This window comes from Triturus cristatus, chromosome 7, assembly GCF_964204655.1.
Source record: "Triturus cristatus chromosome 7, aTriCri1.1, whole genome shotgun sequence".
Classification (NCBI taxonomy): Eukaryota; Metazoa; Chordata; class Amphibia; order Caudata; family Salamandridae; genus Triturus; species Triturus cristatus.
The window spans coordinates 244,025,380-244,097,468 of NC_140590.1; positions in this window are offsets into that span (position 1 = coordinate 244,025,380).

Below are 72,089 nucleotides of genomic sequence, written 5' to 3' on the forward strand. Positions count from 1 at the left end.
GCGCTGTCCTGCTGCATTGATCCGCATCCTCCTTGCAAGCACGTAGAGGGCAGCCATTTTGTGGGAGCCAACAGGGTCTCCTGGGCCAAATTTAAGGGTTTAGTGATTGCCTCAATCATTTGCACATGTAGGAATTTTTTTTTTTTTTGTGACTTTACCTCCAGGTTTTGATTCCCCTTATTTAGCTCTGGCAAAATAGCGATTTTTGGGATATTCGTTATTAGCGAGTTTTGTTGCATTGGGGTGCGATTCGTTATTTGCTATTGGCAATTTCCGGGAGCTAATAGTGATTTCGGTAATTGCGAATTCGGTATTTAGCGAATCGGTAAATTAGCTTTTTGGGTATTAGCGATTCGGTATGTCCGAGGTTATTTATTTAGCGATTCGTTATTTGCTCGGGTTTTGGGTTGATGCATTGGGATTGGGTATTTTTAACACAATACCGGGAGCTATTACCGAATCGGTATTTTACCGACTGGATTTTGGCTTGATGCATAAGGGTGAATGCCTTTTATTTATGTTTTGTTTTTAAAACAGATATATAAAAGGATTTTTGGAGTCAGTAGGTACCCTGCTTGAAGAGGGACTTTGTTTAAAATCATACACAGTTATGGGTGACTTTAATTTTTTTCTAGAAAACCATTTGGATACTGATACTAATCGGTTGGAGCAAATTATGGGAGGTGGAGGCCTTCAACAACTGGTGAAGGCCCCCACGCACAAAAAAGGACATACCCTCGACGGTATTTATTCAAACAATCTTGATCTTGTTTGTACTTCAGTCCTTCCCATCTCATGGTCAGACCACTGTGCCATTCAGTTTGAACTGAATAGTTATGGAAGTCATTCAGTCAATATTAAACCAGCCCAGGAAATTGTGATCAGAGCCTGGGGAAAATTGGACATCAATACGTTCAGCAAGTCCCTTAGGAGCTCGCTGCGACCCTAGAACTAGTCTCTCTCTAACGAGCTAAATGTCCTTGCACCTGCAACAGAAACATGAGAACGAAAAACTTTTCACTTCTCTCAGATTATCCATCATCCTGAAACCCCAAAGCCTTTACCAAGGGAAATCATTTTCGGCCTACAATATGAAGCTAACATAAAAGTAAACAGGCCTTTCTCTTAAACGCATAGGCGATCAGGCCTTTACACTGTTTAAACCTACACTTCTTAAAATCACATTACAAGCCTTAACTTCGTTACACTTTATACGTAAATAAGCAAACTACACGGGCAACTTTAATATGGTGCGCGTTAATCCTAATACATTGCATTACCTGAAACCAATCATTATACATTGACTAAAATACATTTGCAATGCACTACGACATTACTCTTCATAAAAACATGGTCAAATTTCTAATCACATTTATGTTAGACAAATTCTAGTGATACAATTCTAAGTCACACCTAAATACTACTTCGAATAATATGTGGGTGCGGACTAACAGTGAATATGATGCACCCTTACAAATTTCACAATAACGTGGCACTCTATCAGTTCCCCCCTTTGATGACAAATGTCATCACATCATCTCACAATTCCCTTGGAGAAAGAACCAACAGTACTTGTTGCCATCCTCCCCTGTCGGAATCTCTCCATATTCTTAATGTTCTGATATTGACTGTCCTGCAGTCTGGCCTTTCGCATTTCACTCGCTTTGAGAGCTCTCTCAACTCTGTTTCCTCTGTACTACTTATAAGCTCTGATGAATCCCCATAAAGAAACCACACAAACCACAACAATGATGAGGGGTTTTAGCACAAAGCCAAGAAACTCTTTTCCCAAATTCGCAAACCAACTTCCCACACGACCAAATCCTTTACCAATCTTTTCCCACACACCCTCTTCAGTCAAATCCTCTATCTCCTGATGGATCGTGGTAACGTTGTCTATATATCTCTCCAGATCCTTGCTATTGTCTGGAATTTGCGTGCAACATTCCTGAACTTTCAATAATTTACAGACTCCGCCCACTTTTGCAAATAATACATCTAAAGCAAGGCGATTCTGCAAAACCATCGTCCTTATCGATAACATCTCTCCATTCACCAGTATCAATGACCTCACTGTATTCATTGACAACTCATCAACCACAGTCGCCAGCCTTCTGATCTTCACATCATTCAGAACCACACCCTAACTTGGTATCATCGCTCCAAAAATATCTCCAATCACCATCCCTGCACTCGCAGCTCTTTTTACTCTAGAATGCTGTACAGTTTCTAAAAGCTCCAAATCTTCTGCATGGTAGATTTTCGGAAAAATAATCCCTGTTAGACCTGGCACTTTGGCGTGATTCTCCCTTCCACTTTTTTGTCGCTGTGCCTCATGTGTTTTGCTGGTGTTAGCTGCTCAGAGCACTGTGCCACTGCCAACCAGTGCTACAGTGCAAGTGCTCCCTATTTAAAATATATATGTTGGATGGATCACATGATTGGCTTATTTGGTTTACTGTCATGTTAAATGGTAGCGGCAGTTTCAGTCGATAACCTTTCAAGTATTTGCCCGGCGGTAATCGCCTCTCATACCACTCGATAATTTACCAATAAAAGAGGCAGGCGCCGGAGACTGGAAGGCAGGAAACAAAGTTTTATTCCGTCGGAGCAGAACACATCAGATCAGACAGCAAGGTATCGTCACGAGGTGCTCTAACTGCATCTCTGAGACCTGGTCTCTTATACACTGGTTTATTGCTTTATTACACATAGTACATTCTTGAGATTCCCTTGATGTACGGGGGGAATATCCCCTGAAGCCCCGGTTCAGATCCGATCCCACACATAGATACAGTAGGAGTTCCCACCCCACCCACAGTAGGAGATGGCTATTGCGCAGCAGGGTATTCCGCCAATTCCTGGGGGGGTGTGTGACCGGTCGGGTCTCAGGGAGTAGGGGCTTTGATCTACTGTAATCCCTTTGATGTGGGGTGTTTCCCTTACAGTAGGGGCAATAAACTGCATCCGCAGGGCTAGGTGATGGCCTGGGACCAGTTCAGACAATGGGGCGCAGAGGAAGGGGGTTATCAAAGGAGAGGCATGACCATGTATGGGTTGTCAGTCGGAAGTGGTTCCGTAGCAGGGTCGCGCAGAAAGAGAGGGTTTATGGCCTGTATGAGAGAGCGGGGGTGGCCAGCGCGCGGGGGATGCTCGCAGCGCCAAGGGGACCGCGCTGGTGATTGACAATGAGTGGGGAGAGAGTGGGGTGCCTAAAATGGCGGCCGTGCATTCGCTGTGCGTGGCGCTGGGGAGAGGCAAGATGGCGCAGATAATGTTCAGTTTGCAAGCTAAATTTCCACAGTCCTCCCTTTTAACATATCTCGCCAGCTTGTCCGGCCAATATTCACCTTTGTTAGCCTTTCAGTTACAGTATCGTCAATGTTCGTCATACATTTAAAGATACAGAGTCTTTAGGGTAGGCAGGAGTAATCTGACACACTTGTACATTGTCTCATACAGTTTGATAAAGTAGGCGAGGGGGAAGTACATTCGAAGTTGCAGTATAGTCGTGTACATGGCTGGTGTTGTATGAATGTTACTATACAAAGTTACATTTTCTTAACTTCTCAGTGTACAGTTGGAAGTGATTGATGCAACATCATGAAAACTTGATAAGAAGATAGTTAATATAATAAGGTGGTTGGGAGAGGATTTTCAACTTTGACATGGGTTCTTCTTTCCAGTGTCCTTATTTTATAAAGAGCTATCACTGGTAAGCTCTCATTGTTGTTCTTCTTTCGTTGGCACTGTTGAGCACCAGCGGTGGAGCTAAGGTCCAGCTCAAATCCGATTTCTCACGTGGCAGGGTGTGACCACTCACTGTTCTTTGATCACAGTCCTGTTCCTTAACACAGTTCATCACAGGTACTTTGAGACAGGGTGCCGGCCTTTTGTTCTTCGGTAGTAGGTCAAAGTCATAGTCCAAATGAAAGAGGAAGAGAGAATGGGGTGGCGTGGGATCGGATCAAAAATGCGGACCAAGGAGAGCAGAATCTTTCAGCACTGGGCCCATCAATCGGGCCCGACGGGTTGAGACTTCAGGCACGCTGGTCAGTGAGCAGGGGCCTCGATGCAGCCCTTCGCGCTTATCGTTCTGATAATGGTGTCTCGTCTCACACCCTTTTTGCTTCGTCGCTTCCCCTTTGGTCGATGTCATAGATGCTTTATGATCCGCAGCCAGACTGTGCGTCACGTCCGACCCCTCTCTTCCGATGGCTGCAGGTTATCTTTGAATGGGTTATAAGAAACGAAAGTCTTAGAGATTTTGGCAGGGAAGACATTTACATACTTCATTCTCTCTCCCAACCACTGAGTAGTTGCGGAAATGCTCTTATCTGTTACTATATGATTGGTGTCTATTAACTCTGATGTTAACGTGCGTGTTACTAATCTATAAATTACAGCTGTGGTGCAGGGTTCTGTGGGTGTCCCTGTCCATCATCTGGCCTTCTAGGTGTCAGTTTCTGTGTCCTATAATACAAGGTTTGGTAATACCCGTAAGTGCGAGGTGCTACGGTCATGCGTTCACGAGTATCCTTTTCATACAGTAGGTGACCCTTTATCAGTTTAAAACAGGGCCATCAGCTGTTTCATTCGGAATACTCTGAGACGGCTAGTATAGGGCTGGAGTTATCTTTGGGAGAACAGGGTGCTTTAGACATTCTATTTCGGGCTAATTGGTCAGGGGTAATTCTGGGCGGTGGAGATGGTGTCCTTTAAGAACAAAAACCACTGACATATAGTCCCCGTGTTGAGGGTCAGATTGGGAGACATCAGTCGTCTTACCTGTCCTTTCCTTCTCAGCCGATTAGGCTTAACGTTCGCAGAAAGGAGAGGTAGTAACGTGGTAAAGTATGGTCGTTTTTGTTTCTGTCAATTTGTTCGAACACCACCGTGTTCAGGCCAATTATACACTTACCAAAGAGGTGTATGTCGTTAATTTATTCAAGAAGAAAGAGGGCAAGAAAGAGCCTTTTGCGAGGGAGGGGGAGAGAGAGTGAGAGAGAGAGAGAGAGAGAGAGAGAGAGAGAGAGAGAGAGAGAGATGGGTAAGATAATAGGCCACTTGGTGCACACGCAACATGGAGTGGCATGGGTCTGTTCCATGTAAGAAAACACAAGCGGGGAAAAGACATAAATTCGGTGGTCACGTACACACAAATGCCGGATAGGGTGTGACAGTACATGCATCAAGACGGAGACTCAGGGCTGTGTTGAGCACGGGGACCTCTCCTTTCCTGTCCTCTATTCCTATGCATGCTGCGTACCTTTAGTATTTTGTAGTTTATCTCATGGGTTGTCTGACCCTTTATTCTCCTCCCTTTGATCGGTGGACGAGCACTTCAATCATACAATGACGCTCTCTTCAAGTGACCCAAACATGAAATGCATACACATTCATATCGTATAATCGTAGTACACACGCACAATCATGTCATACAGTTTTTCATGTTCCCAATGATGGTCTGTAATTTTACGCACTATCTCACAACGTTTGTCTATGTTTTCCCTGATGTTGAACTCGGTGTGGTCCATGTCCACTCCACTCTTCAGTCGGAACTTCGTCGTGACCTATGGAGGGGAAAATAAGAGGGGAGGGGAGGTGCAGTATTCAAAATACCCCAGCGCGCGCAGAAACGAAAGGTTCTACCTACCATGTACCAGGCTAGCCGCAGGGGTGGGTAATACCACGGACCTATTTTTCTTTAGTTCGAGGCAAAGATGCTCTAGTTCATTCATCTCCTAAATTCGGGTTCCCTGGTCGTGCATGTATTTCTCAATTGGTCGTGTATTATGGTGCAAGATACCATACCTTGCGTGCGACGTATACCTTAAGTTATAGTTCATTATTGATTTGACGATTCTTGGAAAAAGGGCAGGCGTGATGGGTACAAATTCCGTTAAACAAAAATATTTTAGGCAAATCGAGTCTGTATTATTTGTATGCTTTCGCTTAGGAGTGACAATCTTTTATTTAAAAGAGAAACCTTCAACAACCCAGATGATTAGTCATGACACTGATTCCATAATTCCTTTTTAAGAAGCCCTTTATTTAAAACAATGTCAGTGTAGAAATACGGGCCTACAGCCGCTATAGGCCGGCCACGGTGTGAGAGGCGTCGGGCAACATGAGCAACACTAGATTAACATAAAAATCGGTTCCCCCCCTTTCCCCCACCATCATGTGTGAAAGCATCGCATACATATATATATATATCTCTTTTTAACACGAATGTCACGTGACTGGAACGCCACAAGGAGTTGTAGGCCACTCCTACATCAGCGCCATCTTAGGGCGGGGTCGGGCCAGTGCACAGTCTAAGTCTTTCCATGAATTAGCAGTTGAACCAGAATTCCTTTCGGTAGTTCGAGAACTTTCGTTAGCGTCAACTTTGCGTCAGCATGGCGTCACTGCAACCTTGTAGCGATGTCATGGTTCGTTCTTAGGGCGGGGCGGCAGGCGGTTTCTTCCGCCGACGTTTTACTTTTTCACTGCACCAAGCGGAGGCAAGGTGGCCGTCGCTCGGGGGGGGGGGGCAAAAGAGCAATGGCGGTGGTTTTGTCCTTACCGGAAGTCCGCAGGAGTCGAATGTCAAATGACTCCAACCAATTCTGCAAGGCTGAGGGGAGCGTTCTGTCAAGGGTGGGGCCCATGCCCTAGCAAACAAGCTTTCGAGTCCAGAATTTTCTCACGGTGGGCCTGGCCTGGAACCGGAGGGGTCAACCGCCGGAGTTCAAGGGCAGCAGTAGCAGCAGCTCTTCGGTACGGCTATCGGAGAGGGGCCAACAGCAGCTACAGCGGCAGTTCAGATGGTATTGCCACCGGAGTGGTTCCAGTAGCAGCGACAACAGCAGTTCGGATGGTATCACCACCGGAGTGGGCCCCTGCTTACTTGGCTGCGGGGGCCCACTCCCCGCGTCGGGTGCTAGCGGCAGTCCTGGTGAACCCTGTGCTTGGGTGGTTGCCTGGCGGCCGCGTGCAGGGGTGCCGGCTCAGCCGAACGGCGAATGAAGTGGCAGGGCGCAACTCAGCTGGCTGACGTGTGAAAGATGCGGTTGGGGTGCCCTCATCTGCTGGCGAGCCTCCACCTGGGGAGGTGGGGGAGGCTCGTCCGCGTCGCCTCCCCCCGCCAGGGCACCCTCCGTTATTGAAGGAAGAAGTGAATGGGAAGATCCGCACAGCGTGTCAGGGTGAAATCCAGCAGGCCGATGAAAAAGATGGCTGGGTGCAGCTTAGCTGGCCGGCGAGTCAAAGACGGTTGGGTGCAGCTTAGCTGGCCGGTGAGTCAAAGACGGTTGGGGTGCCCGGCGAGCCTCCACCTGGGGAGGTGGGGGAGGTCCGTCCGCGTCGCCTCCCCCCGCCAGGGCATCAGCCCTTATTGAAGAAAGAAGAAAGAAGACGGGTAGGCCCGCACAGCATGGCGGGCTCCGCCTTGGTGTTGCCAGAACTTCGGCGCTTCGTATAGCCTCCGGCCTATTCGCACAATCGCCCGCCACTGATGTCAAGGGATTTTTGCATGGCTTTTATAGCCCAAAGTCAACTAAGAGGGACCGCCCAAAACAGGCCAATGTTGCAACTTCGAGGTAGGAGAGGCGAGGACGGTGTCACGTGGACGTAAATGCTTTGGGGTGCAGGTCGCAGCAGACTGTCATGTAAATAGTTGTTTAAAACATGTTCTAACCTGTTCATTTTGCCGGAATGTTGTTATACTTACAAGTTATTAAAAATGTTTGACCATACTATTTTGCTGGAGTGTTGTACGTATCAGCGATCCAGTTAGCGTATTCGGAAAATGGCGTGGTTCGATTGCACGTGATCCTAATCAAGTGTGGTGACGTTGATGGTGGGTATCAACAAACTTCCTGTTGTGCCTATTGGGGTCCCTATTTTTGTTCATTTCCAGAAGGACCGGGCACTGGGACTTCCAGTGTCCGAACCCTCTACAGAACGCACATTGATTCCCATCTAAGTCTCTCCGTCCGTTGTAGGGTGTAGGTGTATGGTCTCTAGGGGGTAGCTTTCTAGGGGCGGTTGGTTGGTAATTCTCTTTTGGGGGTTCCCTTCCTATGGTCACCCCTTGCAACTGTGCTATCATCACCCTCTCCTTTAATTCCTTTTTCTTCTTCTCTGATGCCCTATCGTTCTCGTTCTTCTGGTTTTCGTAGTACTGGGCCATCTGGAGAATTGCTGCGGGTTTGGAGGCTGCCCAACTACTCTCGCTGGTCTGTAGTTTCTGGGAAACTTCTGGCGACAGACCCTTTACATAATTCTGGACAAAGAGGTGATGTCCGGTTGCGGTGGTCATGTCTTGGCCACTGTAATCGGAGAACACAGTCTCGAATCGGGAGAAGTATTCAGACACATCCTCCTGGGGTTTCTGGCGGCAAGCCGTCACTATCGACCAGTCTACCTTTCTTTCTGGGATTAGAGTCTTCAGTTTTAGTACAATCTTGTCTGGGAGCTCTAAGATGGCCTTCGGGGGTTTCTGTCCTGGTTCTCGCTGTTTATCTATGGTATCGAGTTGTACCCAGGTATATCCGAACGGCTCAGCGTGGTCAACTTTCCGGATTTGTTTCCACACATCAGCCGGCAGGCATAGCCCAAAGAACAAGTCGATATCTGCTAACGTCATTATCGTTGAGCCTAAGGCTGTACCCAATTCAGTGTAGAAGGCGGTCGGGTTCTTTCTCAAGTCGGGTAGAGTCTTTCTAAAGGTCAAAATATCTTGCCGGTCCTACGGCTGGTAGACCCAGTTATATACAACCCTTCCCTTCGCATCTTGGTGGTTGATGTCGTCGTGTGTTCCCTGACCCCGTGGGGGGACCCAGTAGGGGGCAGCTTCTTTAATGGGCATCATGGCATCGGACCTTCCTCCCTGAGGCTTAGTTGCTATGGGGGTTTCTGTTTTGGTGGTCTGTCCATGTTCTTTAAGGTGTCGGTAGACCTCGAGTGTACGAGTGAAGAGGTTCGCTACATCGCCCTCTCTTTCTTCCCCAATGTCTACCTTCCTATATAGGGCCGCTAAGCCTTCGGGGCCTTTATCGTGGTACCTATCCTCATATGCATTCAGGGCGTGATAACAGAGCCGTACGACGAAGTGTCGTCTGCGGCTGTCGGCGTACGAGTTATACACGTCTGTTATATACTCCTCACTTTCTTTTCGTTCCACCAGCGTCCCTACTATCTTGTCAATTCCTGCTCGTTCATCCTTAGTTAATCGATTCATTCTGGTGGACTCTTTCTTTCCTATCTCATGGTCGTCTAGCGTTGTAGTCGACGTTGGGTTCGGCACAAGAGGCTCAGCCGGCGCGGAGGCCGTGAGGGCCGAGGCCCCTGTACTGCTTTCGCTCGTGTTCGGGGGTTGTGGGTGTTGCACTATTGATTGGGAGGGTGCATACGGAGGGGGCATGTAAATGATCGGGGGACCTAACAGTAACTCGTCATTCGTTCGCTGCTTGGAGGACAACTCAGGGTAGAGCAAAGAAGGGGTCCTAACAGCGTACTGGCCTGAGGTTTCGGGCTCCTGTCTTAGTTTAGTTTCCCTTCTCTCCTTTATGTCTTCGTCTAACTTTCTAGCGGCAAGGTGAGCTGCCTTTCGTAATTCCTTTTCTGCTTTTACTTCTTCCCTCTTTTTCCGTTGCGTCGCTTCTTTGCGCCACATGCCGATACTGTCAAGCATAGTAGGCGTCGTCTTGTTGCTACGCAGAGCTATTTCTAGCGCTTCTATCTTATGGTCGTCGAAGGATCCCATCAGTGGCCACTGACTTTCGGGGTCCTTCTTGGTATACTTATGCCACAGTTTGCTATAAGCTACGGCAACTAGTCCATATTTAGTGAACATGTCCTTATTAGGGGTGCCTTCCAGTGGAGCCGGGTGGTTCACCTCTAATAAGCGGTCCGGGCAGAACCAACTACCAATCAGTGGGGAGAAGATAGGCATGACGGGTTTCAACGGGGACAAAAGTCAGCACTACCTATCTTTTCACTGCTTGCAAAGACTAGACAGAATATCTCTATTCTTCGTTATTTGAAAGCAGAGAATACCTCCAAAGAACCAATATCGAACAACTAGTGTTCGGACAATCAATCAATCAATCAATGGGGAGATAAAGATAGGCACGACGGGTTTCAACGGGGACAAAAGTCTGCGTTACCTACCCTTCACTATTTGCAAAGACTAGACAGAATATTCCTATTCTACGTTATTTGCAAACAGAGAATATCTCAAAAAGCACTATTCTTCAAAACAATCAATGTTCGGACAATCAATCAATGGGGAGATAAAGATAGGCACGACGGGTTTCAATGGGGACAAAAGTCTGCGTTACCTACCCTTCACTATCTGCAAAGGGAGAGAGAGAGAGAGTATTTCTACTCCTCCCCGTTTGTAGACAGCGAATATCTCAAAAAGAACAATCAATGAGCAATACTAGTATTTCCAAAGCATCAAACAATCAATCAATTATTTCTCAATTTGTCGTGTATCACGACCTTACCCGGACCGCGTGGACAGTTTCTCGTCTTCCGCCTCCAGCGCCCGATCGTCCTCTACTCTCCGTATTTGCCGCGGCACTCCTGATGGTTCCCAGTCAGGACCGTAGATCACTCGAGAGTGGTCTGCTCGGAACCAGTGAAGTTCGGATGATCGGCTGCCAGACGAGGGTCTATTGGGCAGGAGCTCTCCCGATCGTTGCAGTCGTTCACTCTGTCGTCGGGACCTCTCCCACTGGATCCACGTGTCGCTGATGGGCCCCACGTTTGGGACGCCAATTGTTAAATGGTAGCGGCAGTTTCAGTCGATAACCTTTCAAGTATTTGCCCGGCGGTAATCGCCTCTCATACCACTCGATAATTTACCAATAAAAGAGGCAGGCGCCGGAGACTGGAAGGCAGGAAACAAAGTTTTATTCCGTCGGAGCAGAACACATCAGATCAGACAGCAAGGTATCGTCACGAGGTGCTCTAACTGCATCTCTGAGACCTGGTCTCTTATACACTGGTTTATTGCTTTATTACACATAGTACATTCTTGAGATTCCCTTGATGTACGGGGGGAATATCCCCTGAAGCCCCGGTTCAGATCCGATCCCACACATAGATACAGTAGGAGTTCCCACCCCACCCACAGTAGGAGATGGCTATTGCGCAGCAGGGTATTCCGCCAATTCCTGGGGGGGTGTGTGACCGGTCGGGTCTCAGGGAGTAGGGGCTTTGATCTACTGTAATCCCTTTGATGTGGGGTGTTTCCCTTACAGTAGGGGCAATAAACTGCATCCGCAGGGCTAGGTGATGGCCTGGGACCAGTTCAGACAATGGGGCGCAGAGGAAGGGGGTTATCAAAGGAGAGGCATGACCATGTATGGGTTGTCGGTCGGAAGTGGTTCCGTAGCAGGGTCGCGCAGAAAGAGAGGGTTTATGGCCTGTATGAGAGAGCGGGGGTGGCCAGCGCGCGGGGGATGCTCGCAGCGCCAAGGGGACCGCGCTGGTGATTGACAATGAGTGGGGAGAGAGTGGGGTGCCTAAAATGGCGGCCGTGCATTCGCTGTGCGTGGCGCTGGGGAGAGGCAAGATGGCGCAGATAATGTTCAGTTTGCAAGCTAAATTTCCACAGTCAGACCCCAGTAAAGTGCACCAGGAGTGCCCAGGGCTTGTAAATGCAAATGCTGCTGGTGGGCTTGCAGCACTGGTTGTGACACCCACAGAAGCGGCCTAGTAAAATGTGTCTAAGGTCTGCCATTGCAGAACCTGCGTGCAGTCTGGTACTGTCATGCTGACTGGGCAAGTGCACCCACTTCCCATCCCTAAACCTTCCCTTAACCTCATATTAGTCACCCCTATGGTAGGCCCATGGGCAGGGTGCATTGTAAGCATAAGGTAGGACAAGCCCTGAGGTGTGTGGCATGTCCTAATAGTGAATTACAGCCATTTTCGTTTTTCAGTATTGCAAGGCTACCTGTTCCCATAGGCCAGAATGGGCTGTTAGAATTGTTACATCCTATGATCCTAACAGACCCAGGGAACATGGTAGACATTCGAGTTTAGTATGCCTGAACTCAGAGTAATAAAAAACATCTTTTAGTAAAGTTTATTTTAATATTCTGTGTTTGCAAATACCACTTTTAGAAAGTTGGTATTTGCTTGCCTAACCATTTCAGCACGCCTCTGCTATGATCTGTATCTGCCTGTCTGGTTTGTGTGAGTGACAGGGCTGGGGAAACCCAGAGGGTCAGGGCTAGGTAGCCTGGTGGTGAATAGAGAGATTGACATCCAGATGGGTGGGAGGAGTGCGCCTGGACTCTGAATAGGGCTGTGCTCTGCCACCACAATGCTGGCCCCACCTCCTGTGGAGCGGCTGATGTCTCTGCCCTGCACCCTGAATAGAAAGTCAGAGTCATGTCAACAAAGTGCTCATGAACTGGTTTGGACTGGGCAAAGGCCCCTCTATCCCAGAGGAACAAAGGAATTAGGGGTATAAGTATTGGGACCCTGCTCCCAAGAAATTAGATCCTGCTTGACAAGAAGAACCTCTGCCTGAGGAGAAGGAACTGGGAAAGCTGTAAGGAGGAGTACTGTCCCTGACCTGGGGGATTGGCCTGCAGTGGTTGCCTTGCTGCTGAAGGAGAGGAGAAAGACTACAAAGACTTTATTTCAACTTGTGCTTAAAACGATCTCCAAGGGCTTGGAATAGAGCTTCGCCTCCTGCTGAAGTCTCAGGAACAACAGACTTCACCCCCCAGCTCCCCAAAGTTCTTTGGAAGTGCCTGCTGCTGTTGTTGGGCCTTCTGAGGGACTGCGTGTCGCAAGGAGCTGGAATTGTGACTCAAGGAGGAGAAGCGTGCCGCCGTCGGAGCTGTTGTCGTCGCATCTCGTAAAGTGTGTCACCGCTGCAGCATCGCATCGAGCGGAAGCGTCTCGCATCATCCCAGACGTGTCTCGCAACGCCGAAGAAGCGTGTTGCCATCGCAGCCATCGTAGCTGACGCATCGCACCGCATCAAGAGAAGAGTCTCAGATCGAGGAAGAAGTGTGTCGCCATCGCAGCCATCGCAGCTGTCGCATTTCACAGCATCAAGAAAAGCGCCTCGCATCCACGGAGAAGCGTGCCACCGTCAGAGCTGCTGTCGTCGTATTGCGTAAAGGGGTGTCGCCGCTGCAACATCTCATCGAGCGGAAGCGTCTCGCAAACGTCAGAGAAGAGTGCCGCTGCCAAGGCCGCTGTCGTCGCATCGCTGAAAGGGTGACGCCGCTACAGCTGACGCATCGAGTCGAGTCTTCTTGCAACCTCGGAGAAGCGTAACGCATCTGGAAGATCTTCACGTCTTTATTTCTTTGCACCAAAAACTTCATCGCATCAACATCGTTGCAACACTTTCGTTGCCCTGCGTGTCGCATCTAAAAGGTACATTGACTTAAAGTGTCGCATTTAAGAACTTAAGAGAACTAAGCAAAATTCTACCATCTAAAGTAACGGTATTGTGTATTTTTGTCGTTTAATGGTCTTGTGGTAACTCTATATAAAGAAGCATTATTTTTAATACAAAACCAGTGTGGTGTCCATTTGTAGTGTTTTCACTTGGTTACTGTATGTGTTCACAAATGCTTAACCTATAACGCTCTGAGATAAGCCTTGTCTGCTCGCGCCAAGCTACCTAGAGGGTGAGCAGGGGTTATTTTAGGAGTGTAACCCCTTATCCTGACTAGAGGAAAGGTTCCCTGCTTGTCACAAGTACCTACCTGTGCCAACCAGAGAACCCGGATTTTAACAATCCCCAAATAGCATGTACCATACCAATTTGCCGGCAACCTAACATAAGCATTCCTTCCACACACATAATGAACAGTTGGAATCAGCCTTGCAAAAAGTTCTTAGCAGAATCTTCCATAGTGAATATATGATCACACGCACTTTGCCCTACTGACACTTTTTCATAATAGGTCTGATAACGTCCCACACACAAGTTCCCTCTCTGCTCCTTGTCCAGTGCTATGGGACCGTAACTTCCCTTGGATCTGTGTAACCTTTCCTCATCCATCCAATCTACTGGACTATCTCCTGTATTCTGCGTCTGTGTTAATTTTCTATATATATCTTCTATTTGTTCTATAAACTTCTTCTCTGTATCTGACAACGAACAGGTCAAATCGTGTCGGTGAGCATAAGCTGTATCCAATTCCAAAGACGGTATGAAATACTTCCGGAGTCTGTCCTCCGACTTGTAATAAACATATTTATTCAAATGCTTGTAAGCTGGAACTTCAGGAAGTACTGCATCGTAATTGGAAAAGAAATACTCAAACTGACCTCTTTCATAAAAGATACTAAGCAGCAAACTACAAGAAATTCCATACGTCAGTAGAAGATGGTGGTATCTGATACCCTCATCCACTGAGGAAGGTAACCGCATGCACACATAGCAGCCCTTTGCATCCATCACATCCATGTACTCATATAGCAGCTTAGCGTATGAATTGAGTTTAAAATCACTTCTAGTCACATATACATGAAATCTATGACTCTCTTCCATTAGTAGAGCTCTTTTAGCTCCTATAGTGACCTCCTTTTGGCTAGAAGTGGTAGGTGTAGGTGTCCCCTGAACCCCCTCTTCCTGCTCATGTGAAACCATATATGAAGCTACAACTATTATGATTATAGAAACTAACACTAACCCTATAAATGTACCTATTACTAATTTAGATCTACGATGAGCATTTCCAGCATCCATGATTTTGCAAAGTTCTCAAAGTTCTTGGTTTCAACAGCAACAGTTAAGACTCTATTTCTCTTCCGGATGTCACTTGCTAACCAGTTCAAACAATACTTCAAGAGCTGGAAATCCCTTTGCAATTATCAGTTCCTTATTTACATAGTCCATAAAAGACTTCCCTAACCTTCTTTCGTTGACTTGACAGAAAACTCCTAAATGTATTCTTCTTCCACTCGGGCCTAGGTTACCTTCTTTATAGACTTTTATATACAACAAAGTTCACCTTCAGTCCAAAATAAGATCAGCTCCCAAAATTTCTAAAACACGCTGCAAAAGTTCAAGACGAAGCAACACTAATTCCTGGTGCGGTGGTACATAACCAAAGGTTGGAAAAACTAGCGTCACCAGAAGTAGTTCACGGATTTTGCTTAGAAGTGGTGGATTCGGAATAGTAAGAGTCAGTATTCCTTCGATCTCCACTCCCGGAACCAACAACAGCACATCAATTTTCAGGTTCGGAAAATTGTTGACCAGTGTCAAAGACTTCAGCCTCCCCGAACTCAGCACTCATGGCATCAGTCACAACGTATGTCCACTCGGGTGAGGCGTACTTTTGACACAGCACTCTTGTTCTCCTCGATCTTCTCAGACTACCTCGAGCTTGCTCTTCGTCACTCAGTTCAGATTCAGACGTTTCAGAGACTGGGGCAAGATCTCTTTCAGGTACCAACTTCAGGTTCAGCTGCCTGTGGCTCATGGGCCAAACCTCTTCTTCTTCTGAGGCACCTCCGCTCTCCCTCTGGGTACCCTGTGCACTACTTCCTTCTTCAGCTGAATTTGACTCTACTCCACCCACAGCAATACTTTCTCCGTCCAAGTCAAATTCGGGGCTTTGATTTGCACAACCCCTTTCAGCTCGATCCAGTGCACAACCAACTGCGTCATTAACCCTCACAGCTTGACTTGCCCTCTCAGATGGCCCTGCCACCTCAGCTGGATTTTCATTTACGAGAGGTGCTGTTTCTTCCAAGGGTGCTGGAACTCTGCAGGTATGGGAGGCATGCACCCAGTTTGGCAACCCTCCACACTTCACTGCTGTGTTCGTCACCAGTATTACCTGGTACGGGCCGCGCACAACTTTTCCTCACATGTTTGCGAACAAGCACCCAATCCCCCGGGCACAAGTCGTGGCACAGGTCACTTGAGACTGGAGCAGTTGCTGCTTGTACCTTCTGAGACACAGAACGGACTATGTCAGCCAGTCCCTTACAATAGTCGAGAATCAAGTCATCAGTGATGAAAATTAGAGCAGTAGCAGGTATCGATGGTAATCGCATTGCCCTCCCCATCAGAATCTCATGGGGTGACAACCCTGGTCTCCTGTCTGGGACACTACGAAGGCTCATGAGGACCAAGGGCAACGCATCAGGCCATTTTAGAAACGTTGAAGCGCACACTTTTGCCATTCGTGCTTTCAAAGATCCATTAATCTGCTCCACAATCCCAGAAGCCTCTGGTCGGTAGCTGCAATGTAACCTCTGATCCACATTCAAGGCAGCACAGAGCAATTTCATGATTTCACTATGGAAATGGGTCCTTATATCTGACTCTAAAGAGGTCGGAAAACCGAACCTCGGGATAAGTTCCCTCAACCACAACTTAGCTACAGTGAGTGTGTCACACCTACGTGTTGGGTAAGCTTCCACTCATCTTGAGAATACACATACCACAACTAAGATGTACCTCAACCCATTACACTTTGGCAGCTCAATGAAATCCAACTGCATTCTATTGAAGGGCCCTCCTGACCTCCCAATATGGCTCAAAGTTACAGTAGTTTTCTTTCCTGCATTCATCTGTTGACACGTGACACACCTCTGATATACAGCTTCAGCAACCGCACAAAACTTCGGATTGTACTATGTCTGTCTGAACACTCGCACCATTGCATCTCTACCAAGATGTACTGCACCATATATCAATCTTGCCATCGGGCTAAACAAACTTTCCGGCAGCACAGCTTGGCCATCACTCGAGACCCACACGTCCACATCTCCTTTCTCACATCCTGATCTCATCCAGTCATCTCGTTCTTGGTCAGTAGCCTCATCCTGCAATCATTTTAGTTCCTCCCAAGTGTCTGCCATGGCTAACATTATGATGAGCTCAGTTCTTTCTTGGCTTTCTCCAGTATAACCTCCTGTAAATATGCATCCTTGCTCTGCACAAAAACGAGCAATCTCATCTGCATAGTTTTTTCCCAATGAAACAAAGTCATTCCCTTTACCGTGAGCCGAACATTTGACAACAGCAATTTCCTTGGGACATTGGAATGCTTCTAACAATTGTCTCACATATTCCCCATTTCTGATGGGTGAACCTGAAGATGTCATAAATCCTCTCTGTGACCATAACTGTCCGAAATCATGAACCACACCAAACCCGTACTGACTGTCAGTATAGATTGTTATCTGAATCTGATCAGCAGCCAAACAGGCACGGGTCAAAGCAATGATTTCAGCTACCTGTGTGGAGTGTACTCCTTCTAAACAAGCAGCTTCAACCACTCCGGTGATGGTACATACAGCAAATGCTGCTCTTAATCGGCCAACATTCACCCTTAAATATGAACCGTCCACAAAGAAAATTTCATCAGGGTTAAAGAGCAGTTCATCGACAATGTCTGGTCTCGGTTTGGTGCATAGTTCAGTCACATCGAGACAATCGTGGTCCTCACAATCTTCACCATCGGCATTTGAAATGGGCATCAACGTTGCAGGATTCAAAACAGAACACCTCTCCAAAGTCACATTTTCAGCAGCAAGTATAACTTGTTCATAGCGTGTCAATTGGTTATTTGTGAGGTGCTGTGTTTTGGTCCTCGTCATCAACAATTCAACAGAATGTGGTACATAAACGGTAAGTGGATGCCCCATGACAATGCTCTCACACCTTTCAATACTGACACCTGTTGTAGCAACGGATTTCAGACTAACCCTGGGCGTAGTGGGCGTAGTGGGGCTACGTGGAGCATCACGTAGTGTGGCCAAATCTACGCACACTTGCACACTCCGCGTAGCCCCACTACGCACCACCCGCCTCCCGCCCGCCCTCATTTTAAAATAAATTAAAGTATTTAAAAGTAAGAAAATGTCTTACCTGAGGTGTGGCGTCTCGGGCTCCCTCTTCCTGCTTCTGCGGCAACTTCTTCATCACAAATGCGCATGCGCAGATGCCCGCGCATGCAAATTTGTGAGGAAGAAGCTGCCGCAGAAGCAGGAAGAGGGAGCCCCAGGACGCCGCACCTCAGGTAAGACATTTTCTAACTTTTAAATACTTTAAGTTATTTTAAAATGAGGGTGGGCGGGAGGCGGGTGGCGGGCAACTCTGCTCCGTCGTGGCGTGTGCGTAGCGCTGCCTGCTACGCCTACTTCGTGGACCACGAAGCAGGCAGTGCTACGCACACTCCGCGGGCGGGGCGGAGCACTACGCCCACCCTTATTTCAGACATCCAGGCAACGCAGAAGCTACTGGATCTAAAGTAGCTGAAAAGTAGGCAACTGGTCTACAGAAACCTCCATAATTCTGAGTCAGGACTGACAATGCACAACCTTCTCTCTCGCAACAGAACAACGTGAAAGCCTTATTGTAATCAGGCATTCCCAAGTCTGGAGCCCGACACATATCTTCTCTCAGCCTTAAAAACAACATCAAACAGTCATTGTCTCATGGTACCAGATCACTCACATCTTTGTGTGTCAGCCTCTGCAAGGGCTTTGCTTCAAAGGAGAAGTTGGAAATCCATTGGCGGCAATAGCCAACCATCCCCAAGAACATTCTGACTTCTCTCTGTGTGGTGGGCACAGGCATGTTCATAATTGTCTCAATAAGATCTGGTGACACCTTCCTCTTGCCCTTCTCAATTCGGTGACCCAAGTACTGTACTTCACTCAGCCAAAACAGCAACTTGTTTGGAGACACCTTGTGTCCATTCTCTGCCAAATGGTTCAGTAAAGCAATGGTATCAACTCTGCAAGCGTCTTCTGTTTCTGAGGCAATAAGCAAGTCATCGATGTATTGCACCAGAACGGAGTTCTGCGGCAACACAAGACTCTCAAGATTCTTCTTCAGCATCTGATTAAAGATCGATGGGCTCTCTGTGTACCCCTGAGGGATACAACACCACGTTAACACACGGTTTTCCAGCCACAAAGCAAGAAAGAAATTGGCTTTCCTCGTGAAGTGGAATCGAGAAGAATGCTTGACACAGATCAATCACTGTAAACCACTCAGCCTCACATGGAATCTGAAACAGGATCACAGATGGATTCGGTCCTGCACAAGCCTAATTTTCCCACTTGGTTTCTGTAGTCCCATAATAGGTGAATTACATGGACTACCCATGATCTTCTTCAGAATTCTTTGCTTGATCATAGACTCGATCACAAGTTTGATCCCTGCAATAGTCTCAGGTGACAAATTGTACTGGGGCATTCTGGGGAATTCTACATTCGGTTTAACCTGAATCTTCACTGGCTCTACACCTTTAATCAACCCAATGTCCTCTCCAGTGAAGTCCCACACATCAAGTGACACAGAATCCCTCAAGTCAAGTGGAAGTTCATCTACTGTCAGCGCTGGGTACATTTCTATGCACAAATGCTAATTAGCAACTTTAAAGGTGGCATCATCATCCTTTGTCTGTACTTCAACTCCCTTCGGCGTACAATAGATGGTGCAATTCAGTTTGCACAGCAAATCCCTTTCTAGCAAGCAAACTGGACTCGAGTCACACACTACGAACTGGTGTCGATCTTGAAAAGTTCCTATTCTCACAGGAATCGGCTCTGTCAGTAGGCTGGTCATTTTCTTGTTCGCTACTCCAACAACTTAGATCGATTGTCCCGAGAGGGGCAGGTTAGGGACTACTGCGGACCTCACAGTAGACCGGGTAGAGCCAGTGTCGTCCAAAAAGGTGGTAGGATGACCGTCAACGTCTGCCTCCACAAATGGTCCCCTCTGGTCTACCTCCACAACTGCCCCAAGTGTGCAGTCTTCCTCCCCCCTCGGGCACCGTCATGCCAACGGATCTGGGCTGAACTCATCATACCCTTCGAACAAAGGCATCTGTTGGTAAATCCGAGCTCCCTGCTGGACGTATTGAACCCTAGGTGGCTGTGGAACTTGTACCTGCGGGCTGAATGTCCCCCCTTTCATCAACCTTGGCCTGATCACTGTAGGGACTGCTTCAACTACTGGTATCTGAACTATCTCTAGCTCCTGCTGCACCTTGTTTATAGGGTTCAAAGGGCACTCGCGCTTCCAATGTCCAACCTGGTGACAAAGATGACACGTAGCGGTCTTTTTCAATGTCGTCACATCCATTCCTGTCTTAGGATCAACCGGTTTCGGTTTTCCTTGACCATGGGCATTCTGGTTTCCTCCTTGGTTATTTCCCGGTTTCCTTCCTAAGGTTCCTCCGCTAGGCTGAGCTTGAGCCGTTTGCATCTGAACAAGCATCAATTTGTCTTTTAACTACCTGTGTTTCGATTCTACCTCATCACTGCAGTATCTGGCATACCGCAAGATCTCATCCACCGACTAGTTCTGCAAACAGATCAGGTGTTGCTGTATCATGAGACTAACTTCTGGCCTCAACCCCAACACAAATTTCGAGACGAACTGTCCCATGTCTTTGGACTCTAGAGCATCTAGTCCATTGCACTGTTTGAAAGCCAGTAAAAGGAGTTCGTAGTACTCATGGACTGTCTCCTTTGGTTCCTGGACTGTCCGATCAATCTTAACCCAATCAATATCCTGAGGCGAGATTTTCGACTTCAACCATGTAATCACTTGTTCAAACTTCTTCATAACTATAGGTGACGGACCATTCGAGATGGGATCCCTGTCAGGCTCCGAAGTCGGCCATTCAACAGCAATTTTACATGCCGACCACAAGTCCCCCGGAACCACAATGTCAAACAATGTGTTCAAATCAACCCACAGTACTTTCGAGATCTTGACAAACCGATCAACCTGCTTGTACCACTCCACTGGCTTTTCCCTCAACCGAGGGAAGTCATTCGTAAATGCAGCCAAATCACCCCTACTCCAAGGCACATGCACGTACCCTCCATTTTGTGGCTCTCATAAAGGGTAATTCCCTACACCTAAAGTCCCACCACCTGGAGGCGGCGTCTCTCCTACCGTCTTTTTGGAACTCTTCTTCTTGGACCATCTTTTCTCCCATTTATCAAGCATGATCCATGCACGCATTGCTATGATCAAGTCCTTGATATGGGTCCTCAACCCCATGACCCTTTTCTCTTCCAGTTCTTGATCGCTATACTGCAACCTATGGTTTCACTGCAATGACTTCGTTTTAGACAGATCCACCTCATACTTTTTGGCCAACTCCGACAATTTCTCATGTGCAGTTCTTGCTTTCCGAGTCACATCTTTCGCCACAAAAAGTAACTCATCTTGTTCATACATGTATACCCTTTCAAGGGGCAGATTTCCATATATTATTTCATCTGCTTCTGCTTTTAATCTTACTACATCTAACATCCTCCCTTTCAGAGCGCCCTTCAATATTTCCCGACAAGCCGCCCCATTCCGTTCGTCATACTCACAATTCTGTTCTCGAGGTCTACTCTCTTCTGTCATATTCCTAGAGACTGGTTGGTTTCCTGAATTACCTTGCTCCTCACTCTCTACGGTCCTCTCACACTGATTCCTTGCAGGGGGTACCCACATTCTCAAATCTGATCTTGACTCGGCCAAAGACTTTGGTCTTACTGATCTCGCATTCACCTGTTCCCTAGAGGGATCTGCGGTGGCTGGCAATGGCGTACTCCATTCTATAGGTCTCGGAGTCTGCTCCATCCCACTCACTGATCCATTCCCTTCAACCACATTCCTTGATCCTGCAGCTGACTGTGCTAGACTACCAACTCTCTCATGATCTGGATTGTAAACTCAGACAATGGGTCCTATAGTAACCGGTACCTTTAGAGCATCCAGTATCCTCACACCTCTCCCAACCACTGCGTTTGCTACAGACTGAATTTTATGTCCTCAATTCCTGTTGAGATTTTCCCTACTACTCCCACCTCTGACTGAGTCTGTAATAAAACTAGCTTCTTCGGCTGGAACCGACTTACCTTCATAGGAGTCTGGATTGAATGGAGGTGGTCTCTCGGACAACAACCTCTCTACTAAGCTGTCATCTGTATCACTGTCATCCTCGTCTACACTCTTTGTTTTAGCACTGTCGATTTTCTCTAGTAGTGGGTACAATCTATCCCCCTCAATTGTTTCCACTCTCCACCTCTTTTCTAGTACATCCCACCTCGCATCCTGGAATGCCCTAATTGACTTCTTCCCCCTTTCTTGACTTTTCTCTCTCTTCCTGTTGTATGCTGCTCTGATCCATGCAGGCAATGCCTCAAACTGTGTTGGTCTCGGCAAAGGCCACAACAAAGACATTACAGATTTCAACTGATACAACACCTCCAACCTAAAAGTAACATATCATGGAAAAGTCAGTTCTCCCTCTCTATGAGTCATTTTATGCCAATTTTCAAACCAAATTATAGTATGCAATCCCACATTCCTTGCCATATAATGTACCGGAGTATCCTCAGGAGGGGTTTCTTCTCCCCCTCGAGTAACCACATGTTCATCACCTCTACATAAGTGTCGGAAAACCTTAAAACATTTCATAATGAACAATATTTTTGATCGCCCACAATGTTTTAGTTCACTTCCTGATGTCAATCCACCAATAGGAGCGTGACTCAAACCAACCAACCTATCGCAGCGCGACACCTTCTGACGTCACACTTCCCCCGCTCACAGCAGTTCACCCTCCTTTACAATCATCTCATACTCACTCACACGTCCCTTTCATACGCTGAAATAACCGTTTGTCCCAAACAAGGTACTTCTCTGACTGTCCGTCCACAGTCTCGTGTAATTGTCACCTCAATCTGGCAACTGTCTGTCCTCGAAACGACCGGACAATCGCCTCAGCTAATAGGTTTCAAACGCTCGATGTTCCACTTACAGCAACCTACGACCAGCGTCGGTTACTCATGCACTCACACATTCGCACACCCTATCTCGGTCGGGGTAGCCGATGACGTCTCACGACTCCCCAATCAATGGTCGACAAATACTCTGGGTGTCTTCTACACCACAATCACTTAAGCTACTTGTCGAGCCTAAGATTTTCCCGGGCTGAGCGCGCTCACAGTCTGATCTCACAATCACTCAACACTCACTCCAACTCTGCAAGACATCACACAATCAAATCAACACCGCAATCTACAAAAAATCTCACCCTATTCATACTCACTCCTCCACGAACTGCTGCTTTCCGCCGCACCGCTACTTTCTATCAATCTCTATCAACTGCCGTCGTCTGCCGCTCACCGTCCGATAGGTCACCATCACTCGATTTCTATGGGCCTCTAAAATCTCTTATCTTGATCTTACAGTATGCAGGAAGATGGGATAACTAGTTACATGTTTCTGGACTCACCAGATTTTGGATTTCTTTCTAGCCATGGTTCTTTATATAAAGAAATAATAGTGCAGGCCAAAGGCAGAGCTGGTGACTGCAGATAGTATTGTTGGCGATTGGAACATGAGCAGAATAGGTGGGGCTTTTGGTCGGATGAAGAAACACGAAAATGCATTATACATACACAAAACCACACTCTTCTGTAAATAAAGTGTCATTATAGTGTAAGGGTAAACAGCGTCAGGGAAAAGGCAGGGGTGGAGAGTAAGGGCCCAAAATGGCAAAGGTTAATTTACATCTGCAGATGCACTTCAAATCCTAGGAGTACCTCGCCACTTTTTTGCTATTCACCATTTCCATATGGATATTTACACCTAGGTGTAGACGTACACGTTGCCATAAGCGAGAGAGTAGAGCCTTTAAAACACATTTTACTACTGTGAGATTACTATTAGTAACCTTCTTGCTTTTGTTGCAATTTTTCATCATTGAGAGGAGGGGGTATTTTCATATATGAAAATAGTGAATATTGTCAAAATGTAATCTTTTTTTTCTAAATCCATAAAATAATGATAGTATAAAATATAAATATATATGTATTCAAAATAATTAATATTAACCTAGAACTAATAAAATACTATTACATCTTCCAATTAACTTTGTATTACATTGAAAAGTAATTTGAATATATTAATTTACATTCATAAAGAATAATTTTAAAACAGTTTAAATAAAAACCCACTCTTCCCCACAAACAATTTTTAATTTAGTTAGTAATAAACATGGTTCAAAGTTATGTTTATATTTACTTTTACATTTGTTTTGTGTTTGCAAATATGTGAAATGTATTTTTAAAAATAAGTGTATTAATACATAAAATACATACAATCAATTAATATTATTCATATGTTCAGCATGAATAAAAATAAATAAATGTGTTTTATGTGAAGAATGAATGTAAATATGTAACATTAATTGCAATGGGATTTTCATGTTATTCCCTGCCTCCATTGTTTTCTACAGGAGTGTTTTGCAGTACCAGTGGTTGGCCATCATGTGTGATGCCTAACTTACTTCAAGGCTGGGCTGGAGTCTATTTAAATCAATTGTAACACTATTAGGCCTGAAGGTAATTTAGAAGTGTATTTTGTGAACTGAAATGATCTTACTGTCATGGGTGTGTGTTTTGTGTTAGCATGCTCCTCCATAAACCCCTTCTCAATTTTCCCTTAATCCTATCCATTGTGCAGTAATTAGTCCCCATTTTCTGACCATTCCCTTGATACGTCCAATATTTACTACAAAAACGTATACCTATATGTGCAAAGATCTCTCCACCATGGCAGAGATATATGTACCGAAAAGATAGGAGATGCGGAGCTGAAGTTCTCCAGCCATAGATTTCTGAACTGCATTTTGTAGTAAGTAAATAGTACTACTTTACGTAGACCAAAATGCAGTTCATGAGTATGGCCCTAAGTCTAAGTAATGTCCAGGAACTTACTGAGGTATAAAAACAGCAAAATAGATGGACTTGGCTACCTATCTTCATCAAATATGTAGGTAGCTAAGTATATATACATATATCATTAATTCACAACCACAAAGACAGATTGGGCACATGGTACACACTGGCAGCTTTAATGCACCAGGAACAAAGACAGAGGTGATGGCCAGCTAGCGTTCTTGAGCTTAGAGCAGGTAGGAATATGAACGGAGCTGATGAGTCTGCTGATTAATGCTGGGCAAAGTTCCACTACGCGGAACTCCGCAAAGCCACCCAAAAACTCCGCTGCTCTACTCGTAGTTCCGCAAGCCACAGACTGCGCTTGATCATGCCTGTTCGCGTTGATTTTCAGCACCGGGTGTTTCTCCTGCGCTGGAATGCAAACAACTCCATGCAGAGCCCAAGAGGGCACTGCTTCTTTTCTGCCACTCGAGTAGATTTTATTCTTGAGCGGCAACTTTCTCAACGTGAACTGAAGGTTTCAAAACACGAGCGGTCACGACTGCCCACATTAGGAAATCTAACAGCCCGCGTTGAGAAATCTCTCGGGGTAGAGGATTATTCTCGCTCGCGCTCGCCAACTTGGCATTGGGGAGCGTAAGCGGGGAAAAAATCTTTTCAGAGCTCCGCAGAGTGCAGAAAACTCCACAAACTCCTCAAACTGAGCGGAGTTCACCGCCCGGGCTTACTGCTGATGCTCTTGTATCATCTATGTATGCCACTTTGTAAAACAATAATATGCACAAAGACTAAAGGGGGCGCTTGTAGTCTTGGGAGCTGGGTGTATGCACTTAAAAGAAATCTTACTATCATACCCGAAGTTAATTAAAACAGTAAATGAGCAATTTGAGTTGTTACATTAAAACTTGAAGCACAGACACTCTTTACAATTGCCCATTATGTGAGGCGCCCACCAGCTTAATAAGCAGCCCCTTCAATATCTTCTTAAAAGTCATTTCTGGCGATGCCCCTGGGTGCGTATTAATGAGACAGTCTGTACCTCCCAACTCCTCAATTGCTAGATAGATACCCTACTTTCAGAAGCAAGTGGTTCATGTGCTTCTAGAACAAATTTGAGAGTGAGGATGCTAGCCAATAATGTCACCCCATCAAAAGAATTGTGGATAGTGATAAGGCCAGATTCTTGCCTACCTGGTTATCTCCAAGAATCCTCACAGGTCACCAGGATCTTTTTATCTGCCAGATAGCGTGGAGGGGATAAACACAATTATCAAAATATATCTACCACAATTAGACTTCATTTGGAAAGGACCACTGACTCCGAATTTAAAATTTGTAGGATTTTATTACATTAAAAAACAACTGAACATTCAAACACCTCAGTACAAGGTGCAAGAGGTAAATAGGCACTAAAACAAAAGCAAGCCTACGCAGGATTCTCATCCGACTGACGACATAGAGAATTACAGATTCCAAAATCATCAAAAAGACGATGGTCAGGCTAATGTCTATTTTAGGAATCATTATTCAAAGGAAAAACAAACATTTCTATCCCTACACTGCCTCTAAGGTGACATCCCTACTTAGCATTCCCATCCCAGGCAAGAGAATCAAGAAAAAGGTGTCAGAAGTGAAGACTTCCTAAGAAGTACACTCACTTAGTTAGAGCTCGATCTAAGATGCTCCTTTTAGCTTCCCATCTAAACTAGGGGTGGGCGGAATTTGCGAAAGCGACTTTCGCAAATTATCGCGAAAATGTTTAAAATCTCCGCAAACATGCGGAAATATCGCGAAGATGCGGAAGTTTTTTTCCTGCCCGTTCGCGGTATTTTCTGCGTGTTCGCGGCTCGCCAACTTACCCATGCGGTTGCTTGCGGGCGCGGCCATCTTGTTTTCACTCTTCTCGCGGTGCTTGATTGCGAGAAGAAAGACGTGATCGCGCGATGCATGACGGTACTGCGGGCGCGAACTGTCGGGAGACAGCGCAAATGGCTACCAACAATCCAACAACTCGTGGAGAACGCGACCGGATCGGGAAAACTTGTCCGCGAACGCGGGGATTCAGGTAAGGCGATCGCGCGCGCGCGCGAGAATGTATTATTTTACAGCGCGAGCAAGAACCAAATTATCGCTAAGCTGCGGAATGCGGAAATTTTGACATTTTCGCGCTCTCCGCAGAACGCGAAAATGTCAAATTATCGCAATTTCCGCGAGCGGAACGGAAATTTAGCCCAGGCCTAATCTAAACCTCATCTGCTCAACCCACGGGGCACTGTCCCTAATACAAAACCTCAAATTCGTAGAACACCCCCTTCGACACACCTCTTCGGCCAGGTCTTTTCTCTGTAGTTTTCCATCAGAAATTGTCTGTCGTCCAACGTCCGTTAGCTTGACCTTGGGTCCCAGGCACCTTCCTCGCTAGGAGTAACTTTTCCACATTCCAATGCACTCCCCTGTTGGCTTCTCACAGCATCCTAACTCCTAAAAAAAAAGCTTATTCTCACCAACGAGCTAAATGTCCTTGCACCTGCAACAGAAACATGGGAACAAGAACCTCTTTCACGTCTTCAAGATTTTACATTTTCCTGCAACCCAAAGCCTTTACTAAGGGAATAATTTTTCGGCCTACAACATTAGCTAACATAAGAAAATGAACAGGCCCTTCTCCTCTAACGTATATGTGATTAGGCCTCTAAAAAATTAAACACTCTATTAAATCACACTCTAAGCATTAGTTCATTATTTTCATGTGCACAAATAAACAATCTACACGTGTAACTTTAACATAGCACGCATTTAACCTAATACATTGCATTACACAAACCTAATGATTATGAATTTTACTGAATACATTTATAATAACTAACAATGTTAATCTTCACAAAAGTATTATTACATTCTATCACTTTTATGTTAAACGATTACAGCAAATACATTTCTATGGCACTTCTAAACATACATCGATTAATATGCGGGTGCTGACTAACGGTGAATATAATGCACCCCTACAAATTTCCAGAATCTCATGGCGCTCTATCAGTTCCCCCCTTTGATGACAATTGTCATCACACCATCACAAAATGTATTCCCTTGGAGAAAGAACTGACCTAAACAGTGCTAGTTGCCATTCTCCCCTGTCGGAACCTCTCCATTCTCTTAAGATTCTGATATTGACTATCCTGCAGTCTGGCCATTCGCCTCTCACTCGCTCTAAGAGCTCTTTCAACCCTGTTTCCTCTGTACCACTTACAGGTTCTGATGAGACCCCACAAGCAAATCACACAAACCACAAAAATAATGAGTGGTTTCAACACAAATCCAAGGAATCCCTTTCCCAAATTTGCAAACCAACTTCCCACACAACCAAATCCTTTACCAATCTTCTCCCACACGCCTTCTTCAGTCAAATCCGCAATCTCTTGATGAATGGTGGTAATGTTGTCTATATATTTCTCCAGATCTTTGCTATTGTCAGGAATATACGTGCAACATTCCTGAACTTTCAACAATTTACAGACTCCGCCCTCTTTTGCCAATAATACGTCTAAAGCAAGACGATTTTGCAAAACCATCGTCCTTATCGACAACATCTCTCCATCCACCAACAGCAACGACCTCGTAGTATTCATTGACAACTCATCAACCACAGTCGCCAACTTTCTTATTTTCACATCATTCAGAATCACACCCAAACTCGGTATCATCGCTCCAAAGATATCACCATTCACTGCTCCTGCAATTGCAGCTCTCTGTACTTTAGAATGATGTCCAGTCTCCAAAAGATTTAAATCTTCCGCATGATAGATCTTCGGAAAAATGATAGCCAAATAACATGTACCATACCATTTCGCAGGCAACCTCACATAGGCATTCCTTCTGCACACATAATACACAGTTGGAATCACTTGCACCGTACCTTGCAAAAAGTTCTTAGCAGAGTCCTCCATAGTAAAAGTATGGTCACACGTACCCTGTCCTACCGAAGCCTTTTCATAATAAGTCTGAGGACGTTTCACACACAACTTCCCCTTTTGCATCTGATCTAGCGCTATGGGTCAATAACTCCCCTTAGATCTGTGCAATCTCTCCTCATCAGTCTAATCTATTGGACTCTCACCTTTATTTCGTGTCTGGGTTATTTTTCTATATCTATCTTCTACTTGACCTATAAACTTCTTCTCTGTCTCTGACAATAAACATGTCAAATTATGTCGGTGAGCATAAGCCGTATCCAAATTCAAAGTCGGTATGAAATACTTCCGAAGTCTGTCCTCTGACTTATAATAGTCGTACTTATTCAAATGTTTAAAAGCCGGAACTTCAGGAAGTACTGCATCGTAGATGGAAAAGAAATACTCAAACCGTCTCCTCTCGTAAAAGATGCTAAGCAACAAGCTGCAGGAAATCCCATAGGTTAGTGGAAGATGATGATATCTAATACCCTCATCCACGGAAGAAGGTAGCTGCATACACACATAACAATCTTTAGCATCCATTGCATCCACATACTCATACAACAGCTTCGCATAAGCATTAAGTTTAAAGTCACTTCTAGACAGATCTACATGAAATCTACGACTCTTTTCAAGTAACAAAGCTCTTTGAGCTCCTATAGTAACCTCTTTCTGGCTAGAGGTGGTAGGTGTTGGTGTCCCCTGTTCCTCCCCCTCCTGCTCATGTGAGGCTATATATGACGCTACGACTATCGCAACTATAGCAACTATCACTACCCCTAAAAGTGTACCTATCACTAATTTAGTCCTACGGTGAGTATTTCCAGAATCTGCCATTTTCGCAAAATTCTCAAAATTCAGTTCAACAGCAACGTATAAGAGTCTCTTTCTTCTCTGGGTATTGTTTGTCAAACCAGTTCAAACAACGCCTTGAAGCTGGAAATCCCCTTCTAATTTCAGTTCCTTATTTACACAGTCCACAAAAAGACTTCCTTACCCCTCTTTCTTTATCTTGATGGAAAGTCCCTAATTTTATTCTTCTTCCACTAGGGCCTAGGTTATCTTCTTTTGGATTTATGTACAACAAAGGGTTTACCTTCAGTCCAGAACAATATTTGCTCCCAAAAGCTCTAAGACCCCTTGCAAAATTTCGAAACAAAGTATCACCAACTCCTGATGTGGTGGTACAACACCAAAATCCGGAAAAACCAGCGTCTCCAGAATCAACTCACAAACTTTACTCAGAAGCGGTGGATTCGGAATATTGAGGGTCAGTATTCCTTCGATTTCCAATCCTGGAACTCTCAGCAACACTTCTATTTTCAAGTTCGGAGAATTGCTGACCAGTGTCAAGGATCTCAGCCTCCCCGTGCTCAGTATAACTGGTATCAGTCACAACGTATGTCCACTCTGGTAAGGCATACCTTTGACACGGCACTCTTGCTCTCCTTGACCTTCTCAGATTAACTTGAGCTTGCTCTTCGTCACTCTGCTCAGATTCAGATGTTTCAGAAACTGGGGCAAGGTCTCTTCCAGGGGCCAATCTCAAGTTTGACAAGGCTACTTTTACTGCGCACAGCGCCTGGCATCTTTTCACTTTAATACCTTGCATATTTCAAGCGTTTTGCTTCTGCACATTTTGTGCATTTTAAATCCGCCTGCTATATTAAAATTTGTTTATTTTGTTGTGTTAGCCTCCCTCATGTTTTAGCCCATTACCTCATACCTGCACCTAAATTGTGACTTCACGCACCGCGATTTCAGCGGTCTCCCTCTAGGGCGGTGTACCGGCGATTTAGGAATATTCTGGGGCTTGAAGGGACGCTTTGCGGGCGCCATTTTGTTTAGCGCTCTAGTCGTCCGGCTGACGCACTAGCGCTCAACTAAAATTCCATCATGGACACGCGCAGCGTTGACGCGCAGCGGAAGCGCAGTAATCTGTCCGGAGTCACGCCAGAGTCCAGCCCGTCTGCGCCCGTCCGCGCTAAGGACGGGCTAGGGACTGGGCCGGACCTGAACTGTATGGGAGAAGGTGGCTGCAGAAAGGGTAGGTTTGTGTATGCCTATCGGGAGATGATAGCTTATCGACCTCCTTGGGTACCATGTCATTTTACGTGCCCCCCGGAGGACCTTTGTGATACATCTGCTTGCTGTTGTCTGCCCAAGTATTCTTTCCCGTCGACAGAGTCAGTCGCTAACATCAACCCGCCCAATGATCTGGCTCTCTCCTCCTTATCATCGAGTGAGACTGGCTTTCTTATTAACGCCAGATCACTGGTAAAGAACAACATAGCCTTTCATGAATTTGTGGCCGTGAGAAACCCGTCGTGGGTTTTCATCACGGAAACCTGGGCCACTGACTCCTCTGGGCCCGACCTGGTGGATGCTATCCCTGAGGGCTATGCGCTAGTCAGGTTGGACCGGGTGGGTCGTAGGGGAGGAGGTCTGGGGATTCTATAAAAGAGTTCCTACACCTGCCGGATCTCTAATTTATCCGCCCCAGCAGACCCCTTCCAGGCTCTATACTTCATGATAACCTCTCCTTTCGCTGCTCCCTTTTCTGGTATATTGATTTACAGACCTCCAGGCCCGAGAGCGGACTTTGGGAATACCCTGCTTAATCTCCTAAAACCCTACTTTGGCTGTGCCCAGCTTACGGTTCTGGGAGACATAAATTTCCATCTTGACAATGTGGACTCCAGAGAGACGTCCTCACTTGTGGAATCTCTGTCTGCATTTGGTCTTCAGCAAGTAGTTACCAATCCTACCCAGCGGGCAGGTCACATTCCTGATGGGGTGTTCTCCAACGATGAGAGGCTGAAGACAGAGATTCCTATATCGCTGGTTTGGTCCGATCACCTAGCGGTCCCCTTGAGGCTTCAGACCTCTCCCGCATATACTAAACTGGGAGGTCCTGGTAGGAGGGAACCAAAGCTTAACTTTAGGAATATCACTAACGATACGTTGGCTCCTTTTATTCCTAATATATCCGCTGCCACAGTAAAGGATGTTAGCCTGGCGGTCTGTGAGCTCACTGACTCGATAGCTATGGCGGTGAATCGATTGGCTCCGGTTTCTCTCCGATACTCTGCAAGAAAGACACCCTCAGCCCCGTGGTTTTCACAGTCTTTGAGAGTGCTAAGGCAGGGTTGTAGGAGGCAGGAAAGATTGTGGAGGGCAAGTGGTGACTACAAAGAGAGGGAAAAACATAGGTGATTAAAGAAAAACAGGAGTATTTTTCCAAGCTGACCTCTGCTCTCATCTCCCTCAGAGATCTTTTTAAAATTGCAGACTCTCTTTGCACCCTGCAAATGCCTGATCCCATTCCTAGCTCTCAGGCTCTCTGTGACAATATAGCACAATTCTTTCATGCCAAAATAGCCGATATTTACTTGGCCCTTGCCTTGCAGAGAGCAGTGCTGAGCCCGACCCTGTCGGTTGTTCCTGCCGGGGGAGAGGGTGGCAGAGCTCCATCTGCGCACTTGTTCCATTTCCCTCAGCTCTCTCTGCAACAGCTTGATGGGCTGTTGAGAAAGACCAGGTCAGGATCCCCTCTGGATCCTTGCCCTCTTAAAATCCTTAAGGAATGTCGGCAAACACTGCTGCCTCCGCTTCTGACCATTATGAATAAAGCAATAAAGGAGGGTATTTTTCCTGCTCTGTGGAAAAGTGCTGTTGTGAAGCCCCTTCTTAAGAAGCCCTCTTTAGATCCGGAAATTCTCAAGAATTTTCGGCCTATCTCCTTGCTTCCCGCTCCGGCGAAGATGCTTGAAACGCATCTTAATGAACATCTTACGGCTTTCTTAGACAGTTCGGGCTGTCTTGATCAGTCCCAACATGGCTTCCGGAGACATCATAGCACGGAATCAGCCCTTACCGTAGTGCTTAACAACATTCGCACGGTGGTTGATTCAGGCCATACCACTCTTCTGATCCAGTTGGATTTGACAGCCGCCTTCAACACCCTATCTCCCTCGGTTTTGATATCTCGCCTTAGGGAGATTGGGGTGGAAGGACTGGCCTTGACCCTCTTGGCCTCCTTTTTAAATCAGAGGGTACAGAGGGTCAAATTGGGGGAATTTCTATCTACACCCCTACCTGTGCAATGTGGAGTCCCGCAGGGGTCGGCTTTAAGCCCTACCCTTTTCAACATCTATGTGACCCCACTTGCCAGGTTAATAAGATCATTTGGGCTGGAAGTGGTGTCATATGCAGATGATACCCAGATCATGGTGTCCCTTTCCCACTCAGTCAGCTCCCCTGCTCTTAGGTTCAGGAACTGCATGGAGGCAGTTTCTCAGTGGATGATTCATAATTCACTAAAACTTAACGGGGAAAAAACCGAGGTCCTCATCTTCGGCAGGAATAGGGACATCTGGTCTTCGGAGTGGTGGCCCCCCTCCTTGGGAGTCTGTCCCACACCCACTGTCCTGGCCCGTAATCTAGGGGTGATGATTGATCCTGAGCTCTCTATGTCTCAACAGGTTAACAGGACGGTTTTCACCTGCTGGGGCATTATCAGAACCCTTAAGAAGATTAGACACTATTTGGCGCCGCAGGCCCGCAAGCAGATCGTGGTTGCACTGGTTGCCTCACGGCTGGACTACTGCAACGCCCTCTACTCTGGCATCAATAAGAGCCTTGTGCAGCGTCTACAAATAGCCCAAAATGCGGCAGCCAAATTTGTGTTGGACGCTCCCAGGACTGCGTCAGCCACAGCTGCTAGAAAGAGCCTTCATTGGCTACCTATCCAAGATAGGATTGCTTTTAAGATCCTCTGCATGACCTTTGGGGCCCTGACTGGCAGCGGGGCAGAAGGAGTGAAGGATTTGTTAACCCCCTATGTCCCTAGCAGGAACTTGTGTTCCCAGGGAAGGAATCTACTCTCAGTTCCCCGCTTTCAAAAAGATAAATGGGGAGGGAGAGCCTTTTCGTCACTAGCTCCTAAACTATGGAACTCCTGCCCTATTGAAATCAAATTCCAGCAGAATCTTCCTATGTTCCGAAAGGCATTAAAGACGTGGCTCTTTGCCAAGGCCTATCCGCAGGAGTAGCTCTGGTCTGTTTGATCCTTTTGCTAGGCGCCTTGATGCCTTCGGGCTTAGTTGCGCGATATAAATTCTTATTCATTCATTCATTCATTCATTCAAGTTTACCCGTTTCTGGTTCATGGACCAAACTCTTTCTGCTTCTGTGGCACTTCTGCTCTCCCTTTGAGTACCCTGTGCACTACTTCTTCTTCGGCAGAATCTGACTCTACTCCACCCACAGCAATACTTTCTCCGTCCGAGTCAAATTCGGGGCTTCGATTTGCACATCCCCTTTCAGCTCGATCTAGTGCACAACCAACTGCATCAGCAACCCTTACAGCTTGGCTTGCCCTCTCAGATGGCTCTGCCACCTCAGCTGGATTTTCATTCACGAGAGGGGCTGTATCTTCCAAGGGTGCTGGAACTCTACGGGTATGGGAGGCATGCACCCAGTTTGGCAATCCCCCACACTTCACTGCGGTGTTCGTGACCAGTATTACTTGGTACGGACCACGCCAACGAACATCCAGGCAACTCTTCCTCACGTGTTTACGCACAAGTACCCAATCCCCTGGGCACAAATCGTGGCACAGGTCACTGGCGGCTGGAACAGCTGCTGCTTGCACCTGCTGAGACACAGAACGAACTACATCAGCCAGGCCCTTATAGTAGCCAAGAATCAAGCCATCAGTGATGTTAATCAAAGCAGTGGCAGGTATTGCTGGCAATCGCATCGCTCTCCCCATGAGTATCTCATGCGGTGACAACCCAGTCCTCCTATCGGGAACACTACGGAGGCTCATGAGAACTAAGTGTAGTGCGTCAGGCCATTTCAGAGATGTTGAAGAACACACTTTCGCCCTCCGTGCTTTCAAAGTCCCATTAACTTGTTCCACAATCCCAGAAGCCTCTGGTCGATAACTGCAATGCAACCTTTGATCCACATTTAAGGCAGCACAAACAATTTCATGATCTCACTCTGAAAGTGTGTCCCTCTTTCTGACTCCAAAGAGGTCAGGAAACCGAACCTCGGGATAAGCTCTCTCAGTAACAGCTTAGCTACAGTGAGTGTGTCACATCTACATGTTGGGTAAGCCTCTACCCATCTTGAAAAAACACATACCACAACTAAAATGTACCTCAACTCATTTCACTTTGGCATCTCAATGAAATCCAACTGCATCCTATTGAAAGGTCCTCCTGACCTCCCGATGTGTCTCAAAGTCACAGCAGTTCTCTTCCCTGCATTCATCTGCTGACATGTAACACACCTCTGACACACATCTTCGGCTACTGCACGAAACTTCGGATTGTACCATGTCTGTCGAAACACTCGCATCATCGCATTTCTTCCAAGATGTACTGCACCATGTATCAATCGTGCCATTGGGTTCAACAGGCACTCTGGCAGCACAGCTCGTCCATCATTCGAAATCCACATCTCCCTTTTCACATCCAGCTCGTATCCAAGTATCCCGCTCTTGGTCAGGAACTTCATCTTGCAACCGTTTTAATTCCTCCCATGTATCAGCCATGGCTAACATCACCCTGAGATTGGTTCCTTCTTGGCTTTCTCCTACATGCCCTTCAGTAAATATGCATCCCTGTTGTGCACAAAACCGGGCAACTTCATCCGTGTAGCTGTTTCCCAGCGACACAAAATCATTCCCCTTGCTGTGCGCAGAACATTTGACAACTGCGATTTCCTCTGGACATTCCAATGCTTCTAACAACTGTCTCACATGTTCCCCATTTCTGATAGGTGAACCAGAAGATGTCATGACCCCTCTCTGTGACCAAAACTGTTCAAAGTCGTGAACGACACCAAACCCGTACTGACTATCGGTATAAATCGTTATCCGAATCTGGTCAGCAGCCAAACAGGCACGGGTCAAGGCAATGAGTTTAGCCACTTGTGCGGAGTGTACTCCCTCTAAACAAGCAGCTTCAACCACCCCAGTGATGGTACATACAGCAAACGCTGCTCTCATTTGACCAGCACTGTCTCTTAGACATGAACCGTCCACAAAGAAGATTTCATCAGGATCAAGGAGCGGTTCATCAACAATGTCTGGTCTCAGCTTGGTGCACAGTTCAGTCACATCGAGACAATCATGGTCCTCACAATCTTCATCGTCTACATTTGGGATAGGCAACAATGTGGCAGGATTTAAAAGAGAACACCTCTTCAACGTCACATTCTCTGCAGCAAGTATAACTTGTTCATAGCGAGTCAATCGATTGTTCGTGAGGTTCCGTGTTTTAGTCCTTGTCATCAACAGTTCAACAGAGTGTGGCACATAGACTGTAAGCGGATGTCCCATTACAATGCTCTCACATCTTTCAATACTGACACCTGTTGCAGCAACGGATTTTAGACATCCGGGCAACGCAGAAGCTACTGGATCTAAAGTAGCTGAAAAGTAGGCAACTGGTCTACGGACACCTCCATGACTTTGAGTCAAGACTGCCAATGCACAACCTTCTCTTTCGCAGCAGAATAGGGGGAATGCCTTGTTGTAATCCGGCATTCCCAAAGCTGCAGCGCAACACAAAGCTTCTCTCAGCCTCAAAAATGACCTTAAACAGTCTTCGTCCTATGGTACCGGATCACTCACATCCTTGCACGTCAGCCGCTGTAAAGGCTTCGCTTCAAAGGAAAAGTTTGGAATCCATTGGCGACAATAGCCGACCATTCCCAAGAACATTCTAACTTCTCTCTGAGTGGTAGGCACAGGCATATTCATGATAGCCTCAATACGGTTTGGTGACACCTTTCTCTTGCCTTTCTCAATTCTGTGACCCAAATACTGCACTTCGCTCAAACAGTACTGCAATTTGTTCGGAGACACCTTGTGTCCATTCTCTGCCAGATAGTTCAGCAAGGCAATGGTATCGATCCTGCAAGCGTCTTCAGTTTCTGACGCAACGAGCAGGTCATCAATGTATTGCACCAGAACAGAATTCTGCGGCAACACAAGACCTTCAAGATTCTTCTTCAAGATCTGATTGAAGATAGACGAGCTCTCCGTATACTCCTGTGGGATACGACACCACGTTAACACACGATTCTCCAGACGGAAAGCAAAAAGAAATTGGCTCTCCTCATACAGAGGAATCGAGAAGAATGCTTGACACAAATCAATCACTGTGAACCATTCAGCTTCACATGGGATCAGAAACAGGATCACAGACGGATTCGGTACCACTGGACAACAAGGGACAACTATCTCATTAATTTTTCGCAGGTCTTGTACGATCCTCAACTTCCCACTTGGTTTCTGTAATCCAATGGTAGGTGAGTTGCATGGGCTACCCATAATCTCTTTTAGAATTCCCTGTTTGATCATCAACTTGATCCATGCAATAGTTTCAGGTGACAAATTATACTGGGGCGTTCTAGGGAACTCTACATTTGGCTTACCTGGATTTTCACTGGGTCTACACCTTTGACCAATCCGATCTCTTCTCCACTAAGATCCCACACATCAATTGACACGGAGTCTCTCAGATCGAGTGGAAGTTCCTCCACTGTCAACGCTGGATACATTTCTATGCACACCCGCTGATTTGCAACCTAAAAGGTTGCGTCATCATCCCTCGTCTGTACTTTCACTCCCTTCGGGGTACAATAAATGGTGCAATTCAGTTTGCACAACAGATCTCTACCTAACAGGCAAACTGGACTAGAGTCGCACACCACAAACTGGTGACGATCTCTGAAATTTCCTATCTTCACTGGAATTGGCTCTGTCAATGGGCTAGTCAGTTTCTTATTCGCCACACCAACGACTTGGATTGATTGTCCCGAGAGGGGTAGGTCAGGAACTACTGCAGATCGTACATTACACCGGGTAGCACCAGTATCAACCAAAAAGGTTGTAGGGTGACCATCAATGTCGGCTTCCACAAATAGTCCCCTCTGATCTACTTCTAAGACTGCTCCAACCATGCAGTCCTCTTCCCCTCTCAAGCACGGTCGTGCCAACAGATCTGGGCCAAATTCCTCATTCCCCTCAAACATGGGCATCTGTAGGTAAGTTCGGACTCCTTGTTGCATATTCTGTATCTTAGGTGGTTGAGGAACCTGCACCTGCGGAACACCAGGCCCACCTTTGACCATCTTAGGTCGAGTCACTGTAGGAATCATTTCAGAGACAGGAACCTGAACTATCTCTCCTTCTTGCTGTATCTGATTCAATGGCTTCAAAGGACCCTCGCGTTTCCAGTGTCCAACCTGGTGACAAAGATGACATGCCGTGGTCTTTTTTAGCTCTACATGTGGAGACAAAAGTCTGGGGTTATGTCAACCTAATCCCAAATCATATCTAACATCCTATGTTTAAAGAACTATGTTATCCAAAAAGAAAGGTCTCTCGAACAAAATCTATTCTATACTGACTGTGAGTGCGTGTACAAGCGTCTAAGTGTCTACACTAGATGCGAGGGCAGAAATCTTCCATAGTAACAGTCTCCTAAAACCCTACTTTGGCTGTGCCCAGCTTACGGTTCTGGGAGACATAAATTTCCATCTTGACAATGTGGACTCCAGAGAGACGTCCTCACTTGTGGAATCTCTGTCTGCATTTGGTCTTCAGCAAGTAGTTACCAATCCTACCCAGCGGGCAGGTCACATTCCTGATGGGGTGTTCTCCAACGATGAGAGGCTGAAGACAGAGATTCCTATATCGCTGGTTTGGTCCGATCACCTAGCGGTCCCCTTGAGGCTTCAGACCTCTCCCGCATATACTAAACTGGGAGGTCCTGGTAGGAGGGAACCAAAGCTTAACTTTAGGAATATCACTAACGATACGTTGGCTCCTTTTATTCCTAATATATCCGCTGCCACAGTAAAGGATGTTAGCCTGGCGGTCTGTGAGCTCACTGACTCGATAGCTATGGCGGTGAATCGATTGGCTCCGGTTTCTCTCCGATACTCTGCAAGAAAGACACCCTCAGCCCCGTGGTTTTCACAGTCTTTGAGAGTGCTAAGGCAGGGTTGTAGGAGGCAGGAAAGATTGTGGAGGGCAAGTGGTGACTACAAAGAGAGGGAAAAACATAGGTGATTAAAGAAAAACAGGAGTATTTTTCCAAGCTGACCTCTGCTCTCATCTCCCTCAGAGATCTTTTTAAAATTGCAGACTCTCTTTGCACCCTGCAAATGCCTGATCCCATTCCTAGCTCTCAGGCTCTCTGTGACAATATAGCACAATTCTTTCATGCCAAAATAGCCGATATTTACTTGGCCCTTGCCTTGCAGAGAGCAGTGCTGAGCCCGACCCTGTCGGTTGTTCCTGCCGGGGGAGAGGGTGGCAGAGCTCCATCTGCGCACTTGTTCCATTTCCCTCCGCTCTCTCTGCAACAGCTTGATGGGCTGTTGAGAAAGACCAGGTCAGGATCCCCTCTGGATCCTTGCCCTCTTAAAATCCTTAAGGAATGTCGGCAAACACTGCTGCCTCCGCTTCTGACCATTATGAATAAAGCAATAAAGGAGGGTATTTTTCCTGCTCTGTGGAAAAGTGCTGTTGTGAAGCCCCTTCTTAAGAAGCCCTCTTTAGATCCGGAAATTCTCAAGAATTTTCGGCCTATCTCCTTGCTTCCCGCTCCGGCGAAGATGCTTGAAACGCATCTTAATGAACATCTTACGGCTTTCTTAGACAGTTCGGGCTGTCTTGATCAGTCCCAACATGGCTTCCGGAGACATCATAGCACGGAATCAGCCCTTACCGTAGTGCTTAACAACATTCGCACGGTGGTTGATTCAGGCCATACCACTCTTCTGATCCAGTTGGATTTGACAGCCGCCTTCAACACCCTATCTCCCTCGGTTTTGATATCTCGCCTTAGGGAGATTGGGGTGGAAGGACTGGCCTTGACCCTCTTGGCCTCCTTTTTAAATCAGAGGGTACAGAGGGTCAAATTGGGGGAATTTCTATCTACACCCCTACCTGTGCAATGTGGAGTCCCGCAGGGGTCGGCTTTAAGCCCTACCCTTTTCAACATCTATGTGACCCCACTTGCCAGGTTAATAAGATCATTTGGGCTGGAAGTGGTGTCATATGCAGATGATACCCAGATCATGGTGTCCCTTTCCCACTCAGTCAGCTCCCCTGCTCTTAGGTTCAGGAACTGCATGGAGGCAGTTTCTCAGTGGATGATTCATAATTCACTAAAACTTAACGGGGAAAAAACCGAGGTCCTCATCTTCGGCAGGAATAGGGACATCTGGTCTTCGGAGTGGTGGCCCCCCTCCTTGGGAGTCTGTCCCACACCCACTGTCCTGGCCCGTAATCTAGGGGTGATGATTGATCCTGAGCTCTCTATGTCTCAACAGGTTAACAGGACGGTTTTCACCTGCTGGGGCATTATCAGAACCCTTAAGAAGATTAGACACTATTTGGCGCCGCAGGCCCGCAAGCAGATCGTGGTTGCACTGGTTGCCTCACGGCTGGACTACTGCAACGCCCTCTACTCTGGCATCAATAAGAGCCTTGTGCAGCGTCTACAAATAGCCCAAAATGCGGCAGCCAAATTTGTGTTGGACGCTCCCAGGACTGCGTCAGCCACAGCTGCTAGAAAGAGCCTTCATTGGCTACCTATCCAAGATAGGATTGCTTTTAAGATCCTCTGCATGACCTTTGGGGCCCTGACTGGCAGCGGGGCAGAAGGAGTGAAGGATTTGTTAACCCCCTATGTCCCTAGCAGGAACTTGTGTTCCCAGGGAAGGAATCTACTCTCAGTTCCCCGCTTTCAAAAAGATAAATGGGGAGGGAGAGCCTTTTCGTCACTAGCTCCTAAACTATGGAACTCCTGCCCTATTGAAATCAAATTCCAGCAGAATCTTCCTATGTTCCGAAAGGCATTAAAGACGTGGCTCTTTGCCAAGGCCTATCCGCAGGAGTAGCTCTGGTCTGTTTGATCCTTTTGCTAGGCGCCTTGATGCCTTCGGGCTTAGTTGCGCGATATAAATTCTTATTCATTCATTCATTCATTCATTCAAGTTTACCCGTTTCTGGTTCATGGACCAAACTCTTTCTGCTTCTGTGGCACTTCTGCTCTCCCTTTGAGTACCCTGTGCACTACTTCTTCTTCGGCAGAATCTGACTCTACTCCACCCACAGCAATACTTTCTCCGTCCGAGTCAAATTCGGGGCTTCGATTTGCACATCCCCTTTCAGCTCGATCTAGTGCACAACCAACTGCATCAGCAACCCTTACAGCTTGGCTTGCCCTCTCAGATGGCTCTGCCACCTCAGCTGGATTTTCATTCACGAGAGGGGCTGTATCTTCCAAGGGTGCTGGAACTCTACGGGTATGGGAGGCATGCACCCAGTTTGGCAATCCCCCACACTTCACTGCGGTGTTCGTGACCAGTATTACTTGGTACGGACCACGCCAACGAACATCCAGGCAACTCTTCCTCACGTGTTTACGCACAAGTACCCAATCCCCTGGGCACAAATCGTGGCACAGGTCACTGGCGGCTGGAACAGCTGCTGCTTGCACCTGCTGAGACACAGAACGAACTACATCAGCCAGGCCCTTATAGTAGCCAAGAATCAAGCCATCAGTGATGTTAATCAAAGCAGTGGCAGGTATTGCTGGCAATCGCATCGCTCTCCCCATGAGTATCTCATGCGGTGACAACCCAGTCCTCCTATCGGGAACACTACGGAGGCTCATGAGAACTAAGTGTAGTGCGTCAGGCCATTTCAGAGATGTTGAAGAACACACTTTCGCCCTCCGTGCTTTCAAAGTCCCATTAACTTGTTCCACAATCCCAGAAGCCTCTGGTCGATAACTGCAATGCAACCTTTGATCCACATTTAAGGCAGCACAAACAATTTCATGATCTCACTCTGAAAGTGTGTCCCTCTTTCTGACTCCAAAGAGGTCAGGAAACCGAACCTCGGGATAAGCTCTCTCAGTAACAGCTTAGCTACAGTGAGTGTGTCACATCTACATGTTGGGTAAGCCTCTACCCATCTTGAAAAAACACATACCACAACTAAAATGTACCTCAACTCATTTCACTTTGGCATCTCAATGAAATCCAACTGCATCCTATTGAAAGGTCCTCCTGACCTCCCGATGTGTCTCAAAGTCACAGCAGTTCTCTTCCCTGCATTCATCTGCTGACATGTAACACACCTCTGACACACATCTTCGGCTACTGCACGAAACTTCGGATTGTACCATGTCTGTCGAAACACTCGCATCATCGCATTTCTTCCAAGATGTACTGCACCATGTATCAATCGTGCCATTGGGTTCAACAGGCACTCTGGCAGCACAGCTCGTCCATCATTCGAAATCCACATCTCCCTTTTCACATCCAGCTCGTATCCAAGTATCCCGCTCTTGGTCAGGAACTTCATCTTGCAACCGTTTTAATTCCTCCCATGTATCAGCCATGGCTAACATCACCCTGAGATTGGTTCCTTCTTGGCTTTCTCCTACATGCCCTTCAGTAAATATGCATCCCTGTTGTGCACAAAACCGGGCAACTTCATCCGTGTAGCTGTTTCCCAGCGACACAAAATCATTCCCCTTGCTGTGCGCAGAACATTTGACAACTGCGATTTCCTCTGGACATTCCAATGCTTCTAACAACTGTCTCACATGTTCCCCATTTCTGATAGGTGAACCAGAAGATGTCATGACCCCTCTCTGTGACCAAAACTGTTCAAAGTCGTGAACGACACCAAACCCGTACTGACTATCGGTATAAATCGTTATCCGAATCTGGTCAGCAGCCAAACAGGCACGGGTCAAGGCAATGAGTTTAGCCACTTGTGCGGAGTGTACTCCCTCTAAACAAGCAGCTTCAACCACCCCAGTGATGGTACATACAGCAAACGCTGCTCTCATTTGACCAGCACTGTCTCTTAGACATGAACCGTCCACAAAGAAGATTTCATCAGGATCAAGGAGCGGTTCATCAACAATGTCTGGTCTCAGCTTGGTGCACAGTTCAGTCACATCGAGACAATCATGGTCCTCACAATCTTCATCGTCTACATTTGGGATAGGCAACAATGTGGCAGGATTTAAAAGAGAACACCTCTTCAACGTCACATTCTCTGCAGCAAGTATAACTTGTTCATAGCGAGTCAATCGATTGTTCGTGAGGTTCCGTGTTTTAGTCCTTGTCATCAACAGTTCAACAGAGTGTGGCACATAGACTGTAAGCGGATGTCCCATTACAATGCTCTCACATCTTTCAATACTGACACCTGTTGCAGCAACGGATTTTAGACATCCGGGCAACGCAGAAGCTACTGGATCTAAAGTAGCTGAAAAGTAGGCAACTGGTCTACGGACACCTCCATGACTTTGAGTCAAGACTGCCAATGCACAACCTTCTCTTTCGCAGCAGAATAGGGGGAATGCCTTGTTGTAATCCGGCATTCCCAAAGCTGCAGCGCAACACAAAGCTTCTCTCAGCCTCAAAAATGACCTTAAACAGTCTTCGTCCTATGGTACCGGATCACTCACATCCTTGCACGTCAGCCGCTGTAAAGGCTTCGCTTCAAAGGAAAAGTTTGGAATCCATTGGCGACAATAGCCGACCATTCCCAAGAACATTCTAACTTCTCTCTGAGTGGTAGGCACAGGCATATTCATGATAGCCTCAATACGGTTTGGTGACACCTTTCTCTTGCCTTTCTCAATTCTGTGACCCAAATACTGCACTTCGCTCAAACAGTACTGCAATTTGTTCGGAGACACCTTGTGTCCATTCTCTGCCAGATAGTTCAGCAAGGCAATGGTATCGATCCTGCAAGCGTCTTCAGTTTCTGACGCAACGAGCAGGTCATCAATGTATTGCACCAGAACAGAATTCTGCGGCAACACAAGACCTTCAAGATTCTTCTTCAAGATCTGATTGAAGATAGACGAGCTCTCCGTATACTCCTGTGGGATACGACACCACGTTAACACACGATTCTCCAGACGGAAAGCAAAAAGAAATTGGCTCTCCTCATACAGAGGAATCGAGAAGAATGCTTGACACAAATCAATCACTGTGAACCATTCAGCTTCACATGGGATCAGAAACAGGATCACAGACGGATTCGGTACCACTGGACAACAAGGGACAACTATCTCATTAATTTTTCGCAGGTCTTGTACGATCCTCAACTTCCCACTTGGTTTCTGTAATCCAATGGTAGGTGAGTTGCATGGGCTACCCATAATCTCTTTTAGAATTCCCTGTTTGATCATCAACTTGATCCATGCAATAGTTTCAGGTGACAAATTATACTGGGGCGTTCTAGGGAACTCTACATTTGGCTTACCTGGATTTTCACTGGGTCTACACCTTTGACCAATCCGATCTCTTCTCCACTAAGATCCCACACATCAATTGACACGGAGTCTCTCAGATCGAGTGGAAGTTCCTCCACTGTCAACGCTGGATACATTTCTATGCACACCCGCTGATTTGCAACCTAAAAGGTTGCGTCATCATCCCTCGTCTGTACTTTCACTCCCTTCGGGGTACAATAAATGGTGCAATTCAGTTTGCACAACAGATCTCTACCTAACAGGCAAACTGGACTAGAGTCGCACACCACAAACTGGTGACGATCTCTGAAATTTCCTATCTTCACTGGAATTGGCTCTGTCAATGGGCTAGTCAGTTTCTTATTCGCCACACCAACGACTTGGATTGATTGTCCCGAGAGGGGTAGGTCAGGAACTACTGCAGATCGTACATTACACCGGGTAGCACCAGTATCAACCAAAAAGGTTGTAGGGTGACCATCAATGTCGGCTTCCACAAATAGTCCCCTCTGATCTACTTCTAAGACTGCTCCAACCATGCAGTCCTCTTCCCCTCTCAAGCACGGTCGTGCCAACAGATCTGGGCCAAATTCCTCATTCCCCTCAAACATGGGCATCTGTAGGTAAGTTCGGACTCCTTGTTGCATATTCTGTATCTTAGGTGGTTGAGGAACCTGCACCTGCGGAACACCAGGCCCACCTTTGACCATCTTAGGTCGAGTCACTGTAGGAATCATTTCAGAGACAGGAACCTGAACTATCTCTCCTTCTTGCTGTATCTGATTCAATGGCTTCAAAGGACCCTCGCGTTTCCAGTGTCCAACCTGGTGACAAAGATGACATGCCGTGGTCTTTTTTAGCTCTACATGTGGAGACAAAAGTCTGGGGTTATGTCAACCTAATCCCAAATCATATCTAACATCCTATGTTTAAAGAACTATGTTATCCAAAAAGAAAGGTCTCTCGAACAAAATCTATTCTATACTGACTGTGAGTGCGTGTACAAGCGTCTAAGTGTCTACACTAGATGCGAGGGCAGAAATCTTCCATAGTAACAGTCTCCTAAAACCCTACTTTGGCTGTGCCCAGCTTACGGTTCTGGGAGACATAAATTTCCATCTTGACAATGTGGACTCCAGAGAGACGTCCTCACTTGTGGAATCTCTGTCTGCATTTGGTCTTCAGCAAGTAGTTACCAATCCTACCCAGCGGGCAGGTCACATTCCTGATGGGGTGTTCTCCAACGATGAGAGGCTGAAGACAGAGATTCCTATATCGCTGGTTTGGTCCGATCACCTAGCGGTCCCCTTGAGGCTTCAGACCTCTCCCGCATATACTAAACTGGGAGGTCCTGGTAGGAGGGAACCAAAGCTTAACTTTAGGAATATCACTAACGATACGTTGGCTCCTTTTATTCCTAATATATCCGCTGCCACAGTAAAGGATGTTAGCCTGGCGGTCTGTGAGCTCACTGACTCGATAGCTATGGCGGTGAATCGATTGGCTCCGGTTTCTCTCCGATACTCTGCAAGAAAGACACCCTCAGCCCCGTGGTTTTCACAGTCTTTGAGAGTGCTAAGGCAGGGTTGTAGGAGGCAGGAAAGATTGTGGAGGGCAAGTGGTGACTACAAAGAGAGGGAAAAACATAGGTGATTAAAGAAAAACAGGAGTATTTTTCCAAGCTGACCTCTGCTCTCATCTCCCTCAGAGATCTTTTTAAAATTGCAGACTCTCTTTGCACCCTGCAAATGCCTGATCCCATTCCTAGCTCTCAGGCTCTCTGTGACAATATAGCACAATTCTTTCATGCCAAAATAGCCGATATTTACTTGGCCCTTGCCTTGCAGAGAGCAGTGCTGAGCCCGACCCTGTCGGTTGTTCCTGCCGGGGGAGAGGGTGGCAGAGCTCCATCTGCGCACTTGTTCCATTTCCCTCCGCTCTCTCTGCAACAGCTTGATGGGCTGTTGAGAAAGACCAGGTCAGGATCCCCTCTGGATCCTTGCCCTCTTAAAATCCTTAAGGAATGTCGGCAAACACTGCTGCCTCCGCTTCTGACCATTATGAATAAAGCAATAAAGGAGGGTATTTTTCCTGCTCTGTGGAAAAGTGCTGTTGTGAAGCCCCTTCTTAAGAAGCCCTCTTTAGATCCGGAAATTCTCAAGAATTTTCGGCCTATCTCCTTGCTTCCCGCTCCGGCGAAGATGCTTGAAACGCATCTTAATGAACATCTTACGGCTTTCTTAGACAGTTCGGGCTGTCTTGATCAGTCCCAACATGGCTTCCGGAGACATCATAGCACGGAATCAGCCCTTACCGTAGTGCTTAACAACATTCGCACGGTGGTTGATTCAGGCCATACCACTCTTCTGATCCAGTTGGATTTGACAGCCGCCTTCAACACCCTATCTCCCTCGGTTTTGATATCTCGCCTTAGGGAGATTGGGGTGGAAGGACTGGCCTTGACCCTCTTGGCCTCCTTTTTAAATCAGAGGGTACAGAGGGTCAAATTGGGGGAATTTCTATCTACACCCCTACCTGTGCAATGTGGAGTCCCGCAGGGGTCGGCTTTAAGCCCTACCCTTTTCAACATCTATGTGACCCCACTTGCCAGGTTAATAAGATCATTTGGGCTGGAAGTGGTGTCATATGCAGATGATACCCAGATCATGGTGTCCCTTTCCCACTCAGTCAGCTCCCCTGCTCTTAGGTTCAGGAACTGCATGGAGGCAGTTTCTCAGTGGATGATTCATAATTCACTAAAACTTAACGGGGAAAAAACCGAGGTCCTCATCTTCGGCAGGAATAGGGACATCTGGTCTTCGGAGTGGTGGCCCCCCTCCTTGGGAGTCTGTCCCACACCCACTGTCCTGGCCCGTAATCTAGGGGTGATGATTGATCCTGAGCTCTCTATGTCTCAACAGGTTAACAGGACGGTTTTCACCTGCTGGGGCATTATCAGAACCCTTAAGAAGATTAGACACTATTTGGCGCCGCAGGCCCGCAAGCAGATCGTGGTTGCACTGGTTGCCTCACGGCTGGACTACTGCAACGCCCTCTACTCTGGCATCAATAAGAGCCTTGTGCAGCGTCTACAAATAGCCCAAAATGCGGCAGCCAAATTTGTGTTGGACGCTCCCAGGACTGCGTCAGCCACAGCTGCTAGAAAGAGCCTTCATTGGCTACCTATCCAAGATAGGATTGCTTTTAAGATCCTCTGCATGACCTTTGGGGCCCTGACTGGCAGCGGGGCAGAAGGAGTGAAGGATTTGTTAACCCCCTATGTCCCTAGCAGGAACTTGTGTTCCCAGGGAAGGAATCTACTCTCAGTTCCCCGCTTTCAAAAAGATAAATGGGGAGGGAGAGCCTTTTCGTCACTAGCTCCTAAACTATGGAACTCCTGCCCTATTGAAATCAAATTCCAGCAGAATCTTCCTATGTTCCGAAAGGCATTAAAGACGTGGCTCTTTGCCAAGGCCTATCCGCAGGAGTAGCTCTGGTCTGTTTGATCCTTTTGCTAGGCGCCTTGATGCCTTCGGGCTTAGTTGCGCGATATAAATTCTTATTCATTCATTCATTCATTCATTCAAGTTTACCCGTTTCTGGTTCATGGACCAAACTCTTTCTGCTTCTGTGGCACTTCTGCTCTCCCTTTGAGTACCCTGTGCACTACTTCTTCTTCGGCAGAATCTGACTCTACTCCACCCACAGCAATACTTTCTCCGTCCGAGTCAAATTCGGGGCTTCGATTTGCACATCCCCTTTCAGCTCGATCTAGTGCACAACCAACTGCATCAGCAACCCTTACAGCTTGGCTTGCCCTCTCAGATGGCTCTGCCACCTCAGCTGGATTTTCATTCACGAGAGGGGCTGTATCTTCCAAGGGTGCTGGAACTCTACGGGTATGGGAGGCATGCACCCAGTTTGGCAATCCCCCACACTTCACTGCGGTGTTCGTGACCAGTATTACTTGGTACGGACCACGCCAACGAACATCCAGGCAACTCTTCCTCACGTGTTTACGCACAAGTACCCAATCCCCTGGGCACAAATCGTGGCACAGGTCACTGGCGGCTGGAACAGCTGCTGCTTGCACCTGCTGAGACACAGAACGAACTACATCAGCCAGGCCCTTATAGTAGCCAAGAATCAAGCCATCAGTGATGTTAATCAAAGCAGTGGCAGGTATTGCTGGCAATCGCATCGCTCTCCCCATGAGTATCTCATGCGGTGACAACCCAGTCCTCCTATCGGGAACACTACGGAGGCTCATGAGAACTAAGTGTAGTGCGTCAGGCCATTTCAGAGATGTTGAAGAACACACTTTCGCCCTCCGTGCTTTCAAAGTCCCATTAACTTGTTCCACAATCCCAGAAGCCTCTGGTCGATAACTGCAATGCAACCTTTGATCCACATTTAAGGCAGCACAAACAATTTCATGATCTCACTCTGAAAGTGTGTCCCTCTTTCTGACTCCAAAGAGGTCAGGAAACCGAACCTCGGGATAAGCTCTCTCAGTAACAGCTTAGCTACAGTGAGTGTGTCACATCTACATGTTGGGTAAGCCTCTACCCATCTTGAAAAAACACATACCACAACTAAAATGTACCTCAACTCATTTCACTTTGGCATCTCAATGAAATCCAACTGCATCCTATTGAAAGGTCCTCCTGACCTCCCGATGTGTCTCAAAGTCACAGCAGTTCTCTTCCCTGCATTCATCTGCTGACATGTAACACACCTCTGACACACATCTTCGGCTACTGCACGAAACTTCGGATTGTACCATGTCTGTCGAAACACTCGCATCATCGCATTTCTTCCAAGATGTACTGCACCATGTATCAATCGTGCCATTGGGTTCAACAGGCACTCTGGCAGCACAGCTCGTCCATCATTCGAAATCCACATCTCCCTTTTCACATCCAGCTCGTATCCAAGTATCCCGCTCTTGGTCAGGAACTTCATCTTGCAACCGTTTTAATTCCTCCCATGTATCAGCCATGGCTAACATCACCCTGAGATTGGTTCCTTCTTGGCTTTCTCCTACATGCCCTTCAGTAAATATGCATCCCTGTTGTGCACAAAACCGGGCAACTTCATCCGTGTAGCTGTTTCCCAGCGACACAAAATCATTCCCCTTGCTGTGCGCAGAACATTTGACAACTGCGATTTCCTCTGGACATTCCAATGCTTCTAACAACTGTCTCACATGTTCCCCATTTCTGATAGGTGAACCAGAAGATGTCATGACCCCTCTCTGTGACCAAAACTGTTCAAAGTCGTGAACGACACCAAACCCGTACTGACTATCGGTATAAATCGTTATCCGAATCTGGTCAGCAGCCAAACAGGCACGGGTCAAGGCAATGAGTTTAGCCACTTGTGCGGAGTGTACTCCCTCTAAACAAGCAGCTTCAACCACCCCAGTGATGGTACATACAGCAAACGCTGCTCTCATTTGACCAGCACTGTCTCTTAGACATGAACCGTCCACAAAGAAGATTTCATCAGGATCAAGGAGCGGTTCATCAACAATGTCTGGTCTCAGCTTGGTGCACAGTTCAGTCACATCGAGACAATCATGGTCCTCACAATCTTCATCGTCTACATTTGGGATAGGCAACAATGTGGCAGGATTTAAAAGAGAACACCTCTTCAACGTCACATTCTCTGCAGCAAGTATAACTTGTTCATAGCGAGTCAATCGATTGTTCGTGAGGTTCCGTGTTTTAGTCCTTGTCATCAACAGTTCAACAGAGTGTGGCACATAGACTGTAAGCGGATGTCCCATTACAATGCTCTCACATCTTTCAATACTGACACCTGTTGCAGCAACGGATTTTAGACATCCGGGCAACGCAGAAGCTACTGGATCTAAAGTAGCTGAAAAGTAGGCAACTGGTCTACGGACACCTCCATGACTTTGAGTCAAGACTGCCAATGCACAACCTTCTCTTTCGCAGCAGAATAGGGGGAATGCCTTGTTGTAATCCGGCATTCCCAAAGCTGCAGCGCAACACAAAGCTTCTCTCAGCCTCAAAAATGACCTTAAACAGTCTTCGTCCTATGGTACCGGATCACTCACATCCTTGCACGTCAGCCGCTGTAAAGGCTTCGCTTCAAAGGAAAAGTTTGGAATCCATTGGCGACAATAGCCGACCATTCCCAAGAACATTCTAACTTCTCTCTGAGTGGTAGGCACAGGCATATTCATGATAGCCTCAATACGGTTTGGTGACACCTTTCTCTTGCCTTTCTCAATTCTGTGACCCAAATACTGCACTTCGCTCAAACAGTACTGCAATTTGTTCGGAGACACCTTGTGTCCATTCTCTGCCAGATAGTTCAGCAAGGCAATGGTATCGATCCTGCAAGCGTCTTCAGTTTCTGACGCAACGAGCAGGTCATCAATGTATTGCACCAGAACAGAATTCTGCGGCAACACAAGACCTTCAAGATTCTTCTTCAAGATCTGATTGAAGATAGACGAGCTCTCCGTATACTCCTGTGGGATACGACACCACGTTAACACACGATTCTCCAGACGGAAAGCAAAAAGAAATTGGCTCTCCTCATACAGAGGAATCGAGAAGAATGCTTGACACAAATCAATCACTGTGAACCATTCAGCTTCACATGGGATCAGAAACAGGATCACAGACGGATTCGGTACCACTGGACAACAAGGGACAACTATCTCATTAATTTTTCGCAGGTCTTGTACGATCCTCAACTTCCCACTTGGTTTCTGTAATCCAATGGTAGGTGAGTTGCATGGGCTACCCATAATCTCTTTTAGAATTCCCTGTTTGATCATCAACTTGATCCATGCAATAGTTTCAGGTGACAAATTATACTGGGGCGTTCTAGGGAACTCTACATTTGGCTTACCTGGATTTTCACTGGGTCTACACCTTTGACCAATCCGATCTCTTCTCCACTAAGATCCCACACATCAATTGACACGGAGTCTCTCAGATCGAGTGGAAGTTCCTCCACTGTCAACGCTGGATACATTTCTATGCACACCCGCTGATTTGCAACCTAAAAGGTTGCGTCATCATCCCTCGTCTGTACTTTCACTCCCTTCGGGGTACAATAAATGGTGCAATTCAGTTTGCACAACAGATCTCTACCTAACAGGCAAACTGGACTAGAGTCGCACACCACAAACTGGTGACGATCTCTGAAATTTCCTATCTTCACTGGAATTGGCTCTGTCAATGGGCTAGTCAGTTTCTTATTCGCCACACCAACGACTTGGATTGATTGTCCCGAGAGGGGTAGGTCAGGAACTACTGCAGATCGTACATTACACCGGGTAGCACCAGTATCAACCAAAAAGGTTGTAGGGTGACCATCAATGTCGGCTTCCACAAATAGTCCCCTCTGATCTACTTCTAAGACTGCTCCAACCATGCAGTCCTCTTCCCCTCTCAAGCACGGTCGTGCCAACAGATCTGGGCCAAATTCCTCATTCCCCTCAAACATGGGCATCTGTAGGTAAGTTCGGACTCCTTGTTGCATATTCTGTATCTTAGGTGGTTGAGGAACCTGCACCTGCGGAACACCAGGCCCACCTTTGACCATCTTAGGTCGAGTCACTGTAGGAATCATTTCAGAGACAGGAACCTGAACTATCTCTCCTTCTTGCTGTATCTGATTCAATGGCTTCAAAGGACCCTCGCGTTTCCAGTGTCCAACCTGGTGACAAAGATGACATGCCGTGGTCTTTTTCAAGGTCGCCACATCTATCCCCGTCTTAGGATCAATGGATTTCGGACTTCCCTGACTTTGGACATTCTGATTTCCTCCCTGATTATTTCCCTGATTTCTTCCTAATGTCCCTCCATTCGGCTGTTCCTGAGCTGTTTGCATCTGTACAAGCATCAAGTTGTCTTTCAACTTCCTGTGCTTTGACTCTATCTCATTACTACAGTACCTGGCATACCGTAAGATCTCATCCACAGGCTTGTTCTACCAACAAATCAAATGCTGCTGTATCATGAGACTAACTTCTGGCCTCAATCTCAACACAAACTTCAAAACAAACTGTCCCATATCCTTTGTGTCTAGCACATCTAATCCACTGTACTGCTTAAAAGCCTGCAAAAGTCTCTCATAAAACTCATGCACCGTCTCTTTTGGCTCTTGCACTGTCTGATCTATCTTCATCCAATCAATATCCTGAGGTGATATTTTCGACTTCAACCATGTGATCACCTGTTCAAACTTTTTCATCACCATGGGTGACGGACCATTCGAAATTGGGTCTCTATCAGGCTCTGAGGTTGGCCACTCAACAGCGATTTTACATGCCGACCACAAATCACTGGGAACCACAATGTCAAACAATGTGTTCAAATCAAGAAAAAGTAGGTCGCACACCGCTCGTCACACCAGCAAGTTGCCCCAAAGGACTGTAGGAAATGTAGTGGCGACGGCGGGTACGCCTATGCCACAAAATGTCAAATAGAACAGTATGTGTATGCGTTAGCCATCCCTGGACACGTGTTTCAAGGTAGTTGCCTCTCGTCAGCAGGGAGCAGGTCAGTGTAAGGGGGTGCCGCGTGGACTGCCAAATGTAATTAAAAGCAGGTCAAGTACCTCTCCTGGCGCGCAGGTGCAGACACAAGGCTCGTCAGCCCGCCGGCCGAAGCCGTTTAAATTGAGAAAAAGTAGGTCGCACACCGCTCGTCACACCAGCAAGTTGCCCCAAAGGACTGTAGGAAATGTAGTGGCGACGGCGGGTACGCCTATGCCACAAAATGTCAAATAGAACAGTATGTGTATGCGTTAGCCATCCCTGGACACGTGTTTCGAGGTAGTTGCCTCTCGTCAGCAGGGAGCAGGTCAGTGTAAGGGGGTGCCGCGTGGACTGCCAAATGTAATTAAAAGCAGGTCAAGTACCTCTCCTGGCGCGCAGGTGCAGACACAAGGCTCGTCAGCCCGCCGGCCGAAGCCGTTTAAATTGAGAAAAAGTAGGTCGCACACCGCTCGTCACACCAGCAAGTTGCCCCAAAGGACTGTAGGAAATGTAGTGGCGACGGCGGGTACGCCTATGCCACAAAATGTCAAATAGAACAGTATGTGTATGCGTTAGCCATCCCTGGACACGTGTTTCGAGGTAGTTGCCTCTCGTCAGCAGGGAGCAGGTCAGTGTAAGGGGGTGCCGCGTGGACTGCCAAATGTAATTAAAAGCAGGTCAAGTACCTCTCCTGGCGCGCAGGTGCAGACACAAGGCTCGTCAGCCCGCCGGCCGAAGCCGTTTAAATTGAGAAAAAGTAGGTTGCACACCGCTCGTCACACCAGCAAGTTGCCCCAAAGGACTGTAGGAAATGTAGTGGCGACGGCGGGTACGCCTATGCCACAAAATGTCAAATAGAACAGTATGTGTATGCGTTAGCCATCCCTGGACACGTGTTTCAAGGTAGTTGCCTCTCGTCAGCAGGGAGCAGGTCAGTGTAAGGGGGTGCCGCGTGGACTGCCAAATGTAATTAAAAGCAGGTCAAGTACCTCTCCTGGCGCGCAGGTGCAGACACAAGGCTCGTCAGCCCGCCGGCCGAAGCCGTTTAAATTGAGAAAAAGTAGGTCGCACACCGCTCGTCACACCAGCAAGTTGCCCCAAAGGACTGTAGGAAATGTAGTGGCGACGGCGGGTACGCCTATGCCACAAAATGTCAAATAGAACAGTATGTGTATGCGTTAGCCATCCCTGGACACGTGTTTCGAGGTAGTTGCCTCTCGTCAGCAGGGAGCAGGTCAGTGTAAGGGGGTGCCGCGTGGACTGCCAAATGTAATTAAAAGCAGGTCAAGTACCTCTCCTGGCGCGCAGGTGCAGACACAAGGCTCGTCAGCCCGCCGGCCGAAGCCGTTTAAATTGAGAAAAAGTAGGTCGCACACCGCTCGTCACACCAGCAAGTTGCCCCAAAGGACTGTAGGAAATGTAGTGGCGACGGCGGGTACGCCTATGCCACAAAATGTCAAATAGAACAGTATGTGTATGCGTTAGCCATCCCTGGACACGTGTTTCGAGGTAGTTGCCTCTCGTCAGCAGGGAGCAGGTCAGTGTAAGGGGGTGCCGCGTGGACTGCCAAATGTAATTAAAAGCAGGTCAAGTACCTCTCCTGGCGCGCAGGTGCAGACACAAGGCTCGTCAGCCCGCCGGCCGAAGCCGTTTAAATTGAGAAAAAGTAGGTTGCACACCGCTCGTCACACCAGCAAGTTGCCCCAAAGGACTGTAGGAAATGTAGTGGCGACGGCGGGTACGCCTATGCCACAAAATGTCAAATAGAACAGTATGTGTATGTGTTAGCCATCCCTGGACACGTGTTTCGAGGTAGTTGCCTCTCGTCAGCAGGGAGCAGGTCAGTGTAAGGGGGTGCCGCGTGGACTGCCAAATGTAATTAAAAGCAGGTCAAGTACCTCTCCTGGCGCGCAGGTGCAGACACAAGGCTCGTCAGCCCACCGGCCGAAGCCGTTTAAATTGAGAAAAAGTAGGTCGCACACCGCTCGTCACACCAGCAAGTTGCCCCAAAGGACTGTAGGAAATGTAGTGGCGACGGCGGGTACGCCTATGCCACAAAATGTCAAATAGAACAGTATGTGTATGCGTTAGCCATCCCTGGACACGTGTTTCGAGGTAGTTGCCTCTCGTCAGCAGGGAGCAGGTCAGTGTAAGGGGGTGCCGCGTGGACTGCCAAATGTAATTAAAAGCAGGTCAAGTACCTCTCCTGGCGCGCAGGTGCAGACACAAGGCTCGTCAGCCCGCTGGCCGAAGCCGTTTAAATTGAGAAAAAGTAGGTCGCACACCGCTCGTCACACTGTGGTAAATAAAATATTACGCTCTCAGAATTTTTCAGAATATCAATAGGATCATGCATAAAGCAAGAGGCTGAGTCTGTGGTATCAGGTTCTAAAAGGGCTTTATTCCAATAACTCGAGTCAAAGGGAGAATATTACCATCACCAAAAAAGGATCTGGAAAGGGACTCAAAAGTATTCTCAATATTCTCAAAACATTATTCACAGAGTACAGTATATATACATTTCTCAATTGTACGTAAGCAAAAGAGCAAGAGAGAATGAGATAAGAGCATGTGGGCGTGTAAGTAGGCGTGAAGGTGGGCGTCCATGTGGGCGTCCACTTGATGATAATGGGTAATTTGTCATGTGTGGGTGGATACCTGGAGAATCCTGCAATGTCAGCAGAAATATTTGGCAGAGATGCGTGCGCAGTCGCATGACGTGTGATAGACGTGCAACTAGAGGGAGAAAGGGACTTGACATTTAGCTCTACATGTGGAGACAAAAGTCTGGGGTTATGTCAACCTAATCCCAAATCATATCTAACATCCTATGTTTAAAGAACTATGTTATCCAAAAAGAAAGGTCTCTCGAACAAAATCTATTCTATACTGACTGTGAGTGCGTGTACAAGCGTCTAAGTGTCTACACTAGATGCGAGGGCAGAAATCTTCCATAGTAACAGGGCTATGAATTACTTGCATAAAGACAGAGAAGCCGGGCCCTTTGCTCGATAGCTGGAAGAATGTTTACTTAAACTACTAGACAGGAATGCATTGGGTAGGGAGCGGAGCAGATAATCTCGAAGGTGAAATACAGTTTTTGGCAGGCAACAGGCTGGAGTCAGGCACCGTTAGCCGCGCAGGGAGTAGGACAAAGTTCATGGGTACAGATGCGAGCTCAGACTGGAGCTTTCAGAGGCAGAAGGCAGAAAAGGCTTGATGGCAGAATCAGGGCCTACTCGCCTGAACTGTAAAATGGGATAAGTGAACCATATAAAGCCGGTGGCCTTTCATACTTAGGAATAGAATATCCGGCCCATTCATGGCGGATCTGAAAGAGGACATGTTGACGGTGGACGCACAAGTGTTTGCGTCTTCATAACTGGAACTGGAGGGAACATACATGTACTTGTGATTTATACATGAAACTGTTGGGGTCCAAGATAGGGGACATAACTGATCATAAAAATCCATATTTCCACATTCCCTCCTTGTCCCCTACTTGCCCTTAAGAGATATCAATCTTCATCAATCCGTTGATCTGTTCATATAACATCATTTGTTCTTCTTTTTTTGTCTTCCGGGATGAATGAAATTTTGGTGGTGGAATACACGATGTGGCACACAGACCACAAATCGCTGGTCCACATTGTAGGCATAAGCAGCAACTGAATAGTATGAGAAAGCCAATACCTAGGAAGGATAGGACCCTCCGTCCAAAGGTAGATAATACACTCCAAAACCAACCGGACCAAGTCCAGGTGCCTGGATTCTGGTGTATCTGGCTTACAATCTTATGAAGGCGAGTTATGGCTTTATATACAGATGGCGAATTTTCTGGTATGAAAATGCAACAGCTTGATCCGATGACCCTACAAGCTCCGCCCCTATCGGCCAGGATGACGTCAAGGACAAGATGATTTTGAAGCACAACAATCCGCATAGCAGACTGCTCTTCTGTTAAATTGCCTAAGGCGGAAATAGTTTCGTTCACTACTGCTTCAAGGGTTCTGGTTAATCTACGTATCAGCTTACTATTGGTAACTGTACCTATATAGGGAAAGAGACCTTTATTGAAATCTGTGTATTTTTCCCATGCTGTCTCAGTGTAATCGACTATTGGGAGATCTCTCCGTTCTCTATTGTGTACTAAATGAGTATTTCTATGATAATCAGGAGGAGCTAGGAAAACAGGTGGCAAAAGGAATCCGATGTAGCAGGTACCATCCCAATCTAGAGGTAGGCGTATATATGCGGTCTGGCCACATATAAAGTAGGAATGACGAGAAGCTCTAAATGTAGACTTGCCTTGATCACTGAATTTTATTACAGTGGTGCATTTACTATGGCCCATGTGTATGGAGCCATTCTTTCTTATACATAATTCCCCTTTTACTGGGAATACGGACATGGCGGGCAAGATTGGTGTAGCTTCAGATTCAACGTTCAGGATCATGAGGTTAAGTGTAAAATTACCTAATCCATATACTTCATTTTCTAGATCAGTTCCTGTTCTTTTGGGAAGTCCCTCCTTGTTAGGGTAGCAGACTTTAAGCAAAACTAAGTTCAGGTTTCCCCATACCCAGTTGTCTTGATAAACTGCGGAATTCGAATCTAGGGAATTAATCAAACTAAACCATGCTCCACAGGAGCCATTGTGTGTGAACGGATAGAGAAAGAGGGGCAAAACTCCCTTATAGTTCTGATAGGGGGGGAGTCGGCCACAGACCCAGCAGTCTGTAGCATTGCTAGTCTGATGTGAATGGTGCAGCATCTGAATAAAGGTATTGTTGCGTAAGGCAAGTCGATATGATAGCTCATAGGATGGCAGATCACTAAATGTGTGCTTTATGGTATCATTAGTGGAGGAGTATAAGAGTGAGGCAATAGGAGGAAAAATAGCATGTAGTATTAAGCTGATACATATTATCGTGATGCACATCTTGCTCTTTTTTTTTATATTATTGTCCAAGATCTTATGCAAGCCAGAATACATGTTCAACCGCTTCACCACCTAGTGGACTTAATTGATCAAACGGGTTCTGACTTTTTAGATCTAAGTTTAGCTTTGTGGAAACTGCTGGGGAGTCTCCTCTAGAAAATGGTGTTCAAAATCCAAAATCCAAGTTCAAAGTCTTTTTCCTTTGTAAAAGAGTGGTGAAGGTGCAACCATCTTTTCCGCCCTTTGACTTTAACGGCCGTCCCCGTGGTCCAGAGCACTGACTTTGGCGCCTTCCATCCAGGAGCGATGGAGTATTCTTTGACCTGGGTGTTGTCAGGGAAGGCGGCAGCAACCTGCGAACAACAAGAGAGTAGTGCAGACATCAAGGAAGCCAGGTAATCTGTCAGCATGTTATTATCAACATCAATAATCTTTTAGGCATTGGAGTGCCCCACATATTTGGTGGTCTACCAAAGACCACTTCATAGGGAGATAAGCCTGTTCTAGAATGAGCTACCATTCGCATGTAAAAGAGGGCAACCGGCAGGGCTACCATCCAATCTACACCTTTGTCTGCGCAAATTTTTAATGTCTGATTATGTCTTTCTACAAGGCCTGCTGCTTCAGGATGTCGCACACAATGGAATTTCCAGGTATACCCTAACAGAAGGGACACCTGCTTCATTAGTACCAGGACATATTTGTAACCTCTACATCTGTTTATTTGGATATAATCCATTTGGAGCACTTCAAAAGGGTGGTCAGGTGGATGGAATCCACCTTGTTCCATCGGAATGCCTTTACCTGGATTGAATTGGCAACAGATCATACATGTTCTGACCTTTTGTTTCGCTGCTGCACGCAGGTGCTTGTTGAACCATATATTCTGTAAGCTATCTATCATTGCTTTCTCTCCTAAGTGTGCAGGACTATGTGCGGTATTTATAATCACTTGTACCATCGAATCAGGAAGAAACCATGTGGATTTGCCCTTATTCATCCAACCCTGATCAGTCAGTACCCCTCCTTGTTCCGACCATTTCTTTAATTCATCTATAGTAGCATGTGTCTGTATGTCTTGTACATCCTTGGAAGGATCCCTAACTGTCATGGCTTTGGACACTTATTGAACCTGTAACTTTGTCATGTCTAGTGGGGTCTGAGCTGTCTGTTTAGCTGTTCGGTCTGCCAGATCATTGCCTTGGGAAATGGTATCTGTGGCTCTAGTATGTGCTTTACATTTTAGGATAGCTATGGCTGTTGGTAAATGTATTGCTTCCAGTAGGGCTTGAATATGGGGGCCATGCTGTATCTTGGCCCCATGAGAGGTCAAGAAACCTCTTTCTCGCCAGAGAATCGGTGTAAATGTTTACTCTCAGGTGCTTAGCTCTTATGCACGCTTGTGTCAGGGCGATGAGCTCTGCTGCTTGTGCTGACAATATGTCTATTCTTTTAGTCTCTATTATTACAGTATCAGTAGTCACTGCATATGCTGCCACTAATTCTCCCGCCCCTGTCCTCATGCATGAGCCGTCAACTTATAGTGTTAGGTCGGGGTCTGGGAGTGCAACGTCTGTCAAGTCTTGTCTTGGTTTAGTCACGGTATGTATTACTTCAACACAGTCGTGTGGTGAAACGCTTTCTGTACTGGAGGGCAAAAGGGTAGCGGGATTCAGTATGTTGCATCGTCTGATCTCTATGTGTGGTTGAAATAACGTTAGCTCATAGCCTGTCAGTCTAGCTACAGTCAGGTGTTGTGTTTGTGTCCGGTTCAAGAGAACCTCTACTGCGTGTGGTACTTGTACTGTCAGAGGGTGGCCCAGCACTATCGAGTCACTTTGTCTTATGGCTAAGGCCGTTGCTGCAACTGATTTTAGGCACGCAGGCAAAGCCTGTGCTACTGGGTCTAATGTACTAGAAAAATAAGCACAGGGCTCGTGTTTTCCTGCATGATCTTGTGTTAGGACAGATAGTGCTGTTCCATCCCGCTCTGTCACAAAAAGCATAAACGATTTGTTGTAATCAGGGTTTGCTAAAACTGGTGCTTGACATAAAGCTCTCTTTAATTCTTCAAATGCCACAGTGTGTTCTTGAGGACTTTAGTCTTTTTGTGTCTTGGGCTGTGAAAAACCAGAAATCAATTGAATACGTTCCGGTGTCCCCAACTAATTCCCCTGAAAGATCACAATAAAACATGAGAAAAAGGGGAAAGCACCATACCTATTTCCTCGACTTAATTTCTAAGGGGGCTAATTTCTAAAGGGCTTAATTTCTTAAGGGGCTAGCGGGAAGCGAACCTCCTCAGGGGCCAGCAGAAAGCCAATATTCTCCTCCTTCCCCCCCTTTTTGACAGGAGGAAATCTGAAACAGATTTCACTGCTGTCAAACACTATCAAACCCTGTGTCTTGTCAACACTATTAATCCCTGTGTGTAGCTACTGGGCGTAAGCAAAATTATAGGAGATACACAGCGTATTTGAAACGGCGAGAAATCCTTCAAATTAATGTACAAACCTCATTGTGTTAGCTCATAAGCTGGCCAAATGACATCTCATATGCAAATGTCCCTATTACATGAACCTACACCAACCTGAAGTCAATATTAATGCTAGGAGGCCCTAATAGGAATGCTAAATTACCTAAATATTCGGAAAACCAAGTTTAAGAACAGTTGTTAATGTTGATAATTAATAATTCATCTGCTAAAAAAAAAATCAGTAATTCTGCAATAATTTCCACCTATACAATAAACAGCCTAATTTAAAAACAAGTCAACTTTTGGGGCCACCACTTACAAGAATGAGCTTACTAAAGCAAACTTTAAAAAGGAAATCCTGTCAGATATTTTCTCATTACCCTAAATACCGAGCCTCATTTGTCACTCTGGGGTGGCAGTCCTTATTTAAAACAGGCCTTTCAAGAGGTAAGATGCGAGTGCACAGATCATAATGGTTCCTCAATGTCCAATCTGGAAACATATGACCGAGGCTGCCTGTCTATAAGAGAAAGGCAGTCATGTGAAAAATATTTTAGTCTTGCATAACGTTTTACTTTTATTTCATTCATCTCCAACACCAATTAGACATACACTGATAACGTGTTGTCTGCTATTTTGACAGCATGATAAAGGTAATATCATGTCTGTGAAATTTAGTAATTGTGAACAAGTTCCAGCCAAGCGCTGTGCAAAGATCGCCGTCGTCACGACTATCTCGGTACTGCACAGGAGAACTTTGTATTAAACGCTAAACAGACTGGTCAATACAACACAAAAACAAAACATATATAAAATACATATGCCAAGCCATCAGTATACCAAGCACAGAAAGCATAGACAATTACACTAACATATATAAATGAGCAGCGATGCGCAATTATAGTACCTACAGCTCAGAGGCGAACACTCTGGCCTGCTTAATTTGTCAGGCTTATAATCAATAACTTATTTACCTGCCCTATACACCCCCATCTGAAATCACCGTGTCAAGTCTGACACACAGAATCAGCAATAATAATCAAAAACGAAGAACACACGAACCTGTTTGTTTTCTTTTATAAAAACAGAATCAGCAATAATAATCAAAAACGAAGAACACACGAACCTGTTTGTTTTCTTTTATAAAAATGAGCTATGCATCTTCGTCAACACAATGTACCCTAATGTCCCAGACGAAGACGCACCTCTCATCTCTCCTCACAGACTTTTAACCACTGGATCATTTATCCAATGCAACTGGTGGCAGCTTGTGGCCACAATTCAAAAATGTCTGAATTTGAAAATCGTTTTTATATAGGCACATAGCCCTTAAAATTCCAAGCAAGAGCAACATTTTACTTTCCGGCCAGAAGCAATATAACATTTGCTAAAAAATAAAACAAATCTTCTCCATAGACATTTCTCGGGGCACTGGTTTTGCACAGAATAGAACAAGGGAATCTTTCTCGACTTACATTTCTCAGCTGCCCTGTCTTATCAGAGAAGCTAAAAATAGCCCCTCAGCGCGGCTTGAGCCTGGGCTGCCAGCCATCTTTTTTTTGTTTTCCTACTCCCGGCCCCCAAGGCTCTCCGGCTGCAGGCATTACACAGATGCGATGTCAGAGAAGCTTTCTAAGCAGTGCCTCTGTTCTGCTCCTCTCACCGGCCCCCACCTACACTGGCTACAAGGTCAGAATCTGTCTCCGATTTCTGTATCACATACTGCTCTACACAGCCCCCACCTTCTCCTCACTCTGAAGCTGTCAAAGACAAAAAGACTACTCAATTCCATAAAAACTGCAATAATTCGCTCAATTGAAAAATTATTTTTACATACAATTTTGCACTCAGGGGGTCATAATCTCACCGACTTGACCCAGCACATTGGCTCACTGGACCACCAAGAACACAAACCTGTATTCTTGAACAATTTGCAAATTCGAAATACCCACAATTCTTTTTTCAAGCTAAACTGTTCAAAAATTACTTTTTCGTTAGCACTTTGTACATTAGGGGTGTCATCAAATCACAGGTGTTGCTCCTTCTCTAGCTACACCCCTCTCAATTTCCTATTGACAACGTAGTCAAATGTTGGACCATGTAAACACCGACTATGCGCTGTTCGTTTGGTGGGAGGCTCAAGAACCTTTGGGCTACTATATCATTATTATATGTATCGTGGTACTTGCGGTGGCACTCTAACTGGACCTTCTACTGGGGCCACTCTTGCTAGGTCCTCTGAAAGGACGGGATAAATACCAGCAACGTCAGTATTTCTTTCTCTGTCAGCCTGCGCTCATTTTACCTGCTCCACTTCCTCCTGTAACATCTCTTCCTTGGCTTTTCCAGACTCCAGTCTACTTCTCTCTGCTTCGTGAAACACTTACTCTGTCCTCCTATGTGACTCCTTGCGCCAAAACTCAATGGCATCTTTCCAAGCTGGTCTACATTTTCTCTTTCATAAGAGTGTTTCGTTGTCTGTCTACTTGTTCTGCTTTTACTCGGATACCTTCCTCAACTAATACGTTTTCTCGGGCTTTGTCTGAATCCTCCCTACTTTTCTCTTCTTTTCTGAGCGCTTTCTCTGTGCGTCTATGCAATTCTTTACGCCATAATTCAATGGCATTTTTCTGTGACTGTCTGGCTGTCTTTTTCCATAACTCTTCTTCTACTCTCATGATGCAATCTGCATCCCAGGTCCCAGCTGCGGGCCACCTCTGACTTTCTGGTAAATCCTTGGTGTAGTCCACCCATAAATCAAGAAATAATACGGCATCTAGGCCATGCTTATGGTACATAAAGTACCCTGGAGTGTCCCTAGGTTAAATGGGAACAGCTTCTTCGAGTACCCCTTTTCTAGTTTTGATCTGTCTTAATTTTGAAAAGAGCGGCATTTTTAGACCTTATTACTTGAACACACTTAATACAATAAACACAATAATGAACAGTCATTCACACCACAATATGTAGAACGTATTTAAAACATTTAACATTTAACATTTAACGAACAACAATGGCCATTAGGGAACTAATCACTTAGCATAATACTCGACACTAACTAGGTGATTCTGAATTATATACTAGACATACTAGATATACTGCTAAACAGTACAGATACACTGCTGAAACAGTGCAGACCGGATTTGTGTACCCAAACCCGTCTTGACCGGCACAACCTATGTGCACGTCAGAACGCCTCCCCGGCAATGGTACTCACCGGGTAGCTCGGAACGGAAGGCCTCGGAACTGAACTGGACTGGACTGGACCGGACTGGACTCGACGCGGAACTTCGGAACTTCGGAACTTCGGAATCTGGTGGGCCTCTGTATACCTCGGACACAGCTGTCTCGCAGGTGGGCTCTGGGTAGGACAATCTGCGTTCCTCACCGCCTCGTATGGATGCCTGGTCGCAGTCTGTCCCCTTCGTTGGCCTGAGGGAGTTGGCGGGAAGACCCGCGACGTGCGCGCTTGAAGTCCGTCACGGCTATGGAAGGGGGCAAAACTGGACCTTCATCTCCGGCGTGTGGGGAAAGAGATTAAACTATTCGGGCGCCATTATGTGGTAAATAAAATATTACGCTCTCAGAATTTTTCAGAATATCAATAGGATCATGCATAAAGCAAGAGGCTGAGTCTGTGGTATCAGGTTCTAAAAGGGCTTTATTCCAATAACTCGAGTCAAAGGGAGAATATTACCATCACCAAAAAAGGATCTGGAAAGGGACTCAAAAGTATTCTCAATATTCTCAAAACATTATTCACAGAGTACAGTATATATACATTTCTCAATTGTACGTAAGCAAAAGAGCAAGAGAGAATGAGATAAGAGCATGTGGGCGTGTAAGTAGGCGTGAAGGTGGGCGTCCATGTGGGCGTCCACTTGATGATAATGGGTAATTTGTCATGTGTGGGTGGATACCTGGAGAATCCTGCAATGTCAGCAGAAATATTTGGCAGAGATGCGTGCGCAGTCGCATGACGTGTGATAGACGTGCAACTAGAGGGAGAAAGGGACTTGACATTTAGCTCTACATGTGGAGACAAAAGTCTGGGGTCATGTCAACCTAATCCCAAATCATATCTAACATCCTATGTTTAAAGAACTATGTTATCCAAAAAGAAAGGTCTCTCGAACAAAATCTATTCTATACTGACTGTGAGTGCGTGTACAAGCGTCTAAGTGTCTACACTAGATGCGAGGGCAGAAATCTTCCATAGTAACAGGGCTATGAATTACTTGCATAAAGACAGAGAAGCCGGGCCCTTTGCTCGATAGCTGGAAGAATGTTTACTTAAACTACTAGACAGGAATGCATTGGGTAGGGAGCGGAGCAGATAATCTCGAAGGTGAAATACAGTTTTTGGCAGGCAACAGGCTGGAGTCAGGCACCGTTAGCCGCGCAGGGAGTAGGACAAAGTTCATGGGTACAGATGCGAGCTCAGACTGGAGCTTTCAGAGGCAGAAGGCAGAAAAGGCTTGATGGCAGAATCAGGGCCTACTCGCCTGAACTGTAAAATGGGATAAGTGAACCATATAAAGCCGGTGGCCTTTCATACTTAGGAATAGAATATCCGGCCCATTCATGGCGGATCTGAAAGAGGACATGTTGACGGTGGACGCACAAGTGTTTGCGTCTTCATAACTGGAACTGGAGGGAACATACATGTACTTGTGATTTATACATGAAACCGTTGGGGTCCAAGATAGGGGACATAACTGATCATAAAAATCCATATTTCCACAACACCAGCAAGTTGCCCCAAAGGACTGTAGGAAATGTAGTGGCGACGGCGGGTACGCCTGTTAGACCTGTCCGCCCTAGGGGATCTTCCCTGTTTTTTTTCGCCCTTGCCTCATTTTTTTTTCCACCCTCTTTTTGGTTGGCTCTAGGTCTTCGGGCACCTTACCATTGCTGGTCAATGCTAAGGTGCAGATGCTCTCTACCACTAAGATGGCTGCCACAGACCCCTGCTACTGCGGAGCGGTCTTTCAAGTAGCGCCCTAGTTGTCAGGAGCTGTCTAGAACCCTTAGGTATTGTGACATCACTAGCCTGGGTCCCCTGACCATCCCTAGAATATAGAAGGCCCTGGAACCTTCCGGAATAGAGAGAGGTCACCTGACCTGGGGGTATAAATAGAAAGGGCGGGAAGCTTTCTAGTCAGTTGTTGAGGTACCACTGACCTGGGGGGGACCCTGTGCTGGAGTTTAGGCGGAAGGGGGAGGGGGCACCTATACCACTAGGGGTGACTAGGTCTAGGCCTTGCCCGCTAAGCTGCGTGAGGATACCTGACCAAACCCACTGACCTGGCCCAGTGTGAGGGAATCCCCTAGGGACCATCAGGAGAGGCCTAACTGGCAGTAGCCTCCAACTCAAACCCCCATCCCCCGAACTGTCTAACTAACCCCTTGTCAGGAGAAAGGGCCGTGTACCATCAGCGCCATAAGGAATCACCAGCTATGAAGAACTGCTGAAGACTCAGCCAAGAATCCTCCTCAGAGCCCCCACTGGTTCCGTCAGCACTAAACTGGTAGTGCGCTATCCTGCCCCTGAAGCGCTGTGGTGGCGAAGCGCTATTTGTTCCCAACCTCACCGCCACTGCCCGAGTCCTGAAGCGCTGTGGTGGCGAAGCGCTATTTGTTCCCAACCTCACCGCCACTGCCCGAGTCCTGAAGCGCTGTGGTGGCGAAGCGCTATTTGTTCCCAACCTCACCGCCACTGCCCGAGTCCTGAAGCGCTGTGGTGGCGAAGCGCTATTTGTTCCCAAATTCACCGCCGCTGCCCGAGTCCTGAAGCGCTGTGGTGGCGAAGCGCTATTTGTTCTCACACTCACCGCCGCTGCCCGAGTCCTGAAGCGCTGTGGTGACGAAGCGCTATTTGTTCTCACACTCACCGCCGCTGCCCGAGTTCTGAAGCGCTGTGGTGGCGAAGCGCTATTTGTTCTCACACTCACCGCCGCTGCCCGAGTCCTGAAGCGCTGTGGTGGCGAAGCGCTATTTGTTCTCACACTCACCGCCGCTGCCCGGGGTAGCTGCCATTGCACTTGTCAGGGGGCTGGACGACCTTTTCGCGACCTCCATCACGTGACGGAGCGTCGGCCGTGTCAGAGGCCTCGCCCCCGCCCACGACCAGCCTTCCCCGAGCTCTGTCATCGCCTCACGTCAGCGGCGCTGCTCCCAGCGGGAGTAGTTGGACTCGCGCTTTCCCCGGAAGCCTCCCTCAGTGACGGCGCCTTGAAGAGACCAGCGCAAGGGCCCCGGAGGGCCGAAGATCTCAGGTAACTTTCCCGGGGGGAGGGGCGCGGAGACCCGAGTAGCGCAGGGGGGTTGCCGAGTTGTGTTCACCCCTCGAGAGGCAGCCCCGCATCCGCCCCTCCCCGGGAGAGACTGGGACGGGACCTCTTGAGCCTGGTAGGTCCTTGGGAGGCTCGGGACATTAAAGACGATATAAAAGCAAGAGCGTGTGAGGCGGAAGAAAGCCACGTGGCCAGCGCCACAGCCCCCATTAATGTACCCCTTTTGATGGTGATGACTGGAAGTCCTACTTAGAGCGGGTGGGACTACTGGTAGTTTGTTGGGGATATGCCTTTACAATGCTTTTGCCATACAGTAATTGATGAGTATATGCTATTATACTACTATGTCATACAGTAATTGATGAGTATATGCTATTATACTACTATGTCATACAGTCGTTGATGAGTATATGCTATTATACTACTATGTCATACAGTCATTGATGAGTATATGCTATTATACTACTATGTCATACAGTCATTGATGAGAATAAGTTATTATACGGTATAAGTCATACAGTCGTTGATGAATTTACGCTAAATACTGCCAAGACTATTCAGTTGTTAATGAATACATACTAATGCACTGCATATGTTATTCCCAGTTATTAATGAACACGACATAAAAAGTCCTGTTTTTAAACACAAGTGGTGTGTAGTCGTATTATTGTGTGCGTTACTCTGCTAAGTTGGATGCGTGTGCTGCACGGCTACTGTATACAGAATGCCTTTGGGAGCCTTCCTGCCACGAGCCAGGCTACCCTTGTGAATTGGCAACCCCAGTTCCAACATAATTTGGTGCTCAGCGGTGGGATCCGGTCCTGTAGTTGTGCAGCACCCTTCAGTGAAGCAGAGTACGCCGCAATTGGACACCTAGTGTTTAAGCAAGCATAGCCAGGTGGCCTCTACTGTCTAACGGTGTGCCCAGAGGATTGCCCTAGTTGTTACCTACGTCCTGATATTCACTCATATTGTCTGGGTCCCCACCTGTCAGAATGGAGTTCCAGCTAGCCAACATAGAGGAATACTCGGTGGTTCAGCTGAGGAGTTTCTGTCAGGGGATGGGGGTGGCAGTTGGGAAGAGAGCCAAAGGAGAAGAGCTCCGTAAAGCCTTACAAGCATGGGTATTAGCCCACCCAGAGAGGAAAGGGGACGAGGAGCCAGAGGAGCAAGGGGCATTAGGGGAGGCGGGCACGTCAGGAGAACTAGATCTGCTGCACGTTGATGTCAGTGAAACCTTGTCGCCAGGGAGACGTTCTGGGGCAGGCAGTAGTGTGTCTAGAAGGAGTGCCTCGCCGGAGGAGTATGAGGACAGGAGGGAGGAGAGGTTACTGAGATGGGAGCTTGCAAAATTGGAAAAAGAAAAGGAAGATAAGAGGCTAGCAATGGAAGAAAGGAAGCTTGCGCATGAGCTCCAGCTCAAAGAATTGGAGTTGAGAGCATTACAGATCAGTGCGCAAGGGAATGTAAATGGTGGCAGCGTACCAGAGGTTCCACGGGAGCCTAAATTCTACCTCCCAAAAGATGTGATTGCTAGTTACGGGGTAGGGGATGACATCAACCGGTGGTTGGAGGCGTACGAAGTATCCCTGAAGGTCCATGGGGTGCCCACAAGCTACTGGGGGGGTGGCCTGTACCGATATATACCTCCCGTAGTGAGGGACACCCTCTTGTATCTAGAGAAGGTAGACCAAACCAACTATCCAGTGATGAAGGAGGCCCTGCTTAAAAAGTTTGGCCTCACCCCTGAGAGATACCGTCAGAGATTCCGTAGCAGTCACAAGTTGACCACGCAGAACTGGGTGGATTTCTATGATTATGCCAGGAAGGCTTTAGATGGATGGGTGCGTGGCAGCGAGGTGCAGGATTTTGAGGGTCTGTACAATTTATTTCTGAGAGAGCACCTCTTGGATAAGTGTTTTCCGGAGCTGCGCCAACACTTGGTGGACCGCAAGTTGACCGACCCCCGGACACTTGCGGAAGAGGCGGACACTTGGGTTAGTACCCGAGTGACCTTTAAGGGTTCCGGGGCAGATGGCCCGAAGGGTGGACAGAGCACCCCCCAGAGGAAAGAGGGGGGAGATAAAAAGAAGGAGCTCTGCCGAGGCCCACCAAACAGGCAGTTTGGGAAAGGTGTAGGGACCCCCTCTCAGTCCAGTTTCCCAAAGTCCACTCACCCTGACAAGGGTCAACCACCCAGAATAGTCAAGTGCTATGAATGTGGGGAGGTGGGACACTATAAGGGGGATGTCCAGTGTCGCAAAAGAACTCCCGCCCCCACAGGAGGTAAGCCCCCTGGGGTGGCTAGTATAGCGCTTGGGGTGGAGTTGCCCCTAGATAGGGAGGGGGAGTGGACAGGCCTGACCCTTGTCTCACTGGGGGATAGGGAAGAGGTTCCAGTGATTTCCTTACCATCGAATACTGCCAAATACCGGCAGAGGGTGCAGGTGAACGGACAGGAGGTGGAGGCTTTGAGGGACACAGGTGCCAGCATGACCACCGTAGTAAGGCGGCTGGTGTCCCCGGAGCAGTTGATCCCTGACATGTTCCATCCGGCCGTATTGGCCGATGGCAGCCTGAGTCATTACCCGGTGGCTCAGGTTTCATTTGAGTGGGAAGGAGTCAAAGGCCCCTTAAAAGTTGCCGTGAGCCCTGCCCTGCCAGTGGACTGTCTGCTCGGGAACGACTTGGAGACCAATATCTGGAAGGAAGTGGAGCTACGAGCCCACACAGAAATGCTGGGGTTACCAGGATGGGCCTGTGTGGTCACAAGGTCCATAGCTGCCCGGCAGAGAGCTCACACCGAGTTGGAGCCGGAAAGAACAGCCCAACCCGAAGTTGGACCAGTAGAGGAGATGGCTACCCCCCGTGGGATGGAAGGGGAGCCGGTGGTTGTGGCTCCAGAGTCTGCGGAGGTGGATGTTATTCCTGTGGGGGACCTGCCTATCCCGGCCGGTTGGTGCGTGGAAGGAGGGCCTACCCGGGAGGAATTTCGCCGGGGCCAGAGAGAATGCCCCACGCTTGAAGGCATGCGGCGACAGGCCACAGCTCAAGCGACTAATAAAGAATCCGGTAATTACCACGTTTACTGGGAGGATGGCCTCCTGTATAGCGAGCCGAAGGTTCCGGTGCATGGATCTTCAAGGGCCTTAGTCGTGCCCCAATGCTACCGGACCTTTTTGCTGGAGTTAGCCCATGAGATACCTCTAGCTGGACACCTGGGCCAGGACAAGACTTTCGCGCGGTTAGTCCCGCATTTCTATTGGCCCAGGATGAGAGTTGCCTCTGACACCTATTGCAAGACCTGCAAGACATGCCAGGCAAGTGGCAAGACAGGAACCAAGGTGAAGGTCCCCTTGGAACCGCTTCCGGTGGTCGGGACCCCTTTTGAGCGGGTCGGGATCGACATTGTGGGACCATTGGACCCTCCGACCTCTTCGGGACACCGGTTCATCCTGGTGTTAGTGGACCACGCCACCCGGTACCCGGAGGCCATTCCTCTGAGGACCATCACTGCACCCGTGGTGGCGCGGGCCCTAATGGGGATTTTTACCCGAGTGGGATTCCCTAAGGTCGTGGTGTCGGATAGGGGCACAAATTTCATGTCAGCCTATATGAAGGCCATGTGGAAGGAGTGCGGGGTGACCTATCGGTTCTCCACTCCTTATCACCCCCAAACTAACGGACTCGTAGAGCGTTTTAACAAGACCTTAAAGGGGATGATCCGGAGCCTGCCAGAGGACTTGAGGCGGAAATGGGACATCCTCCTCCCTTGCCTGCTATTTTCGTACCGCGAGGTGCCGCAGAAGGGAGTCGGGTTCAGCCCCTTTGAACTGCTCTACGGCCATCCCATTAGGGGGCCCCTCAGCCTTGTCAAAGAGGGATGGGAGAAGACTTCGATGAAGCTTCCCCGGGATGTTGTCAGCTATATGCTGGCATTCCGCAGCTAGATGGCCAAGCTGTGGAAGGAGGCCTAAACCAATCTAGAGGCCAGTCAAGCCGTCATGAAGGAGTGATATGACCGCAACGCTCGGACGGTGGAGTTGGATGCTGGACAAAAGGTGTGGGTCATGGAGCCTGGGGAGCTTAGCGCCCTCCAGGACCGATGGACTGGTCCGTTCGAGATTGTGGAGCGACGAGGCCAGACCACCTATGTAGTAGACTTGAAGACCCCCCGGCAACCCCATCGGGTGTTCCACGCCAACCGCCTGAAGCCGCACCATGAGAGATCGGAGATGACCCTCCTCATGGTGACGGATGGAAGCGAGGAGGAAGAGAGCGAACCTCTTCCTGACCTTCTGGCGGCCCACGAAAAGGATGGCACGGTAGAGGGAGTGGTCCTCTCCCCATCCTTGACCCCGGAGCAACGGAGGGACTGCCGCCAGGTACTGGAGCAGTACGCCTCGTTGTTCTCCCTCACGCCTGGAATCACACATCTGTGTACCCATGATGTGGACACAGGGGACAGCCCACCGGTTAAAGCCAAGTCTTATCGGCTGTCCGACAAAGTGAAGAATAGTATCCAGGGTGAGGTGACCAAGATGCTGGAGCTAGGAGTTATTGAGCCCTCCAGCAGCCCTTGGGCAAGTCCGGTAGTGTTGGTGCCGAAAGCGGCCCCACCGGGCACCACACCAGAACTTCGGTTCTGTGTGGATTATCGGGGTTTGAATTCCGTCACCAAGACGGATGCTCATCCGATCCCTCGGGCGGATGAGCTGATTGACCGGCTGGGAGCAGCCCGGTACCTTAGTACCATTGACTTGACGTCAGGGTACTGGCAGATTGCCATGGCAGACGGAGCACGGGAGAAAACGGCGTTCTCCACCCCCGAGGGCCACTTTCAATTTAAAGTGATGCCCTTTGGGCTCAAGAATGCTCCGGCCACGTTCCAGCGGTTGGTGAACCAGGTACTATCTGGCATGGAGTCTTTCTCAGCGGCCTACCTGGATGACATAGCTGTCTTCAGTAGCGGCTGGGAGGACCATCTGCAGCATCTCCAGGAGGTGCTGCGGGCTCTGCAACGGGCTGGTCTAACCATCAAGGCCAGCAAGTGCCAGATTGGACAGGGATCTGTCGTTTACCTGGGACACCTGGTGGGCGGGGGTAAGGTGCAGCCCCTCCAGGCCAAGATTGAGGCCATATTGGCCTGGGAGCCCCCCAAGACCCAGACTGAGGTCCGAGCCTTTCTCGGACTCACTGGATATTACCGCCGGTTTGTCAGGGGGTATGGAACCATCGTTGCCCCCCTGACTGAATTAACATCTAAAAAGCAACCACGGAAAGTCAACTGGACAGCTGCTTGCCAGGAGGCATTTGACACCTTGAAGCAGGCGATGTGCACCGCTCCGGTGCTTAGGACTCCTGACTATACCAAGGAATTCATCGTGCAGACAGACGCCTCTGAGCATGGTATAGGCGCTGTGCTCTCGCAACTGAACCAGGATGGCCAAGACCAACCGGTGGCTTTTATATCCAGAAGGCTCCTTCCCAGGGAACAACGGTGGAGCACCATTGAACGTGAAGCCTTTGCGGTGGTCTGGGCGTTGAAGAAGTTGAGACCATACCTTTTTGGTTCTCACTTCCTCATACAGACCGACCACCGCCCCCTTCGCTGGCTCATGCAAATGAGAGGCGAGAACCCAAAGTTGCTAAGGTGGTCCATTTCCCTACAGGGGATGGATTTTCGGGTGGAACATCGGCCCGGAGTTGACCACGCCAATGCGGACGGTCTCTCCCGGTTTTTCCGCCTTAGCGAGGAGAGCTCCCTAGAGGTTGGGTAGGTCTCCCCACTTTCGGCTGGGGGGGACGCCTGTTAGACCTGTCCGCCCTAGGGGGATCTTCCCTGTTTTTTTTCGCCCTTGCCTCAT